Here is a 72,089-nt window from a genome sequence, read left to right as displayed (position 1 = left end):
TGCCCTTTCACCTCCTGCCATGGGACGACATAGCAAGATGGCCTTTGCCAGATGTGAGATCCTAAACCTTGGACTTCCCAGCCTTCATAACTATAAGAAATAAATATATTTTCTTTATAAATGTACCCAGTCTGTGGTATTCTGTTATAGCAACACAAAACAGACTAAGATAGTCTCCCACCACTCCCATCAGAGATGTCAGCACCAGCCCGGTGGTTCTCCTTCTCAGAGGTATGAGTCCCAGCTCCATGTGCTTATCCCTTCAAGTTTCTAGGTTATGATAACACCAACATCTTCCCTGTGTTTTTCTAACCTTAGAGGTGGTGGATAATTTTCACACTTAATATTGCTGCATTATTTTTGACTTTTTTATTCTCAAGCACCTATTCTCTATTTTCTCACATTTTACCATAAAGTTTAGAGCACTATACACATGGTGCTGCACCTTGCATTTTTCATGTCGCAATACGTCTTACAGAGATGTGTGCATAGAGTTCTTCACAATTCTTTACATTAACCGATAATATTCCTTTAGGCTGAAGTACCATAATTTATTTAACTAGTCCGCTATTGGTGGAGGTTTTGCTTACTTCAATATTTTTCCAATTGAGAAAAAATGTCTTAATGAATGACATAGCAGAATTCAGAATTATATATACCATACATCATTTTGCATATGTGCAAATGTCTCAGTTCATTTTGTGCTGCTGTAACAGAACACCCAAGACTAGGTAATTAAAAAAGAACAGGAATTTATTTCTCACAGTTCTCAAGGCTGGTAAGTACAAGGTCAAGGCACCAGCATCTGGTGAGGACCTTATTTCCATGCCTCAAATGGTAGAAGGCAGAGGGCAAGAGAGAAACAACTCCCTCTGCCAAACACCTTTATAATGGCACCTAATTCCATTCATAGGGGTGGCACCTTCATGGCCTGGTCGCGTCTTAAAGGCCTCATCTCTTAATACAACCACATTGGCAACACCTAAGTTTTGGAGGGGATTCATTAAAAGCATAGCAGCAAGTATATCTGGTGGACAAATTTTCCAAAGTGACCTCACCTGGATCTAAGAGTATAAAAGAAAATTGCCCCCCATGGTGACTGTACCAATTTACACTCATACTAACAATGTATGAGAGTGTTTGCTTCCCTCACCTTCACTGAAAGAGTGTTATAAACCACTTACTGAAGTCAGTAAAATGAGTCTTTCATTGAGCATCTGAAGTCATGGCCTTGGTAGTTAAAAGGTACTGTCTCTCTTTTATAGACCTTAAAAATCCAGAACACTACTTGGTTGATCCATACCTGGTTCTTTTTTCAGGTAGACAGTTCAAGTTTCCTTAAGAAGACACCATCCTTTTTCCTAGGCCTATCTTCTTTGCTGTCTCTGCACAAAATGAAGCCTGGAGTGAGGCAGCCTAGGAATCAAAATTCTAGCTTTGCAGTCAAAAGCCTGAGGGTGTTGCTAGATGTCAATTTGACTTCCCTCTTGTCCTTACTTTTAGATTCCATTCCAATGTTATCCTTTAATAGTTTTATTTCAGGGAATTTGATTTTATTTCCCAGGCAGTGGAAGTTTGCATAAAGGTTTCATCAGGGGAGTGAATAGGGAAAATGGACTGATGGTGGAGGAGATTAAGCCCGGGGGGTGGAAGTCCAGGTGATTCATGATGGAGGACCCATGAGGGCAGTGTGGCAGCAATGGTGGAGGGTGGTACAGAGACTCAAGATATGGAGAGATAAAGACCAGATGATAGGAGGGAAGGAAGTAGGAGATCTGAAGAGGAAAAGAGAAGTTAGAGATGATGCTAAGATTTTTAGCTTCATCTACTTGGTAAATTATGAATAGAAAAAATAGGGAAGGGGGAGGCAGAAGAAAAGTATTAAATTTATATTTATAGTTTTTGGCTACTCTTTCTCTACTTTTTTTGTTTTTTGCCTACTTCATTTTCCCTTCATATTTTCTACTTTTTTGTTATGAAAATTTTAAAACATGCCAGAATGTTGAAGGAAAGTACATTCAACATTCCCACACTTACCCCCTAAATTAAAAAATTATTGATGCTTTGCTGTATTTGAGTTATACACACATGCAGATGTTTATTTTTGCAGAACGTTTGAAAGTAAGTTGCAGGTAACACAAAAGTTCATCCCTAAATGCTTCAGCATGCATCTCCCAATAATAAGGAAATCCTCCTCCAAAAGCACAATACCATAAAACATTTAAGAAAATTTACATTATTTCTCTAATATTAGCTAATTTAAAGCTTGTCTTCAAATTTTCTACATTATACCCAAAATATCTTTTATAGCTGGTTGTTTCAAAGCAAGATTCAATCACGCTTTATGCATTGCATTTGACTGTTATCTCTTTTAGTTCTTTTATCTCAGAACAGTCTCCATTTTTAAAAATGATATTGACTCTTATTGTCTTTTTGAAGAGACCAGGCCAATCAACCTATAGAGATCACACAATCTGGATTTGCCTGATTGTTGCTTTGTGGTATCCTTTAGCTTTTTACTCTCTCCCTTGTGTTTTATACAAACAGCAAGTTAGGTCTAAAAGACTTGATTACATTCAGGTTAAACATCATTGGCAAGAATAACTTACAGGTATTGCCACATACTTTCTATTTATCCCCTCAGCAGGTATCAAATGGCAGATTGTCCACAATTAGTGATAGTATATTTGATCACTTGGTTAAGGTAGTGGCCATCACATATTTTCATTTTGAAGATACATTTTCCTCTTTGCAATTATCAAGTTGTTTGTGGGGTGATATTTTGACACCTTGCAAATATCCCATCTCTCCTTATAACTTATATTTTGGAATGCTGGCCTATGGAATACCAGGCGAAATTGTCCAATGAGCAACTGGTAAAGCTTAGGGAGTTAAGTTTCAGCAATAGGACTTGAAGTCACTGGTATCAGGATGATGGTTAAAGCCAGTGAAGAGGGTGGGACCATCTAGAAAGAGTATACAGAGAAGAGGACTGGGGATGGGCAAAGGAAGCAGAGCCAGTAGAAGAGACCTAGGGGAAAATAATCCTGAACAAGAATAGGAACCTGCAAGGCTGGGACATGAAAGTTTCAAGTAAGGGTAGGAAGAGGAAACAATATTCAACCCTGTAGAGAGTCTTATCAGACGAAGCCCAGAAGAATGTCATGGAGGAGGGAAACCACCAGAAGATTCTTAGCAGAATGGTGAGGACAGAATCTGCTTGGCAATGAGGGCAGGCTGACTGTAGGGGCAAAGAGAGGGAGAAGAGCATATTCAGAAATAAGGTAATGTGGTTATGAAAAAGATTTTATTTTGCTTGCTTGTTTATTTGAGGGATGCAATATATTTGATCCTATTTGAGGACAAATGGAAAAGAACCAGTGGAGAGGGAGAGGACTAAGACTGTAAGGGGATGATTTATGGTGTTGGAGGAGAGGGCAAGGGAATGTGATTAAGGACACAGGGGTTTCACCTTGCGAAAGGATTGTCCCTTTCACAACAGAGCAACCTCAGTAAGAATGAGGTTTGACAAGGATGATTATGTTGGAGGAAAGTTGGAGGAATTCTCACCGGATGACCTCGATTTCTTCAGTGAGGTAGGAGATTGTCTCATGTAAGCAGGTGTGGGTAATCTGGGTCTTGAATCCCAAACCTTGAAGAGAATAGAGAGTTTTGAACAGCTGTTGAGAAGCCAGTGCATGCCCATATAATAGCAAGGAAGAGGAATATGAAGAGCCCACCAAAAATATGAATGAAGGGTTTGTTCCTTACACATCTGTAGCTCACTAAGTAGATCATAGCTTCCTAAAGAGTCCTCATTTGTTTTCCATTTCCCTCTGTTATTGGTTTAAAATATGGTGTCAGTCAGTGCCTGGCCCTCTGCACTCCCACCCTGTCTGACAACCAACCATTCCTCAGATGGGCCGCCCTCCTGCCCCTCATCCAAGCCCAGTGAGATGCTTGAGAAGTCAGACTCACAGAGACTCACAGAGACCCACTGTGGCATGTCAGAACCCACAGAAAATGTTCCTCCTGTGCATTATTTATGACTTTCCTGCATTTATATAATATCCAGCTTCCTGAAAGTAATTTGTTTTGGATTGTGTAGTGCTGGGCAGCACATCAAAGGTATGCTAAGCAGTGGTAATAAAACATTGAGGTTTATGGTCACTGAGGTATTAAATATCGCTCATAAATTACAGGGTGAGTATTTTAAATGAGCTATGGCTCAGAGAACAGTAGGTGCCCCATCTCTACACATATTAATTGCTACTCCCTGGCTTATTAATTATCAATAGTTTCAAAGGCTTTTTTACGGTCATTTTCTTAAGGAACCATTCTATGCCATTTCTGTGGTTCTGTGAGTGTTCATGTGAATGATGTATTGTGTGCATGAGCTGGCATTAGGCATAATAAAAATGTGAGGATACTTTAGAACATTGTAGTGTCTGATAGCCTTTCATTTAAAAATCAAATATTCCCCCTGTTTTAACCACTGGCATTCTGGTTGCTTTTTCCTAACAAGGCACCCTGCTTACTGCTTTGGACTTCAAGTGGCAAAGTCAGGAGGAGAGTACAGATCTGTTTCATTTCAGTTCTGATCAACTTTTGGTTGTAAGGCTCTATCCCATTGATTCCCACCTTTTTCTGCCAAATTGCCCTGTTGACATTTGATTAAGTTTTACAGGCTCTTTTTCCATTTGAAAACTCCAGTGTCCTTTTTTTCTATACCTGCCTTTAGCATTGTTTTATCATCAACATATCTGAGTTCCTACTTTCTCGCCTCCGCAAGTCTCTGCATATTTCTTCTCAGGCTAGTTCCTTCAGATTCTTGGGTTTAATTATCCGATGTAGAAGTTACCAAGGAGTCCCAGAGGACACCCAAGCACCACACTTGGAAAGGAGCTGGTGTTTTATAAAGTTGAACGGCTCACAATGCATCCCTTGGAAATCTCATTTAAAACAGACATTCCAGACACACAAAGTCAACCCAAAGGTACGGAGCCTTGAGGCATTCTCCCCAGCTTTGTGTATTGTTGGACCAGAGCTATAACAGGCAGTTGAGAGGTTTAAGAAGTAGGTGGCTGAGTGTATAAATCAGATGAGAGTCTTGTCGTCAGATGGCCTTGACCTTGCTGGTCAACCCACATTTTTTGCTGGAGGTACCTCTGTGGGGCTACCTTTGTCTGGCAAAGCCATTCTACACATTTTTAGTTTGATTTCAATCAGATGACCATAGGAATCTCAGAGAGGAAAGATGGGTGGATTTGGACAATTTCTTAGTCCTACAGGTTAGAGCTAGTCTGTCCAATATAGCTATGCATGTGGCTAGTGGAACTTAAAATGTGGTGAGGAAGACTGAGAAACTGAATTTGTAATTTTATTTAATTTTAATTAACTTAAAAGTTTAAAATTACAATTTAAAATTTAAATTTACAAACTAATACCTCATTTAGTTATTAGAAGGCTTCTAAGTATATTTGAAATAAGTTGAGTATGTAAATCTGCATTTACACCTGTAAATTTTAGGAGATCTAAATACATATCAAGTAATTCTAGCAAAAATTTAACATCCAAATAGAGATGCACTCTACATGTAAGATGCACATCAAATTTTAAAGATTTAGTATAAAAAAGATTTTAAAATCTCAATTTTGATGAATTACATATTGAATCTTTTTAATATATTTAGTTAATATCTATTATTACCATTAATTTCAACTGTTCATTAAAAAATGTGGTTAAAAGAAAAATTCAAATTACATATGAGGCTCACATTCTGTTTCTATTGGACAGCTCTGTGCTACTATAAAACAAATTCTTCTTGGAGCAGTGTGGGGACTCGGGCCCATTTCTACTAAATTATATGTAAATTTCTATCGTAGCAATAATTTGGCACCAGTGAGGCAAAAGTTTCAAGAAAGTGCTGAAATACTAACTTGAGAGAAACTGCCAAGACTAGAAATTCAGCCTCTACATGCAGATTAAGAGTCTGAATTTTTCTCTGGTAACCACTAGTTGCCTTCTTTTGAGTATTTTTAAACTTCATACAGGCAACATTTTTACGGTATGCTTCCACGGGACTTTTTTTTTTTTGTCCTGAACATTATGTTTTCCTGAGAGTTATCCATAATGATCCAGAGTGATATTTGTAGCTCTAGTGAGTTCAGTTTCACTGCTGTATAGTGTGTGGTATTTCATTACATGAACACACCATAGTTTATTCACTGGCCTCCTTTTGATGAACATTTAGATTGTGTCCATCACTTAGATACTTTCTCCTCATTACAGACAAATGGTGCTAGGAACGTCAATATGCACATGTGCAAGAGTTTCTGTAGCGTGTAAGTCCAGAAATGAAATGTTGACCTTTAGTGGATACATATCTTCAACTCTACTAGACAGCGTTAAATTGCCTCCAGGGGTTGTATAAATGTGTATTCTGACAGTGTCGCTTTACTTTTCTCTCCATGTGTGACAATCTCTAAATAAAAATCCCAGGCAACTAAAGTGTGAAACAGTGTCTCTACTGTTTCTTTAGGCATCTTTTTTATATTTATTGGTCATTTAGGTTTATTTTGTGACGTTCCTGTCCGTAACTATTGCCATTTTTTCTATTGGGTAGCTGGCTTTTTCTTCTGAAGAGCTCTTCTATCACTCATCTGGAAACCGATATGTAGGTAATAATGCTGGGCTGCATCGCATTACTGGGTATATACCCAAAGGACTATAAATCATGCTGCTATAAAGACACATGCACACGTATGTTTATTGTGGCACTATTCACAATAGCAAAGACTTGGAACCAACCCAAATGTCCATCAGTGATAGACTGGATTAAGAAAATGTGGCACATATACACCATGGAATACTATGCAGCCATAAAAAAGGATGAGTTCATGTCCTTTGTATGGACATGGATGAAGCTGGAAACCATCATTCTCAGCAAACTATCGCAAGGACAAAAAACCAAACACCACATGTTCTCACTCACAGGTGGGAATTGAACAATGAGAACACTTGGACACAGGAAGGGGAACATCACACACCGGGGCCTGTTGTGGGGTGGGGGGAGGGGGGAGGGATAGCATTAGGAGATATACCTAATGTAAATGACGAGTTAATGGGTGCAGCACACCAACATGGCACGTGTATACATATGTAACAAACCTGCACTTTGTGCACATGTACCCTAAAACTTAAAGTGTAATTTAAAAAAATAATAATAATGCTGGGCTGCACAAGAGCTCAGCATTGCTCCTTTTTCTGAATTTGTTTTTTTCTTTTGTCTAAAAGTTTGTCTTTTATATATGTCATCTGAGATCAAAAAAGGACCCCTGTCTTTCCAATTCCCTGCTAACTTCTGCATTTTTTGATAATTACAAGGAATGGAGTGAGAAGAGTCAGGCAGGATGTTAAAGCCATGAGCTATGAATAGTAGAAGAAAGGAAGAAACAAAGCAATCTTGATTTCTTCACCATGATCAATGGCCAATGTTATGTGTTCTTCCTATGTTAAGGATAAAAACTGCTGTTCACAGCCGGGTGGGCACAGTGGCCCACGCCTGTAATCTCAGCACTTTGGGAGGCCAAGGCAGGCGGATCATACTGGAGGTCAGGAATTCGAGACCAGCCTGGCCAACATGGTGAAACCCCATCTCTACTAAAAATACAAAAAGTAGCCGGGCATGGTAGTGGGCACCTGTAATCCCAGCTACTTGGGAGGCTGAGGCAGAAGAATCCCTTGAACCCAGGAGGCAGAGCAACGTTGTAGTGAGCCGAGATCACACCACTGCACTCCAGCCTGGGAGACAGAGCGAGACTCTGTCTCAAAAACAACAACAACAATCAAAACTGCTGTTCACAAGACTACCACAAAACTACTACAAAAACTACCACATTTAGCATATGCAAATATTAAGAAGGTTCTACTGAGAATTTATTCAAATGAAATAATTTGAAGTTTCCAAAATTACCTAGTTTAAAAGTAGTAATAAAAACTAGTTTGAAGACAGCAAAAATGCTTTAAAAGGCATCTTTTGAATCTATAGCTAAATATCAATTTGAACTCATAAGACTGCAGTTTTTAAGCTGACAATGAGATCTCTTATTTCAGCTGACACAAAGATCTCTTGGTAATTCTAGCTTACGTCTTCATAGATACTTGGGAAGCAGCCTGTGAAAGCTTTTCTGTGGCCTGTAACAGCTTTTGTTACTTGGGACACTTAGTATCATAAGTATAGATACAGTAATTAAATGTTAATAATGATACCTAGTATTTATATAACACCTTTCATCCAAGGACCTCAAAGAACCAAGCAAACATTAACTTGTTAATTCCCGTAAGAGCCATGAGGCAAGAGTTTTTATATCCATTTTACTGATGAAGAAACTGAGGCACAGAGAACTTAAGTAACTTAACTTACTCAACGTCATATAGGACATTAAAATTTTACTAAAAAGAGGTCCAGTTCTCATATTATCTGTTCAAAATTGTCTAAAAAATTATCTAGTCATTTTCAAAGATGTGTGGGATTTTTTTCCTCCCCTCCTCTATTTTCGCCTAGTGAACTGTGTTAAATAAACAAGTATGAAAAGGGGGAAATTTTATGCTTGATAGTACGTTTCCAGAAGGCAGAACAATGGCATAGAATTTTGAAGACATATTTATTGAACAAAAGAATAAATACTTGTGGCAGAAGAGGGCAAAAAGATTATATAAACTGTATCTAGTTTCTGATTTAAGAAAAAAAAAAAACCTAAAAGCATTCCCTGAAATAAGTTGCCTGCCATTTCTTTAAAATTAACTAAGAAACCTCCACCATCTAAGCTATCAATAAGCTCCACCATAATAAGAAGAACTAGACATTTTTGTTTCTGCTTGACTAATCCCAGGGAACTTCATTAGTCTACTTGCAGCCTATTCTATGAAGCTCTAAATTTCTTTTTATATTAAACTCACATCTGACCTCACTGGTCTTAGTTCTGGCTTCTTGGCTTCTGGCGTGATACAGGACAAGGCCAAGCTCTCTCCAGTATTACAGATCTTCACAGCTTTGGACCCAGATCTTTCCTCGCCCTTATGCCTTTTCCCTGGAGCAACCAATTTCTGCAACTGTAACTCATATGTTGCTGTTTCTGGGTACACCCCATCATGTTCACCCATATCTAATACACTGCAGTTGATCAAGTCTCTCTTTAAAATGTGGTACCCAGCATTAAACATAATATTCCAGATGTGGTTTGAGATTGGAGAACAGCTGCTCCCACTAACCACACCAGAGTTCTTCCTTTATTTCAAAACTGTGGTTTAATCTTCCTGCAGACTTCTTCAGGCAACAAAACAAAACAAAAAAAGCAAAAACAACCCAATTGACATTGTCATTAAAGATTTATTTTTCATTATTTGAATAATTTCTGTTTCCTAATTCTCTTTTTCTAATGTATTCTAAATTTCATAGAAGTGAACATCATGATCAAATAATATTTTAAAGCTGATTTAAAATGATGAGCCTCAATTCAATTAAATCTTTTTTTCTTTTCCTTTTTCTTTCTTTCTTTCTTTCTTTCTTTCTTTCTTTTTTTTTTTTTTTTTTTTTTTTTGAGACAGAGTCTTGCTGTGTCTCCCAGGCTGGAGTGCAGTGGCGCTATCTCCACTCACTGCAACCTCCACCTCCAGGGTTCAAGTGATCCTCCTGCCACAGCCTCCCGAGAAGCTGGGACTACAGATGTGTGCCACTGCACCCAGCTAATTTTTTGTATTTTTATTAGAGATGGGGTTTTACCATGTTGCCCAGGCTGATCTCAAACTCCTGGGCTCAAGCAATCTTCTGGCCTTGGCCTCCAAAGTGTTGGCATAAACCACCGTGCCTGGCCTTTTTCTTTCTTAACCTGCTGTTAGGTTAACCTTGGCATATATGCCTAGACATGCAAGTGCACATTTAATATTTGTAATGCAAGTTATATGCTAAATATTTATGTTTATTATTTTTAGAACAAAATTGTGTGTGTGTGTGTGTGTGTGTGTGTGTGTGTGTATCTGATTACCAAAGAAATAAAGTTTGGCACAGAGGTTAGTAGCTTAAGTTCTTTTTTTAAGAGACGGATTCTCACTATGTTGCCCAGGCTGAACTCAAACTCTTAGGCTCAAGGGATCCTCTTGCCTTAACCTTCCAAATAGCTAGGACTACAAGTGTGCACCACCACACCCAGCCAATAACCTAAGTTTTGAATCAGATATACATGGGTTTGAATTCTGGACCCACCACTTATGAGTAATTTATTTAAATTCTTTCAGCTTCATGTGGAAAGTGAGGATGACTGAGCATGGTGGCTCAAACCTATATTCCCAGCACTTCTGGAGACACAGGCAGGAGGATCACTTGAGCCCAGGAGTCCCAGACATGCCTGGGCAACATAGTGAGACCCCACTCTCCACAAAAAGGAAAAAAAGGAAGATTTTTTTAAAAAAGTGTAAAGTGAAGATAATAATAGGACCTCTCTTATGGGGCTATTGTGAAGATATTATGTAATAAAGAACATTAAAAACTTAGCACTGAGCTTGGCCTAGAGAAAACACTTAGCAAATATAAACTATTCTTATTGTGGAAATTTTTAGCACATACAGAAAGACAAAAGAAAATAAAAGTCACCTGTAGTCTCCAGCTTAATCCAGAAATAACTACTATTGGTATTTTAAATATATTCTTTTTCCTACATTGTAACTACCTCTGAGTAAAAGGGGTACTTGCAGAGCAAACAAGATTATGAAAACAGTGAAATTTCCAATATATCATGAAAAGCACTAAAACAACAATAATATCAATACTTTAATAGACTTAGCCTAGAATTACAAGAAATATACATATACACATTTTAGGTCGTTATCATTAGAATTTGCCTGCGAATAGTACATAATGGATCAGATGCAGCATTCCGTCTTTCATAAAAGTAAATCAGAAATGGACATCATTGATACAGTGGACATGGTGAAAGAAAACCTCTCGGATAACCCGCTGTGTCCAGGACAGGTATACGTAGATCCAAGACCAAAGAGCATCAGGGAAAGTGTAGTTCTCAGAACCGTCTGTGATTTAACATGAGCAAATTAGAGATTTATCAAGTTTGGCAAAAATACCAAAGTAGTACTTCGAAACTAGGAATCTCATCAGGCAATTTATATTCCAGCAGTAGTTTATTAAAATTTACTTAGTGATTTACAGGAGTCATCTAACTGTAATCAATGTGAACTTGCATTAAGTAAGTTTGTTTGTTTCTCTAGAGCCATCACATTTTCTTCCTATAACGTGGCCTCCACCCCGGGAAAAAGAAACTATGGTTCCCAAAGCAATTTTATTTTTGGCTTCTCTGTTGTGCCTGACATGTGTGAGAATATTATTAGATATAGGAAGACACTTGTTCACCAGGATGTGCATGGAGCCTTCAGTTTTATTTCACTATTCCTTCTTTACACAGCCTCCTGCAACTGCTAATAATATCCAGCTATTACCCAGCAGGGCTGGACTTTGGCCGAAGTGGGCAGACACCCAGGCTCAGCATGAGACCCTGAGGCATCCTTTACCATCCCTTTCCCAAACCCCTGAGCCACACCATTGCTGCGTAATAAAACTTCTAAACCAGGCACTGAAGCCAAGGCAGGGGGCACTGACTTCACTGACTCCAGCCGAGCCCTTGCCCTCCTCAGCCACAGGTTGGGCCAACTGTGTGAAGGTGGAGCACCTGCCAGACAGTCCTGGAAGCTGCAGAGACTGGGCTGGATGGTAGGTGGGGAGGGGAGCAGGAGCTCCAGACACCACCGTGTTTTATGGCACCATCATATCAGCACAGAGGCAGATGGCCATGGAGGCTGTTTAAAGAGAAGCCTGCGACAGCCTCGGAGAGGGTGCATGCTGCGTGAGTCACACCAACAGGTGTGTGATTATCGAGGTGATACAGGGGGCCTGGAATGTGACTTAAAAGGCTGTCACAAGACATTATTCATAAACATATTAACTACTTCAAGTAACATGGCCCTAAAAGGTGAGAGCAGCTCAATTTAGATGAAATCTCTGCTCTCTGAGTGATCAAATACAAGTGACAAGAAAGCAGAATAAATAAGTGAAGTGGGGGCAACACCTCTCTCTGGAAGAAGCCACACATTCCTCACTCTCTATACTTCTCTCCTTCCTCATTTCCCCAACATAATCTCTGTGACTATTATAAACAGCCTTCCTATATTTGATATCCATTTAGTTTTCAAGACAATCTTTTCTTTTCCTGCCACCCGGACCTAAGATGTAAAGCTTTCCTTTTTCGTGAACAATTGTTTGACTTCAGACTAGATGGCAAGGGGTCTAGCATTGCCCCCTATTTGTTCCTGTCTTTCAGGATGTAGAACGATGTGCTTACAATCCATTCTGCAGATATGGAGACCTTCTCCAGCCTGGGGCTCTGCACAGTAATCAATAGCAGTTGTTTTCAGCTTTATGATACTGACTGCAATCCCAAGAGAGGTGTGTGCAGTGACTGTCTTCAAGGATGGTGTCCATTCATGACTGTAGCTGATATGTCTGAACCTTGATCTTTGGCCTAGACCAGGCTCTTCTGCACTCTGCAGGCCTGTTTCTATCTGCCAACCCAACAGCCTTACCAGAGTGCCCCTCAGGTACCTCAAGGAACATTTTATTATCATCAGAATCACTTCAGCAAAGACAGACTCAGGAGGTTACCCCGACCAATGGTTATGAGTAGGATGATTACCCATTCCAAGTCACCACATTATGTACGTTTCACCTGCTGTTTTCCTGCCTATGGAGTCAGGATAATTTACAGCTTGAAACCTGCTTTACCTCATTCCTTCTTGACTGTTTTGCCTTTTACCAGTACTAACATCTTCAATAATAATCACCATCAACTACATTTGCCCATACTTCTTACTTTCTCTATGTGTTTTTAGATATTGCATATTATCCCACTATTATTATTTCACAATAACTTTATAGTTGATCTATTTGGAGCAAATACAGCACACTATTAAAGAGTATCAAATACATTTTAAGATTGTAATTTGCTGTCTTCATACAAAAGATATTAGGTGTTGCCTCCATGCATTAGCTCAAATTTCAGCTGATACCTGATTTGAGAGAATAGTTTTTCCCAAACATATTCTTTACTTAACTAATGGCTTTTTTTGTCCTGATTAGGAGAAAGGAGGAAGAAACTAACATTTATTAAGGTGTAATGCTTGGAAGTTACTTTTTCATGTCTAATCTAATTGAGTTCTCCATTGATCCTAACAGATAGCTCTTATGTCCATATTATAGATGAGAACATGGCAATATCCCCCAAGGTCACAGAATTAATACGCGAGAGATCCAGAATTTAAACTCAGTTCTGTTTGTCTCAAAATATTCCAATAACAAGCCTGAATTTCTGGTGTACCATGTGAGACATCTGGGATCTCCAAGCCAGAGTATTCAGCATTTCAACTTATTTGAAAAAATCAAATAAATGATATAGAACCAAGTCATGAAGACAGATTCCATAGGCTAGAACTAATCTTGTAACAACTTGTAAGCTTACTTATTTACTAGGGACATTTGATTTTCGATTCTCTCACAAAGGATAACTTAGAAGCAAATCTGAAATTACTGAAGTAATGACAGGGTTAATAAAGTGTTTTTTATTATTACATAATTTAAATACTTCAGCTTATGTCCTCTATATGATTAACCTACATTGATTGATTGATTGATTGAGACAGGGTCTCAATCTGTCACCCAGGCATGATCTTGGCTCACTGCAGCCTCAACCTTCCACGCTCAAGTGATCTTTCTGCCTCAGCCTCCCTAGTAACTGGGACTACAGGTGTGCACTACTATGCCCATCTTTTTTTTTTTTAATTAAGTAAAGACAAGGTGTTTGTATGTTGCCCAGGCTGGTCTTGAACTCCTGACCCCAGGCAATCCTGCCTCGGCCTCCCAAAGTGCTAGGATTACAGGCATAAGCCACAGAGCCCAGCCCATCTTTCTATTCTGTTTTCGAATTCAAGGTCCTGAGAGTTTTATTAGCTAATTCATTTCCACTGCCAGACAATAGCAATCTTTCTGCAGATGAGGTAAGTGGACAAATGTCCGGTAGATGCTAATTGTCATATTGTCTCCTTTACCCTTGTGCCACACTGGAAATGGACAGAAACTGAAATCTACGCAGTATGAGTTTCTGATGAAAAATTGAGCTGGAAGTTAAATTCAAGCTGTAAAGGATCACTGCAAACAGTCCTTGACTTATATCTATGGGATATCTGTGGTTTGTAATCTCAAGAGGATCATTAGAACTTTCTGTACCTCAGTTTCCACATGTAAAGGGTGGAACTAGATAACTACTACACACCCTTATATTTCAAACTTCCATGATTCTATAATTCACAGCAAGATCAGAGCTAAGTTCCAATCTTGTTTCTCGGTATAACTCCTGTTTAGGGCTGCCCAGAACCCTTTCCTCCTTTGCTGGTAACAGCACCTGCCCTCACTCTTGTTTTGCCAAACTACTCTTCTTTCCCCATCATCCCAACAACCACTATGCACATGTCATTCTGGTAAGGCAGCCACTCCAAGTATTCCATCTACTTGACCACAGGGACAAGCCAGTGGTGGGCATGTAGCCCAAGTGGGGCCAGATCTGGGGTTTTTCATCCAGAAGGTGGCGGGGATGTTTATCTTTTTCCTTTGGGACTCTAACCATAAAGATGTGTCCTCATGTTACCCAAAATGAGCAAGAGCTGGTAAGCAAGAAGCCTGGCCTGAGGCAGAGGCCAAGATGAGAGGAGGGAAGGAGCAGATGGATTCCTGACGGTGTTCACGTTCCTGGATCCTGATGATGCTGAAGTGAGCTCTGTGGTTGCCTTTCTGTGATGTGGGTAAACCACTTCTTTGCTTAAGTCCTTTTTGTTTGGAGTCTCTGTCACTTACAACCAAAAGTTGTTGTAACCAGTATAACTGTCCTAACCAATATAATTCTCCACCTTCCTCTAAACTGCTAATATTCTATATTTCAATTCAGTCAATTTAACAAAAAATAGTTTTTATGGCTCCAGCAGTTTAAAAAGTCACCAGATCCTTAGGCCTTTTACTTTTGAGGTAGTACAAACAAATGATAGACTTACATCAGTGCTGTAAAACATGGTGATTTCAACTTCTGAGGACTGAGTTTTAAGAGATGGATACTTTAAATCATGAACCAAATACACTTCTTCTTCTACAAGAGTGTCTCAGACCTTCTTCAGTGTCTTGATTTTCCAAAAGACAAATTAAAGAAGAAGAAAATATCAGATAAGTTATGAAGTCTCTGTACAGAACTTCTAGAGTGAAATCCAGGGATTGGGAATGTCTTCTGTCATGTAGGATTTGACACTAGGATCTACTACTAGTGGTAACAGACCCTTTTTCTGGTGTCATTTGCAAGGGAGCGGGAAGAGAGGAGGGAGCAACAGTGGTTGACAGCTCTAGAAGCCCTGATCTGGCATCATGGAGATTTTCTGGCCAACCCTGGAGAGATTCCTGAGTAGCGCACTCTGAGTGAAAGCACAGATACAGCCCAGAGCACCCTGGCTCCCTATTGTGGGGAAACTCGGGGTGCATGTTTTGGGGGAGTAGTTCAGCAAGTAGAGAAAACATATAGATTGAGACATTTTGTTTAATGGCAAGGGAAGGAAACCCCATACAAAAACTTCAATCTACAGCTGAAAATGTAGGCTGGGAAGAGAGGTCTTTCTGCCTTACTAGTAAGAACAACTCTAGAAAGCCCAAAGGCAACTGCCAAGCCCGTGTTTGGAGCATGGCAGAACTTGTGAAAGACACAAAAGCCAGTGAGTGGCTGAAAGCACTGACCGACTCCTCAGATGGGGAGAGACGGTTGGCTCCTGGGAGAGAAAAGCAACTACAGCTGCTCTCCACCACAGACATACAAAGATAAACAAGATTGTTTTCCTTTTAAGTGCAACTTATTTGCTTTAAATATAGGTACACCTGAATCCAAACTGCAAGATGATATGTATAAATCCTATTCCTTCTTTTACCATTTCCACAGTCAGAACAGTTTGTAGTCTCGTAGTTGGGATTTGATTTACACAAATATAATTATCACTGCAGCACACTAGTATTTTGAGAATTAAAGCTTTAACACTGCCATACAAAAGATTGCATGGTAAGTTATTCTAAGCACCACAATTTTGGTCATTGTAAATTCAACTCTGACGGGTTTATAGGATTGAGCACTCCATATACATTATTTGTGCCTCATTCTTTTCCCCATTGCCTCAAGCATTTGGACACTTTTCTAAAGTCATACTTTGATGCCAAGTGGTACCATTGAAATGATCTGGCCTAACCTTGTCTTTTGAAGACCAAGATACAAAGGCTCAAACAGATGATATGACTTGCTCTGGGTCATACAGGCTTTTTTTTTTTTTTTTTTTTTTTTTGGGATGGAGTCTCACTCTGTTGCCTAGGCTGGAGTGCAGTGGTGCGATCTCAGCTCACTGCAATCTCCACCTCCTGGGTTCAAGTGATTCTCCTGTCTCAGCTTCCTGAGTAGCTGGGACTACAGGTGTGTGCCACCACGCCTGGCTAATTTTTGTATTTTTAGTAGTGATGGGGTTTCACTATGTTGGTCAGGATGGTCTTCAACTCCTGACCTCAGGTGATCCACCTGCCTCAGCCTCCCAGCATACAAGCTATTAATGGCAGAGCCAGTGCTAGAAGCTGTGTCTCTAGAATGCCAGCTTCTGACTCAAACTCCTGCTCTTCGAGCTTCTATGCAGAAAATGGCCATCGTAAGAGGGGTTTACAAGAGGAGGTGAAAAGGACAATCACCCTAACCCAAATTGACCAGAATAGAGTTGAGTGAGCAGGTCAAAATTGTGGCAAGATAAAAACAAATAACGATTATTTGAGTGAAAATTACCAGGGATTGGGGGGGTGGAGCCAAGATGGCTGAAAAGGAACAGCTCCAGTCTACAGCTCCCAGTGTGAATGATGCAGAAGACAAATGATTTCTGCATTTCCAACTGAGGTACCAGGTTCATCTCACTGGGGAGTGTCAGACAGTGGGTGCAGGACAGTGGGTGCAGCACACTGAGCATGAGCCGAAGCAGGGCAAGGCAGCACCTCACCTGGGAAGTGCAAGGGGTCAGGGAATTCCCTTTCCTTGCCAAGGAAAGGGGTGACAGAAGGCACCTCAAAAATCAGGTCACTCCCACCCTAATACTGTGCTTTTCCAATGGTCTTAGCAAATGGCACACCAGGAGATTGTATCCTGCGCCTGGCTCAGAGGGTCCTACGCCCATGGAGCCTCGCTCATTGCTAGCACTGATCAATGCTAGCAATCTGATCAGCAGTCTCAGATCAAACTACAAGATGGCAGCGAGGCTGGGGGAGGGGCACCTGCCATTGCCAAGGCTTGAGTAGGTAAACAAAGCAGCCGGGAAGCTCAAACTGGGTGGAGCCCACCGCAGCTCAAGGAGGCCTGCCTGCCTCTGTAGACTCCACCTCTGTGGGCAGGGCATAGCCAAACAAAAGGCAGCAGAAACCTCTGCAGACTTAAATGTCCCTGTCTGACAGCTTTGAAGAGAGTAGTAGTTCTCCCAGCACACAGCTTGAGATCTGAGAACGGACAGACTGCCTCCTCAAGTAGGTCCCCAACCCCCGAGTAGCCTAACTGGGAGGCACCCCCCAGTAGGGGCAGACTGACACCTCACACAGCCGGGTACTCCTCTGAGACAAAACTTCCAGAGGAACAATCAGGCAGCAACATTTGCTGTTCACCAATATCCGTTGTTCTGCAGCCTCTGCTGCTGATACCCAGGCAAACAGGGTCTGGAGTGGACCTCCAGCAAAATTCAACAGACCTGCAGCTGAGAGTCCTGACTGTTAGAAGGAAAACTAACAAACAGAAAGGACATCCACACCAAAACCACATCTGTAAGTCACCATCATCAAAGACCAAAAGTAGATAAAACCACAAAGATGGGGAGAAAACAGAGCAGGAAAACTGAAAATTCTAAAAATCAGAGCACCTCTCCTCCTCCAAAGGAATGCACCTCCTCACCAGCAATGGAACAAAGCTGGACGGAGAATGACTTTGACGAGTTGCAAGAAGAAGGCTTCAGACGGTCAAACTACTCGGAGCTAAAGGAGGAAGTTCAAACCCATGGCAAAGAAGTTAAAAACCTTGAAAAAAGATTAGATGAATGGCTAGCTAGAATAACCAATGCAGAGAAGTCCTTAAAGGGCCTGATGGAGCTGAAAACCATGGCACGAGAACCATGTGATGAATGCACAAGCCTCAGTAGCCAATTCAATCAACTGGAAGAAAGGGTATCAGTGATGGAAGATCAAATGAATGAAATGAAGGAGAAGAGAAGTTTAGAGAAAAAAGAATAAAAAGAAACGAACAAAGCCTCCAAGATATATGGGACTATGTGAAAAGACCAAATCTACGTCTCATTGGTGTACCTGAAAGTGACGGGGAGAATGGAACCAAATTGGAAAACACTCTGCAGGATATTATCCAGGGGAACTCCCCCAATCTAGCAAGGCAGGCCAACATTCAGATTCAGGAAATACAGAGAATGCCACAAAAATACTCCTCGAGAAGAGCAACTCCAAGACACTTAATTGTCAGATTCACCAAAGTTGAAATGAAGGAAAAAATGTTAAGGGCAGCCAGAGAGAAAGGTCGGGTTACCCACAAAGGGAAGCCCATCAGACTAACAGCAGATCTCTTGGCAGAAACTCTACAAGCCAGAAGAGAGTGGGGGCCAATATTCAACATTCTTAAAGAAAAGAATTTTTAACCCAGAATTTCATATCCAGCCAAACTAAGCTTCATAAGTGAAGGAGAAATAAAATACTTTACAGACAAGCAAATGCTGAGAGATTTTGTCACCACCAGGCCTGCCCTAAAAGAGCTCCTGAAGGAAGCACTAAACATGGAAAGGAACAACCAGTACCAGCCACTGCAAAAACATGCCAAATTGTAAAGACCACTGAAGCTAGGAAGAAACTGCATCAACTAATGAACAAAATAACCAGCTAACATCATAATGACAGGATCAAATTCACACATAACAATATTAATCTTGAATGTAAATGGGCTAAATGCTCCCATTAAAAGACACAGACTGGCAAATTGGATAAAGAGTCAAGACCCATCAGTGTGCTGTATTCAGGAAACCCATCTCATGTGCAGAGACACACATAGGCTCAAAATAAAGGGATGGAGGAAGACCTACCAAGCAAATGGAAAACAAAAAAAGGCAGGGGTTGCAATCCTAGTCTCTGATAAAACAGACTTTAAACCAACAAAGATCAAAAGAGACAAAGAAGGACATTACATAAGGGTAAAGGGATCAATTCAACAAGAAGAGCTAACTATCCTGAATATATATGCACCCAATATAGGAGCACCGAGTTTCATAAAGCAAGTCTTAGAGACCTACAAAGAGACTTAGACCCCCACACAATAATAATGGGAGACTTTAACAACCCACTGTCAACATTAGACAGATCAATGAGACAGAAAGTTAACAAGGATATCCAGGAATTGAACTCAGCTCTGCACCAAGCAGACCTAATAGACATCTGCACAACTCTCCACCCCAAATCAACAGAACATACATTCTTCTCAGCACCACATTGCACTTATTCCAAAATTGACCACATAGTTGGAAGTAAAGCACTCCTCAGCAAATGTAAAAGAACAGAAATTATAACAAACTGTCTCTCAGACCACAGTGCAAACTAGAACTCAGCATTAAGAAACTCACTCAAAACCGCTCAACTACATGGAAACTGAACCACCTGCTCCTGAACGACTACTGGGTACATAACGAAATGAAGACAGAAATAAAGATGTTCCTTGAAACCAACGAGAACAGAGACACAACATACCAGAATCTCTGGGACACATTCAAAGCGTGTGTAGAGGGAAATTTATAGCACTAAATGCCCACAAGAGAAAGCGGGAAAGATCTAAAATTGACACTCTAACATCACAATTAAAAGAACTAGAAAAGCAAGAGCAAACACATTCAAAAGCTAGCAGAAGGCAAGAAATAACGAAGATCAGAGCAGAACTGTAGGAAATAGAGACACAAAAAAACCCTTCAAAAAATCAATGAATCCAGGAGCTGGTTTTTTGAAAAGATCAACAAAATTGATAGACCACTAGCAAGACTAATAAAGAAGAAAAGAGAGAAGAATCAAATGGACACAATAAAAAATGATAAAGGGGATATCACCACCGATCCCACAGAAATACAAACTACCATCAGAGAATACTATAAACACCTCTATGCAAATAAACTAGAAAATCTAGAAGAAATGGATAAATTCCTCGACACATATACCCTTCCAAGACTAAACCAGGAAGAAGTTGAATCTCTGAATAGACCAGTAAGAGGCTCTGAAATTGAGGCAATAATTAATAGCTTACCAACCAAAAAAGTCCAGGACCAGATGAATTCACAGCCGAATTCTACCAAAGGTACAAGCAGGAGCTGGTACCATTCCTTCTGAAACTATTCCAATAAATAGAAAAAGAGGGAATCCTCCCTAACTCATTTTATGAGGCCAGCATCATACTGATACCAAAGCCTGGCAGAGACGCAACAAAAAAAGAGAATTTTAGACCAATATCCCTGATGAACATTAATGCAAAAATCCTCAATAAAATACTGGCAAACTGAATCCAGCAGCACATCAAAAAGCTTATCCACCGTGATCAAGTGGGCTTCATCCCTGGGATGCAAGGCTGGTTCAACATACACAAATCAATAAATGTAATCCAGCATATAAACAGAACCAAAGACAAAAACCACATGATTATCTCAATTCATGCAGAAAAGGCCTTTGACAAAATTCAACAAGCCTTCACCCTAAAAACTCTCAATAAATTAGTTATTGATGGGACGTATCGCAAAATAATAAGAGCTATCTGTGACAAACCCACAGCCAATATCATACTGAATGGGCAAAAACTGGAAGCATTCCCTTTGAAAACTGGCACAAGACAGGGATGCCCTCTCTCACCACTCCTATTCAACATAGTGTTGGAAGTTCTGGACAGGGCAATCAGGCAAGAGAAGGAAATAACGTGTATTCAATTAGGAAAAGAGGAAGTCAAATTGTCCCTGTTTGCAGATGACATGATTGTATATCTAGAAAACCCAATCATCTCAGCCCAAAATCTCCTTAAGCTGATAAGCAACTTCAGCAAAGTCTCAGGATACAAAATCAATGTACAAAAATCACAAGCATTCTTATACACCAATAATAGACAAACAGAGAGCCAAATCATGAGTGAACTCCCATTCACAATTGCTTCAAAGAAAATAAAATACCTAGGAATCCAACTTACAAGGGATGTGAAGGACCTCTTCAAGGAGAACTACAAACCACTGCTTAATGAAATAAAAGAGGATACAAACAAATGGGAGAACATTCCATGCTCATGGGTAGGAAGAATCAATATCATGAAAATGGCCATACTGCCCAAGGTAATTTATAGATTCAATGCCATCCCCATCAAGCTACCAGTGGCTTTCTTCACAGAATTGGAAAAAACTACTTTAAAGTTCATATGGGACCAAAAACGGGCCTACATTGCGAAGTCAATCCTAAGCCAAAAGAACAAAGCTGGAGTCATCATGCTACCTGACTTCAAACTATACTACAAGGCTACAGTAACCAAAACAGCATGGTACTGGTACCAAAACAGAGATATAGATCAATGGAACAGAACAGAGCCCTCAGAAATAATGCTGCATATCTACAACTATCTGATCTTTGACAAACCTGACAAAGATGAGCAATGGGGTAAGGATTCCCTGTTTAATAAATGGTGTTGGGAAAACTGGCTAGACATATGGAGAAAGCTGAAACTGGATCCCTTTCTTACACCTTATACAAAAATTAATTCAAGATGGATTAAAGACTTAAATGTTAGACCTAAAACCATAAAAACCCTAGAAGAAAACCTAGGCAATACCATTCTGGACATAGGCATGGGCAAGGACTTCATGTCTAAAACACCAAAAGCAATGGCAACAAAAGCCAAAATTGACAACTGGGATCTAATTAAACTAAAGAGCTTCTGCACAGCAAAAGAAACTACCATCAGAGTGAACAGGCAACCCACAAAATGGGAGAAAATTTTCACAACCTACTCATCTGACAAAGGGCTAATATCCAGAATCTACAAAGAACTCAAACAAATTTACAAGAAAAAAACGAACAACCCCATGAACAAATGGGCGAAGGATATGAACAGACACTTCTCAAAAGAAGACATTTATGCAGCCAAAAGACACATGAAAAAATGCTCATCATCACTGGCCATCAGAGAAATGCAAATCAAAACCACAATGAGATACCATCTCACACCAGTTAGAATGGTGATCATTAAAAAGTCAGGAAACAACAGGTGCTGGAGAGGATGTGGAGAAATAGGAACACTTTTACACTGTTGGTGGGACTGTAAACTAGTTCAACCATTGTGGAAGTCAGTGTGGCGATTCCTCAGGGATCTAGAACTAGAAATACCATTTGACCCAGCCATCCCATTACGGGGTATATACCCAAAGGATTATAAATCATGCTGCTATAAAGACACATGCACACGTATGTTTATTGCGGCACTATTCACAATAGCAAAGACTTGGAACCAACCCAAATGTCTAACAATGATAGACTGGATTAAGAAAATGTGGCACATATACACCATGGAATACTATGCAGCCATAAAAAAGGATGAGTTCATGTCCTCTGTAGGGACATGGATGAAATTGGAAATCATCATTCTCAGTAAACTATTGCAAGGACAAAAAAACCAAACACCGTATGTTCTCACTCATAGGTGGGAATTGAACAATGAGAACACATGGACACAGGAAGGGGAACATCACACACCGGGGCCTGTTGTGGGGTGGGGGGACGGGGGAGGGATGGCATTAGGAGATATATCTAATGTTAAATGATGAGTTAATGGGTGCAGCCCACCAACATGGCACATGTATACATATGTAACAAACCTGCACGTTGTGCACATGTACCCTAAAACTTAAAGTATAATTAAAAAAGAAAATTACCAGGGATTCATATCTAATCTCCAATGAAATATTGAAAAGTTAAGTTATTAAAATTGCCTTTAAGGCTTTGATGATAACCAGCATTTGCCTAATATCTTTCATCTGTGAGTTTTCAAAATATTGTAAAATTAGTATGAGTAACTCAATTTTACATATGGGAAAGCTGAGGGACAGGGTGGAATAAAAACTTGCCCAAGTTTATACAGAGAAGCAAGAATGGAACCTAGCTTATGATCTTCCTGTAAATCACAGAACCATGGTGTTCTGAAATGAAAGGGTCTGGATGATTATCTGGTTCTACCCTCTGAGTGTAGAGGCTGCGGTGCAGGAGGGTCTAATGACTGGTCCAAGGTCACAAAGCTAGTTAGTAAGTGAGCTGCAGTAACAATCATGCTCCGTGAATCCCACTGCTGGGTTTTCTTCCCTTGTTCATATGGCCTGAATATACAGTATCCCTTGGTATTGGTAGGGGATTGGTTCCAGGACCTCCTGCCAATACTCAGAACTGCAGATGCTCAAGTACCTCATATAAAATGGCATAGTATTTGCACATACCTCCTCCTGCATACTTTAAATCATCTCTAGATTACTTATAATACCTAATACAACACAAATGTTCCATAAATAGTTGTTATACTGTATTGTTTTTTATTTCTATTACTTTTTATTGGTGTATTGTTAATTTTTATTGCTTTTATTCCCCCAAATATTTTCAATCCACAGTTGGTTGAATCCAGATGCAGATCCAGGGACTGGGAGGGCTGATGGAGGGCTGACTGTGTTTCTGCTCAGGCAGATGTGAAGTGAGCCCTAAAAGAACTTCCCACTGGCCAAGGTACTTTCTAACTGCAGAATCATGCTTCTTCCCATATTCCCCCAAGGGATAATTGGCTCTAAGAGGGCTGACTATCCATCCTTCCTCTGAGGCTTGAAGACCCAGTATGAGATCCAGGTTGAGGATAAGGAAGGGTGGCTTAAGGAAGTCCACCCAGCAGTCCTTGTTTCAACTGGACAGTGGCATCTCCCAGACTCTTCAACTGCATCTGCTGCTGCAGAGGCTGCCAGTCATCAAACTGGAGGTCTGGTAGTTGCTAAAATGGCCTGGCAGAATTTGGTGGCTACTGACTGGACTTATTGGTTCCATTGAAGTGTCTTAATGGTGCCTTCTTCAACTTGAAAATGCTTGTGATTCTTCCTCCTACAGGCCACCCCTAAGCAAAGAACAACCTCCTATTTTTCGTTTAAGTATTATTTTGGCAACCACAAGAGATGGCAACCCTGCTGCAGTTGAAAATGTGCTCCACATCAAAGCCACACTTTCTTTTCAGCAGACTCACAAAGCTTTTTATTTCCAGCCCTCCTGAATACTCCACACGCCACCAATGTTTACATTTTTGTCCAGCCTACGCGTCTTTTCCTGCTTAAGAACCATATGCCCTATCACTTTAGTCATGTGGCTAACACACCCTGCTTCCTTCCTTTTCCTCCGGCTTTTCTGGCCTCTGACTCAGTTACACCCATCCTGGCAGGTAGAGAACTTTTTTTTAACGTATCAATTCTTGCCAGTGCCCTCTGATGTGGTTCTCTTGTGCAGCATAGAAAAGTTCCAAGAGTCCCCAGTGTTCCTCACTACTGATCCCTTCATACTAAGTATTTCACTAAATGTTCTCTGATGGTGACCACTGTAGAGTTTGTTTCATCTGAAGTCTGCTTGTACTGTTCTTATCCTTAGTAAACAGGAGGCAGTAAGAAGTGTTGTTTGGGTTTGCAAGAAAGGTACAAATTTAATGAGGCTGCAATCTGTATCTTGCCTCAAAAATGAAAATAGAAACCCCATTCTACCCAATTACATTAGGTGGAAAAAATGCAACAGTCATATTGGGAGCAGTAAAGCCAACACTGCATGTTCTCACTCATAGGTGGGAATTGAACAATGAGAACACATGGACACAGGATGGGGAACATCACACACCGGGGCCTGTTGTGGGGTGGGGGGAGGGAGGAGGGATAGCATTAGGAGATATACCTAATGTAAATGATGAGTTAATGGTTGCAGCACACCAACATGTCACATGTACACATATGTAACAAACCTGCACGTTGTGCACATGTACCCTAGAACTTAAAATATAATGAAAAATATATATATATAAAAATTAAAAAAAATTAAAAAAAGAGACTTATTCTCGAATCCTGTTAAAGAAAGCGGAAGTGAATTTTCCAGAGAACTCCCCATTCTTTCATAGTGCAACTCCTTAAAACATCAAGTCAAGCCATCTTCTTAGGTTGTGGCTGGACTTTGTAATTAAGTCATTCAACAAAATATTTATTGACTCACTACCAGGTTTGGGGAACTGTGCTAGGTTCTGGAGATAGAGGAGTGAGCAAAACACATGCAATGCCTGCCACCATGGAGATTACAGTCTAGTAGAAGACTATGCATTGGCTGCCTACCTTGCTCAACTAGGTCAAGTCAGTCAGTTGACATGTTAAAAAGTTAAATATCCATGGAATACAGGGTATTATATAAGGATATAGATGATTTGGTGTTGAGATCTTTAGTAATAAGTCCTGCTAAATCTGGAAGCTGCAATAAAGTCCGGCTTAGGGTCAGCAGCCTCCCCAGCAGCAGGCCCCACTGCGCACTAGGGCAGAGACAGTAGCCAAGTCAGCCTTTTGGGTGCTCTCTAGGCACAGCATGGGCTAGAGGACACTTTTCACCTACTTACACGGCATGGAACATTCCAAGAGGGCCCACACTCTGTGCTATGTACATAGTCTCATTGAATACTCATAATTACCCTGGAAGTAGGTTTTGTTGTTTCTGCTTTATGGAGAAACTGAAAGTCAGGAAGGAAAGTGACTTGTTCAAGATCAATAGCTAATGTCAGGTCTGAGCTCAGATCTGTTGACTCCAAAGTTCTTGCTTTCAGGGGATGATCACACACTCTTAAACCAGAGAAATTAAGATCTGCAATGTAATATCTTAAAACTGAAAACCTGCCAAAGTCATCATTTGTGTAATAGAGAAGATATACTTTCAGAAAGAAGCTGTTTGACGGTTAGATCCATAAGGATGGGGTTCAGTAGTAAAATATTTTCCCTCCACCTCACCTTTTCTTTTCTTATCTCAGAGCTTTTAACTACAGAAGTACCCTTTGATTTTACACACACACACACCACACACACCCCTACATCAGTTTCAAAAGATGTATTTCACATCTGGATCTACTATTTCATTTTTTGCCCCAGTCCAGACCACAACAAAAACACCAACACAAAAACATGAGTAAAAGGGAAATATTGTAGGAGCATTCACATGAGAATTGTTATTTAGAAATCATGTCCCTGAGCTCCACTTGTTTTGCCTCTCTGATCCAGTCCCCAATTCTCCAGACAATGTAATAGTTTGTCATACCCTAAAGGAAAACAAAAAAGCCAAAAACTACTTCAAAGCACAGAAAGTCCTCACTAACTTAAAAGAAATGATCAAGCAATTTAATATGAAAATAAGTCAAACTTATTTTAAAAAACAAACATAATTTGAGTCCTATTGAATGAAGCAAAATAAATAATTAAGTTTTTTTTTTGAAGCAGATTATTTTGGAAGGAAATCAGGCTTTTGTAAGAATTCCTATGGTTGTTGAGTGTGGTCAGGTGGTTGCAACATGGGTATGGAAATGTAGAATTCATGGCCTCCTTCTCCAAATCGTGAATGTCTGATGTACTATAAGCTTTCAGAAAACTTGTTTACAAACTCTATGCTGTTGTTTGGCTGTCTATAACATCAGCATTACTTTTACAATATCATTTTTTAACTAATGACTCTCATAAGATTGTAGGAACTTACAACGCAAGTGGAATCATCCTGCCATGATACAGTCTGACGGGCAGAAGGGCACCATGTGATGAAAAGAGTGATCAGGAGACATCAGTGAAAAAGAGGTCTGTGTTTACATCAGTGTCTGTGGGAACTTAACATATAATGGGTCACGAATGGACATGGAGCCCAGACAACGAGGAAGGCACAAGGTCAGTTTTTGGAAGGAGCTAAGGAGGGAGGTACGTATTTATAGAGAGTCTGAGCTATATGCTGAGCTGTGGGAAAATCCAAAGCCTGGGTCAGAAAGGTGAGCTGGCTATAAAAATGGAGCAATGAGGTGAGAAATGAGACAGAACCCAAGATTAACAGTAGTGGCAATGGATGGAGAGGGTTTGAGAAAAGATTCCTTTCTCCATACTAATGAAGATAACGTTGCATAATTATTGATTTATAAGTATCCATTATATGCTAGAGTCAGCATTAAACATGCACATGACACACTCATTTTATTTATTTATTTATTTTTGAGACAGGGTCTCACTCTGTCATCCAGGCTGGAGTGCAGTCGCATGATTCTAGCTCACTGTAGTCTTGACCTCCTAGGTTCAAGTGATCCTCCCACCTCAGCCTCCCGAGCAGGTAAGACTACAGGCACATGTCACCATGCCTGGCTAATTTTTTTTTTTATTTTTTTACAGAGATGGCGTCTTACTATGTTGCCCAAACTAGTCTCGAACTCCTGGCCTCAAGCAATTCCCTTGCCTTGGAATCCCATAACACTGGAATTATAGGCATGAGCCACCACACTCAGCCTGACATACTCATTTTTAAGCAAAGGACTTCTAAGTCATGGCTTGTTAATCTAACACCGACGATAACGTCCCAGGCAGAAGCCACAGCCCAGAAGACTTCCCAGCGTGGGAAGGCTTAGGAGACCAGCTGGCATCAGGCACATTCCACAGAAATACTGAGAAACTTGTGAAGAACAAACAGACCTGGCAGGAGCAAGAGGAAGATACCTGGCCTGAGTAGCACTAAATATGTCCCAATTAAACAGAACTACTATCCCAATTAAGCAACTGTCATGACCATTAATAAACACAAAAGGGTGTGTTGCACGATGGCCTGATTCAGTGCCGTTACTGATTTAGTGCACTGTAATGATTATTAATAATCCTCAGCTACTTCATGCTTCTCTGAGTGCTCTGGGAATTCACATTTGCCTGGATCCTTGAATGAAGATGATACTGGAAGTGAAACTCAAAGAGAATCATTTGGATGGCCGAAATAGGTCTGATGAAACTGCTGATACAGATGCCTGAGCATTTCATGGAATTCTGGGCCATTTCCTCTCCCTGGTCATCTCATGTCTTGTGATCTAACCAGCTCTTAGGGGTTCCTTGGTCAAGCACTCTGGCCCTGCTTCCTCCTTTCACTTGGCTGGCAAATCTCATATAGACTTCAATGGCGAAAAGCTGTCAACAGTTCATAAAAGGATCAAACACCTTAAGATGTTGTATACAAGTTCCAGTGATGTTTTCAAATATACTTCCTTTCCTAGTTCCTCACAGATAACCTTTTGGCATCCAGTGAAGTAACGTGGAGGGTAGATACCCAGTTCTGATTTGGGGAAATGTTTTCCACCCACTAGTTGTCATCATACATGGTTTGGTTCAACACATTTCATCAATGGAATCTTGTGATGTTCCTGTTAGCAACTTTTTTTTTTTCCTGGGGAATAGGGGTCAAGGAAAGGCCTTTCAAAGGAGGCCAACTGTAAAGAGCTGGGCTTACTTTCATGTCTGCCATCACAGCTCTTAACTATTGCTCCCCAAAGAGAAGCAAAAGAAAACACAGCTTTCCATGACACCTGTTCCTTTCATGCCAGCCTAGTTCCAAGGAAAAAGATTTTCCAAATCAAGTAGAGATTTCAGATGTTTTTTTTAAATTTCCAACTCTGAGTCTAAATATTGGTAAAGAGAATGCTTAAAGAGGACTTGAAAGATAAAAGCAAGGTGTTTTGCTAACATCATATCCATGGCTAGTGGGATTGTTTTGGGGTGTGTGTGCGTGCGTGTGTGTGCGCATGTGTGTGTGTTTTGATTTCTGGGACAGGAGGCAATGAATGGATAAACTAGCAAGGAAAAAGTGAGACTGGGCCATTAGCCCATTGGTAAGAAAATCACAATCTCTGGTAATCTATGAGAAATATTTCCTAAGGACCTTTTTTGAGACCTTGCAGCTTTTCTCAATTGGAGTTTCTCATGTGAACCACAAAACAGACAATGATTTAAGTGACTATTTTCTCAGTTCTCCCAAGATGGCACAGAGCTAGTACTATCCTGGAATATGCATAGAAGAGAAGGTAATTCGTTGTGTACAATGGATATCTTACAACAATTAGGGCTTAGTTCTATCCCTGAAATGGTTGAGGAAAACCATTAGAAAAACACCACACCCAAGGCCCATGCCTGGAGACAGACCAAATACAAATTGCCTTTCCAAGAAGCACAGATGACTAAAGTGGTTCAAAAATAAATGTATGTACATACTTGAAAGATAACTTTCATGTAGTCACAAAGTTTAGGGAAAATTCTTTCTGATAAATCTAAAAGTTCCAAAAGTCTTTTAAACCTTTCGATGACGGGGTTAAGAAAAAAATGATGTGCATTAAGGGCCGACTAAATGTTTCAGTTATAGCTGGGTGCAGTGGCTCTCACCTGTAATCCTAGCACTTTGGGAGGCTGATGGGGGAGAATCACCTGAGGCCAGGAGTTCAAGACCAGCCTGGCCAACATCACAAGACCCCATCTCTACAATTTTTTTTAAAATTAGCTGGGCAGGATTGTGCATGCCTGTAGTCTCAGCTACTCAGAAGGCAGAGGCAGAAGGATCACTTGAGCCCAGGAGTTCAAGGCTGCAGTGATCCATGATTGTGCCACTGCACTCCATCCAGAATGGCAGAGCAAGACCCTGTCTCCACACACACAAAAAAAAAATTAAAAAAAAAAAGGTTTTAGCTGTAAGTTAGACAATGTCTGTTGTCAAGGCTCTCATAATCATTGCAGGGAGGAGGACAAGCATACAAGATGGCCCTGGGAGCAAGAGACAGAGATAGATGAGAGAAAGATTAAGGAAATTAAGGAAATAGAATCTTTACGAGTTAGTAATCAACTCTATGTGTAGATTGAAGGAAGGAGCTAATTTGAGTGGTTGGTTTTTCCAGGCCTTAAATGGAAAATACATGAGGTAAAATTGATTTGTTGTGGTTGTCATTATTGTGGTTGCTATTGCCATGTGTGGTGGGAGAGATGGTGACAGCCAGCTTAGCGCTGGAAAAATTTGAGGTTCCATTAAGGCACTCAAATGAAAGTATACTGTAAATAGTTGGACACAGCTCTGAGTTTCAGGAGAGAGGTCTCACTGGAGATGCAGATCTGAGAATTATTAAAGATTGTGAAATATGTCCAGCTTACTCATGGAAGATGTGTTTACTGAGAAGAGGAAAGGTCTTTATTTTTGAAAACTTGAGAAAGAAAGCTGTATTTTCAGTTGCACATTCAAAAGATGATTTAAAAGCAGCCATCAGCAAAATCCATAGTATTAATCTGAGAAAACCTTTGCATGCTTGCTGCTTTAGGGACTAAATTCAACAGCTTTGACACTGTTTTCTTGGATGCAACTCCTTTTTCGCCTTTCAAATGCTATAATTCTCCAGTTTTCCCTAAGCACTTGACTTCCCTGAGAGAGACCCTAAAACCCTCTGTGCTTCAATATGTCCTCTTTGGAAATCCGTTTGATTATGCTGCCCATTGCAGGAGGAGATTAAATAGGAAGATTAGCTAATAGATTTTAATATAATTAGTATCCAAGTAGCCAAAATTTTGCCAGACTCTTGACAGCTTAAAATATCTACATCTGGCCGGGCATGGTGGCTCACGCCTGTAATCCCAGCACTTTGGGAGGCTGAGGCGGGTGGATCACGAGGTCAGGAGATTGAGACCATCCTGGCTAACATGGTGAAACCCCGTCTCTACTAAAAATACAAAAAATTAGCCGGGTGTGGTGGCAGGCGCCTGTAGTCCCAGCTACTTGGGAGGCTGAGGCAGGAGAATTGCTTGAACCCGGGATTTGGAGGTTGCAGTAAGCTGAGATTGTGCCACTGCACTCCAGCCTGGGCGACAGAGCGAGACACCTTCTCAAAAAGAAAAAAAATCTACATCTACTCTTGTGACAAAACAGACAACTAGGATAATATGAAATTTTAAACACTGACTTCTGTCTATAAACCATTACACAAAAACGTTCTCATGACAAATATTGAAACATTGTGTATGCATGACAAATACTGAAACATTGTCTACATTGCAAAATACTAAGAAAATAATGTAATTTGAAAAGTAAAATTTGGCATACCGTAAAAATGAGAGATTACATATAGTTACTTTCACCTAGGTAAGTGAATAAAGATATCAAACATTAGTGATAATATTCAAAATTATATGTAGTAATTAATTGGTGTAAAAAATCAATGAGTATTATAGATTAAAATAGATTGTTTTTTCTAAATGAAACAAAGTAATTAGCTCCAATGTCTTCATAAATATACTCCCCCTCACAAAAGGTTCCTTACTATGTAGATTCAAATCCTTGCTCCATAGCATAACCTTGGGCAAATTATTTGACTTCTCTAAGTCTCAACTTTCTCATTTTACAAATGAGAAATACCATTAGAACTTTTGGTTAAGGCCAGTGTAAGGAATCAATGAGAGAACAGAGTCTGGTACGTATGTTCAATAGATATTGAAGTGATGATGCCTGAAAGTGGTTTTGAATTGAGATGTGACTCAAAACCACACTTTATGAAAACAGAACATTAAACAGCATTATAAATTACAAGACTTTTACAATATGACACTGATGGAGAGTCAGAGCTGCTGCATTTGGCTGCGAGTCTGTGCACTGAATAATTCCAGGGCTCCATTTACAGATATGGTGACATGCACAGAGCCTGCAGTATTTATGCAATGCAATGGTCCTGGCTAGAAAAAGAAATTAACCCACATGGAAAAGAACTTTTCTTCCCTCTCGGAATTCACAAAGAGTGGTTTTTCTTCATTTAATCTTAGACTTCTTAACCTCTGTACACAGTTTTTCACTTCTGCTACTTTACCTAAATCAATGATTCCAAATAAATATCTCCGTGGGCCAGGAGTTGAAAAAGTATTGTGTGCACTAAGCTTGCTATAATCAAAAGAAAGAAGCAGCATTACCTAAAGCTATTCATATTCAAATGGTTTTGAAACACTGCATAGACCAAATAAAACACATTTGTATGCCTTAGCACACTAATCAACTTTGTGGCCTTGTTTGAGTCATGTAATTTCAGTTTTTTTAATCTAGAAAAGTGAAAGGATCATTTTCTTACAGTGACTCAAGAATGACGATCACAGAAACTCAGAGATTCAGCTCTTGTTCAGTCTTTTCTTTTAACCCCAGAAATTATTGTCTCCTGAGTCAGCTAAAGATGGTGGTCTGAAAAACAGCCTGTTTCCGCAGAAGCAGCTCGATTCCCCTCTTCCCACTGCTCTATTGCATGGTCTCTATTTATTTGAGTATTGCTTTTTAAAATTACTTAAGGGAATAAATGTTTGTTTTAAATTATAGCATTGAAAAATACGGCCGGGCACGGCGGCTCACGCCTGTAATCCCAGCACCTTGGGAGGCCGAGGCGGGAGGATCACGAGGTCAGGAGATCGAGACCATCCTGGCTAACACAGTGAAACCCCGTCTCTACTAAAAATACAAAAAATTAGCCGGGCACGGTGGCAGGTGCCTGTAGTCCCAGCTACTCAGGAGGCTGAGGCAGGAGAAAGGCGTAAACCCAGGAGGTGGAGCTTGCAGTGAGCCGAGATCGCGCCCCTGCACTCCAGCCTGGGCGACAGAGCGAGACTCCGTCTCAAAAAAAAGAAAAGAAAAATACAGAAAAACAGAAAAGAGAAATAAAATTTACCTATGGTCATATCTCTGACAATATGTATGATGTCACATACATATTTGGTTTTTCCTCTGGTACACATTCACATATTAGTTACACGGAATTGGGATCATTCTATGTATGCTCTTTTAAAATATACCTATGTTGTTTTTAAGATTTAAATCAATGTATCTTTTTAGAATAGTTTACAGAAAAGTTGCAAGGATAGTGCAGAGTTACCGTATACCCAATACCGTTTTCTCTATTGTTTACATCTTACATTACTGTGGAATTTTTGTCACAACCAAGGAACCAGCATGGATACATTTTTATCAACTAAACTACACACTTTATTCAGATTTCACAAATTTTCCCCTAATGTCCTTTTCTCTGTCTCAGGATTCCAATCAGGATACCACATTACATTTAGTAATCATGTCTCTAATTCTCCTCTTGGCTGCGACAGTTTCTCAGATTTTTCTTGATTTTTATGGACTTAATATCAAAAGGTTACTGGTTAAATATTTTGTAGCATGCTCCTCAGTTTGGATTTGTCTGATATTTTTTCACTGTTTTGTAAACATTGTGAGTTTTTGGAAGGGAATACATAGAGTTGAAGTTCATTTTCATCACATTCTATCAGGAGTATGTGTATCAGCTTGAATTATCACTGATGAAGGTAACTTTGATCACCTGGTTGAGTAGCGTTTACCAGGTTTCTTCATTATAAAGTAACTTTTCCACCTTTTCGTATTCTACTCTTTGGAAGCAAGCCGCTAAGCACAACCCATTCAAGGGCTGTGGTGTTAAGCTACGTCACCTTGAGGGAGGAGAGTCTACATGAACTACTGGGAATTTTTCTGTTTAGGAGATCTGTCTCTTCTTTATGTACGTGTTCAGTCATTTACTTATATCAGTATGGGCTCATGCTATTTATTTTAAACTTTAGATTATAATTCTGTGTTATGTTACTATTTTATTAGGCTGGCACAAAATTAATTGCAGTTTTTGCAATTAAAAGTAAGGGCAACAACCGCAATTACTTTTGCACCAACCCCAACATACCGTTTATTTTGTTGTTCAGATTGTTTGGGTATTAAAAGCTCTTTCAGGCCGGCTCCTGGGCCCTTCTCACATGCCTTCATCCTTTTACTTTTTGAGCACTTCCTAATTTCCCGGCACAACAAAAATTGTTCCAGGCTCAACTTGTATATTCTCTGTCCCAGCTCTACAACGTGTCTTTTCTCCAGGGAGTCCTGGTTCCTTTTATTGGAGAAGAGTATTAAAAACCAAGGTATGAGCAATTGGTGTGTTTATTCCTATCATGATGTCATCGTGATAGGCCCTTTCAGTAGAAAGATCTACGAAACCTATGTATGTGTACCAAACCATGTATTGCATATGTCTATGACTACTTCTGTGCCTATTCTTCTGAATCTGTATTAAGATAAACATGAGTTCATACTGGTGTCTCCAACTCTAATCTATTACCACATGGTTCATTCTAACCTTGCTTCTCTGTTACATCCCTCTTTAATCATAAGAAATGTGGCTCCAACCAGCTGCTGTCAACTTATTTACTTGTTCAATTCCAGTAAACATATTCAGCAGTTTCAGAATTGTTAAACCATATCCTCAGGAGAAACAAATTTACCAACTAGAAAACAGTGCTTATGTTCAATCTTCAGTTCTTTTTGTCTTTTGTTTTGTAGTGTCCAGTTAAAACACCATTTTTGTATAAAGTGGACATGGTGGCTGACACCCATAATCCCAGCATTTTGGGAGCCCAAGGAGGGTGGATCACTTGAGGCCAGGAGTTCAAGACCAGCCTGGGCAACATGGCAAAACCCTGTCTCTACAAACATACAAAAATTAGCCAGGCATGGTGTCATGTGCCTGTAGTCCCAGCTAGTCAGGAGGCTGAGGCAGGAGGATCACCTGAGTCCAGGGAGGTTAAGGCTGCAGTAAGCCAAAATCACACCACCGCACTCCAGCCTGGGCGACAGAGTGAGACTCTGTCTCAAAAAACAAAAACAACAACAAAAAAACCCCCACTGATATGGTTTGTCTCTGTGTCCCAACAAATCTCATCTCTAATTGTAATCCCCAGATGTTGGGGGAGGGTCCTGGTGGGAGGTGATTGAATCATGGGGGTGAGCTTCCCCTTGTTCTCCTGATAGTGAGTTCTCAAGAGATCTGGTTGTTTGAAAGTGTGTGTGGCATTTCCCCCCTTGCTCGCTCTCTCCTGCTCCACCATGGTAAGACATGCTTGCTTACCCTTCACCTTCTGTCACGATTGTAAGTTTCCTGAGGCCTCCTAGCCATGCTTCCTGTTAAGCCTGCAGAACTGCGAGTCAATTAAACCTACTTACTTCATAAATTACCCAGTCTCAGGTAGTTCTTTATAGCAGTGTGAAAACAGGCTAATACACCCACCATTTTCCAAAGTTACTTAGGTGAGCGTCTAATTCTCCCCAAACCCTTCAGTGGGGTTATGTCATATATTTGTAATACAATTATATTCTTTTGTCAGAGTCTACAGTCTATCCTGAGATCTGTTGACCTCTTCGTCGATTTTTTATTTGCATACATTAAGGTTCATTCTTTGTGCTGCAAAGTTCTCTGTGTTTTGACCAATACATAGGATCATGTATTTGCCACCACAGTACCACAGATTAGTTCCATCACACTTTAAAGATGCCCAATGCTTCCCCTAGTCAAATACCTCTTTCCCCCTAAACTCTTGGCACCACTGATATGTTTTCTATCCGTATAACTTTGACCTTTTCCAGAATATCATATGGTTTGAATTATATTGTGTATGTAATATTGTATGTGAATTATATTGTGTATTCTTGCCCTGGCTTCTTTCACTTGTAAAATGCATTTGTGACTCATCCATGCAGGTGAGTGAAGGAATGGCTAATAAATACTATTCATTGCTGAATAGTATTTCATTGTATGGATATACCACAGTTTGTTCATCCATTCACCTACTGAAGGAAATCTTGGTTAATTCCAGTTTTGAGTAATTATGAATAAAACTGCTATAAACATTTGCATGCAGTTTTTGTGTGAACATAAGATTTAAAAACAGTTAGGTAATGCCTAAGAGAATGATTGCTGGGTATACGGTAAGCCTATGTCTAACTCTATAAGAAACTGCCAAACTGTCTTCCAAAGTCGTATAGCATTTTGCATTCCCAGTAGCAATGAATGAGAGCTCTGCATTTCTCACCAGCATTTGATATTGCATTTTTTTTATTTTAGCCATTCTAATAGATGTGTAGTGGTATCTCATGATTGTTTTAATTTGCATTTCCCTAGTAACAAATGATATTCAGCATCTTTTCATATGCTTATTTGCCATCTGTATGTCTTTTTAAGTGTAGTGTCTTTTCAGATATTTTGCCCATTTTTAATTGGGTTGTTTGTTTTCTTATCATTGAGTTTTAGAGTTCTTTATATTTTCTAGATAAAATTCTTGTCAGAAATATTACTTGCAAATATTTTCTCCCAGTGTGTTGCTTGTCTTTTCATTCCCTTAGTAGTGTCTTTCATGGAGTAAGAGTTTTAAATTTTGATTAAGTCCAATTTACCTGTTTTTTTCTTGGGAATTATGCTTTTGGTGTTGTAGCTAAAAACTCTTTGCTTAACCCAAGATTATACAGATTTTCTCCCATGTTTTTTTTTTTCAGAAGTTTTATAGTTTTACATTTCATCTTCAGGTCTGATACATTTTGAGTTAATTTTTGTATAATGTGTGAGGTATACATTGAGATTCATTTTGCTGTGCATGAATCCCTAATTGTTCCAGTACTATTTGTTGAAAAGACTATCATTTCTCTATTGAATTGTCTTTGCACCTTTGTTAAAAATAAGTTGACTATATTTATGTGGATCAACTATTTCTGGGCTCTCTACACTTTTCATTGATGTATGTGTCTATCATTTTCCTATTTCCACATTGTCTTGATTACTGAGGCGTTACAGTAAGTCTTGGAATTCAGTAATAGGAGTCTTCCAACTTTGTTATTTTTTTCAGAATTGTTTGGCTAATCTTAGTTCTTTGCTTTTCTGTGGTTGGGAGGGGGCAATATTAAAAATCACATTTTTGATACCCACAGAAAACTGCTTGAATTTTTGTTTTAAATCTGTAGGTCAAATTGGGGGAAATTGGCATCTTAACAATCCTTGAGCATGACATAGCACTCCATTTATGTAGGTCTTCATTGATTTCTTTCATTATAGTTTTGTAGTTTCAACATACGGATCTTATACATATTTTAATAGAATCATATCTAACAACTTTTGCTGCTATTTTAAATGGTATATATATTTTTTGCTTTTATATTATTTTTAATTGACACATAATAATTGTACATATCATGGGGAACAGTGTGATATTCCAACACATGTATACGATGTCTAATGATTAAATCAGAATAATTAGAATATCTATCACCTCAAACATTTATCATTACTTGTATTGGGGACATTCAAAATCTGTGCTTTTAACTACTTGAACATATGCAACAGATTGTTGTTAATTATAGCCACCTATCATGCTATAGAACACTAGACCTCACTAGACCTTATTCCTTCTAACTAGCATTACTTTTGTGTTCATTAACCAACCTTAGGCAATCCCCTCCTTCCTCTACCATTCCTGGTCTCTAGTAATTGCTCTCTACTTCTACAAGATAACTTCGTTAGCTTCCTCACATGAGTGATAGTGTGCAATATTTATCTTTGTGTGGTGTATTTCACTTAATATAATATCCTCGAAGCTCATCCATGTTCTCACAAATGACAGAACTTTGTTATTTTTATGGCTAAATAGTATTCAATTGTCTATATGTAACTTTTTTTAATTCATTCATCTGATGATGGACACTTAGATTAATCTGAGTCCATATCCTAGCTATTGTTAATACTGGGGCAGTAAACATGAAAGAGTAGACATCTCTTTAACATGCTCCATATTTCTTTGGATATATACCCAGTGGTGGGATTGCTGGATCATGTGTTAGCTCTACTTTTAGTTTTTTAAGGAACCTCCATACTGTTTTCCATAATGGCTGTACTAGTTCACATTCCCACCAATAGCATGTAAGAGTTCCCTTTTCTCCACATCCTCCCCAGCATTTGTTACTTTTTATCTTTTTGATAAAAGCCTTTCTAACTGTGGTAAGATAGTATCTCTTTGTGGCTTTGATTTGCATTTTCCTGATGATTAATGACATTGAGCATTTTTAATGTACCTGTTGGCCATTTGTATCTCTTCTTACAAGGGATGTCTATTCAGCTCATTTGCCCATGTTTTAATGAATTATGATTATTATTTTGCTGTTGACTTGTTTGAGTTCCTTATATATTCTGGATTTAATCCCTTGTCAGATGGATAGTTTGCAAATATCTTCTCCCATTCTGCAGGTTGTCGCTTCACTCTGTTGGTTGCTTTCTTTGCTGCACAGAAGTTTTTAGTTTCATATAATCCCACTTATCTATTTTTGCTTTCATTACATGTGCTTTTAAGGTCTTCTCCATAAACTCTTTGCCCAGACCAATGTCCTTAAGTGTTTACCCTATATTTTCTCCTACTAGTTTCATAGTTTTGGGTCTTATATTTAAATCTTTAACCCATTTTGAGTTTATTGTTTTATATGGTAAGAGATAGGGTTCTAGTTTCATTTTTCTGCACGTGGCTATCCAGTTTTCCCAGCACCATTTATTGAAGAAACTGTCCCTCCCACCAATGAATGCTCTTAGTGCCTTTATTTATAGTCAGTTGCAGGGTGGGGAGCGCTGAGGAGTGAAACTAGGAAGTGGGAGCCATAGGGTTTGCAGATATGATCCTTCCACTGGAGGCATTCACCTGGCTGCCAGAGATTGAAGAGAAGCTGAATCAGGAGGAGGAGGTGCTGTCCTATATTCAAGACAGCCTGGAGAAAAGTGACCAGCTCACCAAGAACATGATGTCTATCCTGTCATCATATGAGAGCTACCATATAAAGCTGGAGAATTCCATCATCCTGGTGCACAAGCAGACAGATAATCTGCAGCAGCTGCAAGACAATTTTGAGAAGACGCTATCCATCCTGGACCACATCATCAACTCTTACCATGTTGCCAGTGACACTTAGCAGATCATCAGAGAGGGCCCCACAGGTAGGCCGGAAGAGTATCTGGGAAGCATGGCTAAGATTCAGAAGGCTGTGGAGTATTTCCAGGACAATAGCCCAGACAGCCCAGAACACACATCTGAGCTCTGCAGCCTGATGACCAGGCACAATAAGTTTGTATCACCTGTGCTCATCCTGGATCTGATCGGTGGTGATGATGATCTGGAGGTACAGGAGATTATGTCCCTGGAGCACCTGCCCAAGAGTGTGATCCAGGATGTAATCTGCATCGCCTGCTGGCTGGTGGAATACAGCTGCAACCAAGAATTTATGAATGTCTACTACAAGATTTGCTCCAGCCAGCTGGACCGCTTCATCAAGGCCTGGAGAAGTATTTCTGGAAGAACAGTTCTTTTTCTGGAATTCCCTACTGCCCTTCTATCCCCAACAAGAGGAAAAAGACACCTGCCAAAAAGCCAGTCAAGTGGCCAGGGATGTCATAAGGCTCAAAACCTTCTGAAAACAGTATTCATTCCAAGCATGGCTTAGTTGCAGAAAAGGGATGCTCTAACCTCCTTCCTTTGGAAGGTCAAGAGAATAATTTCAAAGTTAAGCACCTGTCCGAGGCCTTGAATGACAAGCATAGGCTGCTGGCCAGGAGAGATGGTGGACATGAAGACTGATGCCTACGTTCACTGTGTCAGTACCTTTGTCAAGCTGACCTAGAGTGAGTGTCAGTTGCTGGCTGACATCATCGCTGAGCACCATCAGGAGAAGACCTTTGACTCTGATACAGGATGTGCTGGATGGGCTGATACCTGAAGGGGAGAGTATTGTCTCCTGCTCAGAGGCCATCATTTGACACAACTTTTCCATGGTGCTTACTGTCTTCTCCATCCCGCAGGGCCTAAGCACAGCAAGCCTGAGTTTGACCAGGTGCTCTAGGGCATGGCCGCCATCAGCAAGAACAAATCACCTGGCCTCATCATCTCCCTAGAGTCTATTGGAGCCAAAGCACTGGAGGACTTTGTGGATAACATCAAAAATGACCTCGACAATGAATGCAACATGCCCAAGAATGGCACCATGCTCACAAGCAACGTCATCCTCTTCCTGCAGCAGCTTCTGGACTTCCAGGAGATGGTGGGTAACATGCTGGCTTCCCAGGAGGCCAGTTCTTCAGCCACAGCCATGGTTCCAAGTTCAGCAAGTGACTGCTAAGCATCTATATCTGTAAAATTCTGGGCAGCCTGCAGTTGAACTTGCTGAGCAAGTCCAAGGTATATGAGGACCCAACTCTGAGCACCATCTTCCTGCATAAAAACTACAACTACATCCTCAAGTTCCTGAAGTCTGAGCTGATCTAGCTGGTGGCTGTGACTCAGCAGACTGCTGAGCACCCCCACTGGGAGCATATTGAGCAGTAGATCCCGACTTACCAGTGCAGCTGGCTAAAGGTGACTGAATATTTCACAGAGAACAATATACTTGTGTTCCAACCAGGAGTCAAACTCTAGAAAAAGGAGCAGCAGATGATCAAGGAGTGTTTCAAGGGCTTCAATGATGGCCTTGAAGAACTGTGCAAGATCCAAAAGGCCTGGGCTATTTCAGACACAGAGAAGAAGGACAGGATTTTCCAGGCCCAAAAAAACATTGTCAAGGAAACCTATGGGGCCTCTCGGCACAAGTTCAGCAGCATGTCCTTCACCAAGAGCCTGGAGAAGTACATATACACATGGAGCAGGTGGATGACATGACCAATCACCTTTTCAACACCTCTGCCTGAGTCTTCCGCTAGCCCTGCCTGGTTGTGCCAGACTAGCCAGGTCACTGGACAGATAACTTGCCTCTGGGCTGGGTGAGTTTGAAGTCCTTTAGGAAAGAGACTTGTCTTCACTGCCCCATCCAGGAGCCCCCCTCCCTGAGCCCTCTAGTCTTGGTTTCTGCTTTTTCCCCGTAGCCCATGTTTCCAACCAAACCAGCATTCACCAAGAAAGCTGGGTTCCTTCTCATCTTGGGTTTTGTGACGCTGATAGCTTGTGAAATAGGATAGGAGAGAAAGAAGACAGAGGCCTGTGCCCACAGCTGCCTCATGTGTACCAAAAGCAGGAGGGCAGAACAGCCCTACCTCTGGCCTCAGTCAAAAATGGGTACTAGCACTTCCTTTTCAGTCCAGAAATGTGGGTAGTTCTCAGAGGAGTAGTCAGAAGGCCTGGGGAAAAGCAATCAGGTTCTCTTGGATTTTGTGCAGAAAACACATTCCCCATTGCCCACAGACCTGAGGTCTGGGGCTGTTCCATCTCCTAGGAGTCCCCTAGGTGACTGGGGGCAGGAGTGCCTGCCTGCTCGCCATTCCCTCTGGGGTCCAGTACTCTCTAGGAGGCATTCAGAAAAGGAGCCCTGACCCACCCTCTGTGGCCTGCTTCCCAGGCCCCCGTCTCCCACTTCCCAGCATTAGTGCCTCCTGGCCCAGGGCCAAACAGCAATGGTTGCAGAAGGAGAAGTGAGGCTGCATGCCTATGGACTGGGAGACTGGTGGACAGTGGAGAGAAATTCAGGAGAAAAGTGGGGATGAAAAGTAAGGGCCTACCTACTTAGGATCAGAATGAATAGCTGAGTTCAATGAAGACAGACCCTTGAGGTGTACTCGCACTTGGGGATGGGTTTATTTCAAGCTCTTTGCTTATATGCTAACAGAGGGAGAGCTCAGGGTGGTTTAGGGTCTTCCGGAGATAGAGACGAGATCTGACTTTCCTCCTCAGCTCTCCAGAGACCCTGTCTTGGCTCTACCCCCAGCCATGGGAAACCGAAACTGCATCCTCAAGTCTGCAACCCAGGCCCAATGCAGTTACAGCCTTGGCTGCTTGTCATGGGGTACAGCCTCTCTAGGGGCTGAGTTGGACTTGCATGCTGCTCACATCCAAATTCCCATGAAGATGAATTGGCTGCACAGCACCCAGGCCACATACATGAGAAAGAAGTCACGGTCAACAGTCTCAGCCCAGCTTCTCTTTGACCACTTTATTCTTCTGGGTGCTTCCATGAGGCAAAGATGCAGAGAAAGGAGTCATTCTTCAGGCTCCCCCCACCAACCAACATGAGCAGAAGGATGAACCCCAGGGGTCATCAGACTCTATCCCTTCTGGAAAGTCTCAGTTAATGAACGTTTGGGTCTGGTCCATTGCGGGCCATCTTCGATGGAAAAAAACACCATCTTAGAGAGGCTCCACAAGGCAACATGTTATCTTGGAGAGCTGAGGTCACCTGGGCCTTTAGGGAGGCCAAGCTTGCCCCTGATGCAGATCTGCCTCTAACAAGAAAGGATATGGTGGAGTCCAGGGACAGGAGAGCCAGCAGGGTTGGTGCAAGGAGCCATACCCACCTAGCAACCTCACCCAGCCCTAGGCAGGCAACCTGCCAGTTTTTCTCTGTTCCAACCTGGACTTAGGCCTCATTCCTTACCCCTCACCCCCAGGAAGGTGCCTCAACCTCCATCCACTTTCAGGATTAGACCCTGGATCCTCATAATCTTGCTTTTCCTCTCTCAGGACTAGTCTGGGGCTGCTCATAGCCCCAAAGTTGCCCCAGGCCAGCAGCCCAGCCAGCAGCACAATCTCTGTGGCACTGAGGAAGAGCAGCAGCAGCAGGACGCTGATGTAGTAAACTGGAGGTGGGAGGGCAGGTGGGATGGTTAGGGGCCAGGTCCTGTGCCTCTGATGTCCAGGGAGCTGAGCTGAAACACCCTGGTATGGGTGACAGCAGGTGGGAGAAACCAGGAAGGCCAGGTAAGGAAGTAGAACTTACTGAGGAGCGGGTTGCAGGAGATGCTGGGCAGGGCCTGCACCAGGGAGGAGCGTAAGAGAGGTAGCCCAGCAGCAGTGTCATCTTGGAAACAATGCGCTTGATGGCCTGGAGGGGCAGCAGCCCCCCTACACATGACGGCCAATATAAGTGCCCCTCAGGCGCCAATAGAGCTATGATGGACTTTAGCGCTGTGTTATTCAGGCTCAACTGGAAGGGGAAAAACTGGGGTTTTCCAGCGGGAGATGGGGAGTGGGCAGCAGGGGTGTGGGTTCATGCCTCTGGCCCTGCATCCCCCACCTTCCTGCCTCCATTAGCCCTCCTGTCATCCTCTTCCTGACTTGACTCACTGGCACCTGGAAGCAGGGCACCAGCTGAACTACATACTCCCTCTTGACACTCACGATCTCATTCACCACGTGGGCCTGGAACTCCAGCTCCATCGCTGAAAAGGGTGGGGGTGAGAACGATGAATAGGAAAGGGAGATCCCTGCCCCCAAATCTCCTGGGAGTAGGGCCAAAAGCAATCTGGAGCCCAGGGGTGATGGAGACTTCTGATGGCTTCTGGGGGACAGACTTGAGGACAAAACTGGTCTACAAGAGGGCTTCCCAAACCTTATTTGCAAAACTTCAAATTGTCTGAAGGTCTTTATCAGATTCATAGACGAATTTTGATTGTAAAAATCAATGAACTTCCCACCAAAAAAGAAAAAGAACATCATTTGGCTGAAAATAAGTGGACTTATTTCTGGGGTCTGTATTTTGTTCCATTGCCAGTAACGTATTGCTTTGGTTACTACAGCTTTGTAGTTTGATAGTGTGATTCCTTCAGCTTTGTTTTTATTTTTGTTATTGCTGTTTTTGCTCAGGATTGCTTTGGTTATTCAGTCTTTTCTTGTTCCATATGAATTTTAGGAATATTTTTTCTACTTCTGTGAAAAATGTCATTGGTATTTTGATAGAGGATTGCATTGAATTTGTAGATTGCTTTGGTGGTATGGTCATTTTCATAATATTAATTCTTCTAATCTATGAACATGGGATATCTTTCCTTTTTTGTGTGTGTCTTCAACTTTTTTCAGCATTGTTTTATAGTTTTCTCTGTAGAGATCTTTCACCTCTTTGGTTAAACATATTCCTGGGTATTTTATTTATTTATTTATTTTTATCGCTATTGTAAGTGAGGTTGTTGTCTTGGTTTCTTTTTCAGATAGTTTATTGTTGGTGTATAGAAACCCTGTTGATTTTTTTCCTTGATTTTTTATCTTGCAACTTTGCTGAATTTGTTTATCAGTCCTAAGAGATTTTTTTTGGTGGAACTTAGGGTTTTCTACATATGAGATCATGTCATCTGCAAACAGGGATAATTTAACTTCTTTTTTTCCAATTTGGATGCCTTTTGTTTCTTTCTTTGGCCTAATTGTTCTGGCTAGGGCTTCCAGTACCCTGTTGAATACAAATGATGAAAGTGGGCTTCCTTGTCTTGTTCCAGGTTGCAGAGGAAAAGCTTTCAACATTTTCCCCTTTCAGTATGATGCTGACTATAAGTTTGTCATATATAGACTTTATTGCATTGGAATACATTCCTTCTATACCTAACTTGTTGATAATTTTTATCATGAAAAATCATTGAGTTTTATCAAATGCTTTTCTGCATTTATTGAGACACACACAGTTTTTGTTCTTCATTCTGTTAATGTGATGTATCATGTTTATTGATTTGCATATGTTGAATCATTCTTGAATCTCTGGGATAAATACCACTTGATTATGGTGAATAATCTTTTAATAATGCTGCTAGATTTGGTTTGCTTGGATTTTGTTGAGGATTTTTGCACTTATGTTCAACAGGGATATTGGCCTGTAGTTTTTTGTTGTTGTTTTGTCTTTGTCTGGTTTTGGTATCAGGGTAATGCTGGTCTTGTAGAATAAGTTTGGAAGAACTCCCTCCTCTTTAATTTTCTGGAATAGTTTTAGAAGAATTGGTATTATTTCTTCTTTAAAAGTTGGATAGAATTTCACAGTAAAGCCATCAGGTCCTGGGCTTCTCTTCGATGGGAGACTTTATTATAGATTCATCTTGTTGCTTATAATTTATCTGCTCATGTTTTCTATTTCTTCTTGGTTTAATCTTTTCAGATAATATGTATAGAGAAATTTATCCATTTTAATCATTTCTGCTAGATTTTCTAATTTACTATCATACAGCTGCTCTTATAATCTCTAGTGATCCTTTGTATTTCTGTGGTATCAGTTGTAATATCTCCTTTTTCATTTCTATTTTATTTATTGGGTCTTTTCTCTTGTTTCTTGGTTAGCCTAGCTAATAGTGTGTGGATTTGTTTACATTAAAAAAAAACTTTTGTTGATTTTTTGCATTTTTTTAGTCTCAATTTTATTTATTTCTGCTCTGATCTTTATTATTTCTTCTACTAATTTTGGGTTTGGTTTGTTCTTGCTTTTCCAGTTCCTCAAAATGCATCATTAAGTTGTTTATTTGAAATCTTTCTACTCTTTTGATGTAAGAGTTGATTTCTATAAACTTACCTCTTAATGCTGCTTTTGCTGTACCCCATTTGTTTTGGTGTTGTGTGTGTATTTTCATTTGTTTCAATAAATTTTAAATGTTTCTTCTTAATTTCCTCATTGCCCCATTGGTCTTTCAGGAGCATGCTGTTTAATTTCCATGTGTTTGTACAGTTTCCAAATTTCCTTTTGTTGTTGATTTCTAGTTTTATTCCATTGTGGTCAGAAAAGATACTTGATATGATTTCAATTCTTTTACATTTGTTGAGACTTATTTTGTGGCCTAATATGTGTTCTATCCTGGAGAATGTTCCATGTGCTGGTGAAAAGAATGTACATTCTGCAACTATTGAATGAAATGTTCTATAAATGTCTGTTAGGTCCGTTTGGTTTAAAATGCATTTTAAATCCAATGTTTCTTTGCTGATTTTCTGTCTGTCTGGATAATCTGTCCAATGCTGAGAGTGGGGTATTGACGTCCTCAACTGTTACTGTATTGGAGTCTATCTCTTCCTTTAAATCTAATAACATTTGCCTTACATATCTGGATACCTCTATATTTGGTACCTATGTATTTACAATTCTTATATTCGCTTTCTGAATTGATCCCTTTGTCATTATAAAATGAGCTTCTTTTTCTCTTTTTCCTTTCCCAGAGGAAGATGTGCTGCTTCAGCTCAGGCCTGGGGGACATGACTTTTCCAGGAAGCCCAGACATCATTTCCCTGGAATGCAGCGTGCCACTTCAACTTAGGTATTGGGGTGCATGACCATTCTGGGTGGTCAAGGAACTGTTTCCAAGGGACGCAGGGCACTGCTTCAGCTTAGGTACCAGAGAGATATGGCTTCTCTGAGTAGCTAAGGTACTATTTTCTTCAGCTTCTGCCCAGGACAGCACAGGGACGGGTAAGCAAATCACTTCCACCTCTGCTTGGCTCCACAGGGAAGGGTGTAATAGCTATTTGCAGCTCAACTTGTGGATGTCAGGCCACCGGGCTGGGGTGGTTCAGTGATGGCTTAGCCTCAGGGATGAAGGGGAGCTGTGGCTACTTGCCCCTGAAGCAAGACACATTTCAGCCATAGTTCCAGTTCAAAGATAGTGTAGCACAGTAGCTGTGTGGGTCACAGGGGAGAGGGCACAGTGTCAGCTCCTTCCCTGTGGAAAGCACAGCTATGTGGACTCCAGGCAGCTCCCTCAGCTGGGCTTGGTGCCTGTGAGAACTGCAGAGGACTGCAGTGGTGAGGTTTATAGGTGTCCAGGGCGCTGATGGGGATTGCTAGGATCCTTTTGCTTACCTCCTCACCATAGGGAGAAGTTCCTCCTGGTTCCCAGCTGATCCCAGTTGGGGGATGAAGTGGTAGAAGCCAGGCATTTTCTTACATTCTCTATGTGGTCCTCCTTAGTTTCTGTGCTCAACAGGTTTCTGTCACTCCCATGATGCACTCCAGAGGTCCCTCTCAGTTATTTTCGTTAAAACATAATTGTTTATTCATTGTTCTGGCTGTCTTTGAAGAGCACGGGGGAGTTGTACTCAACCATCTTGCTGATGTCACTCCAGCATATATGTTTTCAACTTGGGAGTTCACTTTTTCTTTGTCAGTATATAGAAGTACAATTTAATTTTTTTATAGTGATCTTGTATTCTGCAACCTTTACTAAACTTACTAGTTTTAGGAACTGTTTTGTAAATTCTTTGAGATTTTCTACACAGACACGAGTAAATAGAGACAATCTTATTTTTCTATTTTCTTTCTTTCTTTCTTTCTTTCTTTCTTTCTTTCTTTCTTTCTTTCTTTCTTTCCTTTCCTTTCCTTTCTTTCTTTTTGTATTGATTGCACTGGCTAGAACGTACAGCATAATATTGAATAGGACTGGGGATAGAGAACAGCCTTGCCTTATTTCTGATCTTAGAGGTCCTCCTCTGTGCTCTTGTCATCTCAGGCTATTGTTATGGGCCCAGAGGCTGCTCCCCACCGTTTTTTTTAACTATTCCCTTCCCATAGTTTTATTGTGTTTTCACCAGTGCCCCAAGCACAGCAGTGTTTATAGCCCATCCTTCCGCAGAATCAGGCTTCTGTTCCATAAGTAGTAAGGGAGAGAAAAGCATCTGAGTGGAGTTAATTGCCCCTCCAACAGCAGTTGCTTCTCATCCTCCATGCTGCACCCAAAGGACAACTTGTTAAACTTAACTTTCTTCATTCTTTTTCTGGGAGTACCTGGTGACATTTGTGGAGAAAAACCTGAAAAAGGCAATTTCAATGCCCCAAGGAGCTTCCCATTCTTACACCAGCTCCCCATTGGCCTCTACCACATCCCCAACCACCCCATTGAACTCCTTTTACTTGTGTTCAGTCGAATCCACCTGTGTATGCCAGTATATGCATTTCTCTTCCTGGGGCACCTGTTTCTCCTTAGACTAGGAGCCAGCTGGTTGCCCTGCAACCTTAGTTCCTTGATGGGTTCAAGGAAATGCATAAATTTGCAGTTTGTCTGGTTTGGTAAGAATAAGAGCAAAATTCTTTCCAGCTGTTTATTTATTTATTTTTTTTTTATTTTTTTTTTTGTTTGTTTTTTTTTTTTATTTTTTATTTTTTTTATTGATCATTCTTGGGTGTTTCTCGCAGAGGGGGATTTGGCAGGGTCATAGGACAATAGTGGAGGGAAGGTCAGTAGATAAACAAGTGAACAAAGGTCTCTGGTTTTCCTAGGCAGAGGACCCTGCGGCCTTCCGCAGTGTTTGTGTCCCTGGGTACTTAAGATTAGGGAGTGGTGATGACTCTTAACGAGCATGCTGCCTTCAAGCATCTGTTTAACAAAGCACATCTTGCACCGCCCTTAATCCATTTAACCCTGAGTGGACACAGCACATGTTTCAGAGAGCACAGGGTTGGGGATAAGGTCACAGATCAACAGGATCCCAAGGCAGAAGAATTTTTCTTAGTACAGAACAAAATGAAAAGTCTCCCATGTCTACTTCTATCCACACAGACCCGGCAACCATCCGATTTCTCAATTTTTTCCCCACTCTTCCCGCCTTTCTATTCCACAAAACCGCCATTGTCATCATGGCCCATCCCCAATGAGCCGCTGGGCACACCTCCCAGACGGGGTCGTGGCCGGGCAGAGGGGCTCCTCATTTCCCAGTAGGGGCGGCCGGGCAGAAGCGCCCCTCACCTCCCGGACGGGGCGGCCGGCCGGGCGGGGGGCTGACCCCCCCACCTCCCTCCCGGACGGGGCGGCTGGCCAGGCAGAGGGGTCCTCACTTCCCAGTAGGGGCGGCCGGGCAGAGGCGTCCCTCACCTCCCGGACGGGGCGGCCGGCCGGGCGGGGGGCTGACCCCCCCACCTCCCTCCCGGACGGGGCGGCTGGCCAGGCAGAGGGGTCCTCACTTCCCAGTAGGGGCGGCCGGGCAGAGGCGCCCCTCACCTCCCGGACGGGGCGGCTGGCCGGGCGGGGGGCTGACCCCCCCCCACCTCCCTCCCGGTCGGGGTGGCTGCCGGGCGGAGACGCTCCTCACTTCCCAGACGGGGTGGCTGCCGGACGGAGGGGCTCCTCACTTCTCAGACGGGGCGGTTGCCAGGCAGAGGGTTTCCTCACTTCTCAGACGGGGCGGCCGGGCAGAGACTCTCCTCACCTCCCAGACAGGGTTGCGGCCCAGCAGAGGCGCTCCTCACATCCCAGACAGGGCGGCGGGGCAGAGGTGCTCCCCACATCTCAGACGATGGGCGGCCGGGCAGAGACGCTCCTCACTTCCTAGATGGGATGGCGGCGGGGAAGAGGCGCTCCTCGCTTCCTAGATGGGATGGCGGCCGGGCAGAGACGCTCCTCACTTTCCAGACTGGGCAGCCAGGCAGAGAGGCTCCTCATATCCCAGACGATGGGGGGCCAGGCAGAGACGCTCCTCACTTCCCAGACGGGGTGGCGGCTGGGCAGAGGCTGCAATCTCGGCACTTTGGGGGGCCAAGGCAGGCAGCTGGGAGGTGGAGGTTGTAGCGAGCCAAGATCACGCCACTGCACTCCAGCCTGGGCACCATTGAGCACTGAGTGAACAAGACTCCGTCTGCAATCCCGGCACCTCGGGAGGCCGAGGCTGGCGGATCACTCGCGGTTAGGAGCTGGAGACCAGCCCGGCCAACACAGCAAAACCCCGTCTCCACCAAAAAAAAAAAACGAAAACCAGTCAGGCGTGACGGCGCGCGCCTGCAATCGCAGGCACTCGGCAGGCTGAGGCAGGAGAATCAGGCAGGGAGGTTGCAGTGAGCCGAGATGGCAGCAGTACCGTCCAGCTTTGGCTCGGCATCAGAGGGAGACCGTGGAAGGAGACCGTGGGAAGGGGGAGAGGGGAGAGGGGAGAGGGGAGAGGGGAGAGGGGAGAGGGAGAGAGGGAGAGGCCAGGCTAATTTTTTTTTAAAGATGGAGTCTCATGCTGTTGTCCAGGCTGGAGTCCCAGCTGTTTAGATCCTTCAACAGAAACAAAAAATAACTTTTTTGAATAACAATTAAGACACTCTGTATTACTCACAGAGAGGTCCATATAGATTTGTCTTTGGTTACTGGCTTAACTTAAAGGGAAATTTTTCAGTATCTAATACTTCTGATTCCTACAGATGAAAGAAAAGAATATCCTTAAATTCCTTTCTTCAGGAGCCTACTTGGGTGGCATCAATATTTGCTTTCAGATGGATAAGTATATCCACAAAAAGAAAAGTGGTGATATCTATACATTAAACCTAAAATGGATCTGGAGAAGGTTCTTTATGAATCTCAGGCCATTGTAACAATTGAAAACCCAGCAGCCATTATTCTCCAGGTATACTAACCAGCCTGCTGTACTGGAGCTTGCTCCTGCCCTAGGATCCATCTGTTTTGTTGGACACTTTATTCCCAGAACATTTAGGCAGCTTTCTAGGATCCTCCTCCTTTAGTGAACTGAATATTAATATCTTCCAAAGGCATCTGCTACTAACCTGCTCACTACTGCGCTACGTAACAGAGATTCCTCAACTCTGTTTTGCATAGGATATTGACATCTTGTGCAAAAATGAGGGTACTCACTAAAAGGGTCTGACATCTGACATAATGGTTGCTGGCCTATGAGGTCCTGCTTGGGTGTGGCACTATTTCCCCTGAGCACCTGTGGGAAGTCATACCTGATCTCTGCTTCTACAGTGATACTAGAGAGATTGAAAAGGAAGAACAGATTGCTGCTGAAAAGGCAGAACAAAGAGAAGTTTTGGAGAGAATGCATTACTTATGTTGGCAGATTTACTGCAACTCAATCTGAGCTCACAGATTCATCTGAAAGAGTCTGCATCTATTCAGTATTGATGAAGAATGAAGTGCTCAGACTTTTGCTGAAGACAGATCTATAGCTGCCAACTGACCCTGGAGTACAGAACTAGGGTGAATAGAAAAGAAGTCTCAGTTTGAGATATTATAACAATAATAGCAATAGTAATACTGACAATATTTATGAAATAAACTTAAAATTTAGAGTAAATTCTCCTCCATGAGAATAATAAAATGAAAAGAACAAAGTATGTCTAATGTTTATTGAGCATTTACTCTGTTGAAATTGAGCATTGAGCATTGAGCCAAATGTTTTCACATACATTTTATCAGTTAGTTTTTACAAAAAGTCTAATAATATATAAATATATATAATAGATACATACATATATATATATATATATATAAAATAGATACTTTCCCCAGTTTATAGATGATGAAACTGAGATTCAGACAGGTTAGCTGACATGGTTTAGAAGTGTGTCCCCTCCAAATCTCATGTTGAAATGTGATCCAAATGTTGGAGCTGGGGCCTGGTAGGAGGTATTCTGGTCGTGGAGGTGGATCCTTCATGAATATCTATCTTGGTGCCATCCTCACAGTAATGAGTGAGTTCTTGCTCTATGAATTCACAGAAGATCTGGTTGTTTAAAAGGGTCTGAAACCTCCCCCTTCTCTCTGGCTCTGTCTCAGCATGTGATATGGTTTTCCTGTGTCTCCAACCCAAATCTCATTTTGAATTCCCACATGTTGTGGGAGGGACCTGGTGAGAGGTAATTATTCAATTACCATGGTGGCAGGTCTTTCCCATGCTGTTCTTGTGATACTGAGTAAGTCTCATGAGATCTAATGGTTTTAAAAAGGGGAGTTTCCCTGCAAAAACTCTCTTCTCTTGTCTGCAACCATGTGAGATGTTCCTTTCACCTTCTGCCATGATTATGAGGCCTCCCCAGCCACATGGAACAGTGAGTCAAATAAACCTCTTTCTTTTGTAAATTGCCCAGTCTTGGGTATGTCTTTATCAGCAGTGTGAAAATGGACTAATACAACATGTGATGTGTTGACTCCCCTTTTCCTTCCACCATGAGTGTAAGCTTCCTGAGGCCCTCACCAGAAGCCGAGCAGATGTTGGTGCCATGCTTATACAGCCTGCAGAACCATAAGCCAAAATAAACCTCTTTTCTTTATAAGTTACCCAGTCTCAAGTATTCCTTTATAGTAACAGCAATGGACTGACACAGAAAATTGCTATGAAGGAGTGGGGCATTGCTATAAAGTGAACTAAAAATGTGGAAGTGGCTTTGGAACTGGGTAAAGAGCAGAGGCTGGAAGAGTTGGGAGATCTCAGAAGAAGACAGAAAGACAAAGGAAAGTTTGGAACTTCTTAGAGTAGTTGTGACCACAGAATGCTGGTAACAATATGGACAGTAACGTCTAGTCCTATGAGGTCTCAGATGGAAAAGAAGAATTTATTGGGAAGTGAAGTAAAGGTTTGTTATGCCCTAGCAAATAATTTGGCTACATTGTGTCCATGTCTTAGGGCTTTGTGGAAGGTTGAACTTAAGAGTGATGACTTAGGAAATTTAGTGGAAGAAAATTCTAAGCACTGAAGCATTCAAGAAGCAGTGTGGCTGCTTCTAACACCCTGCAATCAGACACAGGAGCAAAGGAATGATTTAAATTGGAACTTTTAATTAAAAGGGAAGCACAGTGTAAAAAATTGGAAAATTTGCAGCCTGGCCCTTTGGTAGAGAGAAAAGAGTATTTTCAGGAGCAGAACTGAAGCAGGCTGTAAAGTATCCATTTGCTAGAGAGATTTGCATGACTAAAAGGGAGCCAGGTACTAATAGCCAAGGCAATGTGAAAAAGCCTTGAAGGCATTTCAGAAGTCTTCAGGACAGCTCCTCCTATCACAGACCCAGAGACCTAGGATGGAAGAATGGTTTCAAGGGCCAGGCTCAAGGCACTGCTACCATGCTCAGCCTCAGGACACTGCTCCCTGCATCCAGTTGCTCCAACTCCAGCTGTGGCTTAAAGGGCCCCAGATATAGCTCACGCTGCCACTTCCGAAAGTGCAAGCCTCCATATGCCTTGGTGGTTGCTATGTAGTGTTAAGCCTGCAGGTGCACAGAATGCAAGAGTGAAGGAGGCTTGGCAGTGTCTGCCTAAATTTCAGAAGATGCATGGAAAAGCCTAGGTGCTTAGGCAAAACCCTGCTGGGGGGATGAAGCCCCCACAGAGACACTCTACCAGGGCAGTGCTAAGGGGAAATGTGGAGTTGGAGCCCCCAAACAGAGTCCCCACTGGGGCAGCCCCTAGTAGAGCTGTAGAAATGGGGCCACTAGCTACAGATCCTAGAATGGCACAGCCACCAGCAGCTTGTAACCTCAGCATGGAAAAGCCATGGGGGCAGAGCTGCCCAAGGCCTTGGGAACCTGTCCAGGACACTAATGTGCCCAGGATGTGGGACATGGACCCAAAGATTGTTTTGAAACTTTAAGATGTAATAACTGCCCTCTTGGGTATCAGACTTGTATGGGGCCCATTGCCTCTTTCTTTTGGCTAGTTTCTCCCTTATGGAATGGGAATATTTACCTAATGCCTGTACCACCATTGTATCTTGGAAGTAAACAACTTGTTTTGATTTTACAGGCTCATAGTTGGAAAGAACATGCCTTGAATCTTAAATGAGACTTTGGACTTTTGAGTTGATGCTGGAACAAGTTAAGATTTGGGGGGGACTATTGGGAGGGGATAATTGTATTTTGCAATGTGAGAAGAACATGCTATTTGGGGCCCAGGGTCAGAATTACATGGTTTGGATGTTTGTCCCCTCTAAGTCTCACGTTAAAATATGATTTCCCCAGTGTTGGAGGTGGGGCTTAGTAGAAGGTGTTTGAGTCATGAGGGTGGACCCCTCATGAATGTTTCGGTGCCATCCTTGTGGTAATGGCTGCGTTCTTACTCTGTAACGTCACAGGAAATCTGGTTGTTTAAAAGAGTCTGGGACCTCCCCCTTCTCTCTCTTGCTCTCTCTCTTTCTCTCACCATGTGATGCCCTGGCTCCCCCTTCACCTTCTGCCATTATTGTAAGCTTCTTGAGGCTCTCACCAGAAGTAAAGCAAATGTTGGTGCCATGCTTGTTTGTACAGTCTGCAGAAATATGAGCCAAAATAAACCTCTTTTCTTGATAAATTACTCAATCCCAGGTATTCCTTTATAGTAACACAAATGGACTAATATATTAACTAACTTGCCCAAAGTTGCAGAACTAGGAAATGTTTTGTACCTCTATAAAATCATGACAAGGAAGGCTTTTGGAATCCTAGCATTTTCAAGGTAAAATAAAATAATTTTAAAGACCATCTCCTTCAATTTCCTTGTTTGGAGAATGAGGGAACTAAACCTCAGGACCTAATATCACTCAGTCACTTAGTTCTTTATTGCAGAGCCAGAACCAGAATTCAGGTTTATTTACTTTTATTCCATTGCGCCTTCTATAATTCTACAGATATTTCTTGATGAGACTGAACAGACAGACCTCAGCAAAGGGTAAGGTCTGCTTTCTGAGTATTCCTGTTTGTCATGGATTTACCAGTACTCTAAAGGTAGGTCTACAGCAAACATCAGATTAAAACTGTGTTAAAACCAGTCTTGTTCTTGATTTGGACCTCAAAAAGACACTCTCCAGCAGCCAATTTCAATCTGGTCATGCAGACTAGTCCTGCCTTCCATGTAGCCCCATTGCCTGAGATCTTTCTGCCTACCACTGCCTCTATCCCCTTCAGCTCCTCTGAGCAGGAGGTTCAAGGCAAAAAGGAGGGTGGGAGGAAAAGGTGAAGTATGTAAATAAGAAAGAAAATATTCCACCAAGGGAGAATGTGTGCAACTATCCCAAAGACAACTATCCCAAAGGAAGTTAAAAATAGGTTTTGGGCAAGCATAACAATGTAAAAGTTAATTTGAGGCTTCTTTTGAGGCCTACTGAAAGGATTGCACTTATTTGGATGTTTATAGCCTGGCATGTTACTTTAAAAATGATCCTTATTACTTTATACTCACACATAATACCATATTCAATCCTTTATAATGTCAAATAAAAGGGAAATAATAACACCTTATGTTTGTATATTGTTTTACAGCTTACTGAGCACTTTTACAACCACGATCTCACTTGATCTTCACAATAAGGTTGTGAAGTAGCTAAGGAAGGTTATTATTAATCCCATTTTACAATTGAGGAAACTGAGGCTCAGAGAGATTAAATAAGTTGCTCAAGATCACTCAGCTAGATAATAGGAGCTAAAAGTAGAATCTGGCATTTGAGACAGAGTAGTGCTCTGCGAGGGACTGTTGAAACACCAAGTATGGCCAAAGAGACAAAATTTTCATTTTATGGATTCAGGATTCAAACCAAGGTCTCAACAGGTTCAGGACTGAAACAGATTTTGAAGGCATGTTGACATGGAGCAGCAACATGTAGAGGGATCAGAAGGTGAAAATTCTCTGCAAATAGGAAACTGGCTATACAGTTTCAAGACAGGTAATTTTTATAACATCATTGCTAAAAAGGGGAAGGAGTACGTGCTAATAAAATGGAAGTCCAAGAAAGCCTTAGAAAGGTCACAGATAACCAAATAACGTGAAGTCTACTTTTGCCTACTCAGAAAAAAAAATAAAAAAAATAGAAATGAGGAAAAATTAGTTCCTCATTCCTGGGACTCTGTCTACCAAAAATTACCAAGTATTTCTAATCTCCCCACAAGACATACACAAATAATTTCAGAACTAAATGTGTGTCTGTGTGTGTGTGTGTGTGTGCATATACAGTTATAGGCTAAGTTAATGGTGAATATTTACATAATTTGAGGATATAAGAAGTTTTCTAAGCATGACACCAATGCAAAAATTATAAAGAATATATAGATACAATTATACAAAATTTAAACATTTTTTTCTTAAATCAAAATAAAATGCTATAAAATTTCAAAAGAAAATGCTATAAAAGTTAAAAGAAAAAATTGTACAAATATTCGGAAAACATGTCTCATGAGAGGTTAATGTCTTCATTTTTAACATCTCTAATGAACTAATGATGATGATTATGATGACAATAAAATCAACTTTCCATTTTAAAAAACAGGTTTGGTGAATTAACACGGGAACAGAAAACCAAATGCTGCATGTTCTCAATTATAAATGGGAGCTAAGCATTGGGTACAAATGGACGTAAAGATGGGAAAAATAGAAACTAGTGACTGCAAGAAGTGGGAGAGAGGGAGAGGGACAAGGGCTGAAAAACTACCCATTGGGTACTATGCTCACTACCTGTGACAGATCATTTGCATCCCAAACCTCAGCATCATGCAATATACCCATGTAACAAACCTGTATATGTACCCCCTGCATTGAAAGTAAAAGTTGAAATTATAAAAAATAAAATAAAAATGAAAATAAAAAACATAGGCTTGGAATACGAACAAGAAATTCCAGTTTTAAGAAATACATAGCCAGTATGCATATGGCAATCTGTACCACCCTTATTTATAATTGTATCAACCCACACTAAAATTTATTTTATTAATGTGGCAAAATTTTATAATAAATGTATTTAAAAGGTTATAAAACCTTATGTTCAGTATTATTCATTTTTTAAAAAAAACACATACATCTAAGTTCTGAAAGAACAGTGTCACTGAAACATAAACAGTGGTTATCTCTAGGCAGAAGGATTATGAATACTTTTTTCTTATTTAGTTTTAAAAATCATGAACATGAATTACTTTTGTAATAAAGAAACCAATTGGCCATTATACCTGTAACCAGGGCCTAACTTCCTATTACACAACGGTTTCTATTTAGAAATCACATTTGACTTACAGTATTTGGATTTTCAAACTCCATGTCAAGAACACAATCTGCCATAAACGGGAAAGCTTTGTGCGCTCCATTTGAATACATAATTTGAGTTGGCTTGTTCCCTACCTGGTGTTCCTGCCCTTCAGGGTAATTCGCATAGTTACCTCCTGGCTTCCTAGATGTAATTACTCTACTAGGAAAAGAAGTATCTAGATTATTATATAAACAAACAGCATAATCATAAATGGTTTCTTCTGGAATTTGGGTTGTTGCCGATTTTTCTTTCATAGCAAAATTAGATTTAAGTAAATTTTGCCTATGCTACATTAGAAGCTTAACACTTTCAAATAAATCAACCACAGGGGCCAGATATAAACTCTAACTTAACCGATTTCTTCCCCCAGTACAGACCCTTCTTTCTTTAATAATCTCGCCCTAGCATCCCCACATATTCAGCCCCACTAACAAACACAATCTGCCACACACACTGTTTTTTAACCAGATGAGGACAAAGAATGAGAAAACATTCCCACAGTCAGCCATAGGACAACACCAGAATGCAAATAAAAGGTAGTTTGACAAAATTTCACTTTTTGCCTCTAAACATTCCAAAAAGTTAGATTATACTCATTGGAGAAGAGGGATGATCTAATACTTTAAGATACTGAAATCCTGAGAATGTTTTTGTTTCTGTGGCCTTTTATGGAAGGAAACTTTGCAGAGGCACTTCATCTTTGTGAAAGTCAAGGTGGCAGATGGGTTTTATATGCCCAACCTGTTATGGCTCTCCTACCACAAAAGTAAGGACAAAAATTATCCATAAGAAGGCATCATTAGCATCTATGCTGTGTACCGTGAGCACATGGTTGAAGTGGAAATGGTTGGCTCTGCTCCTGCTGAACCATATACATGATAGACTATTTTGTATCTTGGAGCCACTGATCACTGCCACTTGTCACCCCCCGAATCTCCTGACTACCATTGCCCCATAAATAGGAAGAAGCCTTTCTTTTATTTTAATTTTAATTTTTTTAAATTTATTTTTATTTATTTATTTTTTATGAAATGGAGTCCCACTCTGTCTCCCAGGCTGGAGTGCAGTGGGGCGATCTTGGCTCACTGCAAGCTCCCAGGTTCACGCCATTCTCCTGCCTCAGCCTCCCGAGTAGCTGGGACTACAGGCGCCCACCACCACACCCGGCTAATTTTTTGTTGTATTTTTAGTAGAGATGGGGTTTCACCGTGTTAGCCAGGATGGTCTCGATCTCCTGACCTCGTGATCTGCCCTCCTAGGCCTCCAAAAGTGCTGGGATTACAGGAAGAAGGCTTTCTTAGGTGAAAATGGCTTCTGTTGTTCTCCACCTCTCGATATTCCGTGAGACCATGTGTGTGTGCACTGACTCACGCATGTGTGGCTGTGAAGGTCTCATTTGGAACCCAAAATGAAATGTTTGCTTGAATCTGGCAGAATCTGGCCGGTAACGATGGAAGATATTTCATCATCATAATGATGATGTCACATCACACTTTTCATCTTCAAAGTACTTTACAAACAGTAATTAATTCCTATAACACTCATGAGGTAAGTAAGTAAACACCATTATCCCCATTTTATAGATAGAGAAACTGAGGTGAAGAAGCCAAGCAAAAGGTCCAAGACCGAAAGGAGACAGTCCAAGAGCAGGGATCAGAGGGAAGAAGCTCCTGGTATCTGCTAATCCCCTCCGGCTTGCACCATCCCAAACCTGCGTCAGGGGAAAGTGGCCACAGAGCTGAAGATACCCAGAGGCTGAGGGAGGGCAGGATCTCCCAACAGGCCTGGCTCTGGCCTCACTGCCCTGGGAAATGAATGCTGCTATTCATATTGTGTGGGCAGTTTGTGGGCATTCACTTCAGGATTGCTTGCAAAATCACAACAACAAAAAAGCCCATTGAGGCCCCTTTCTCCTTGGACCACGTATTTCCTGAGTTTTTCCTTGAAATCAGGGGATGCATAGTACATATACGCCCTCAGGAAGCAGGAGCATTCAGCCCACCCTACAATTCTTGGGAGGCTACATTCAGCAATGTGACCACAGACCCGGCTGTGCGGCAGGAACCTTCTCCTACGGGTTCCTGGCCCAGCTCCTTCACAAGACATTTAATAGCCATCTGGCTGGCTCCACACTGGAACACTTATCTAGTTGCCTTCTCACTGTGGGCCTCCCAACTCCCCGTGTCTAAGACGGACACATCTCAAGTAGCCGGCAATTAGATTGAAACCTTATATTACTGCTGGCGGAGGCGGCCTAGGAGAAAACGTGAATTGAAATGAAATGAACATGGCTTATCAAGGAACCTAGTCTCAGGGGAGTCGCTGACCAAACTGCTACCCCACTACAGACCTGAATGTTACCCAGACCACCCTGCTAGACAGCAATCGTAAGAGGCCCCAAGAATTTATCAAACACTCCTTTTGATTTCCTCCCACCTGCCAAAAAAATGCTCCTACCTGTTCACTATCCTGCATCTCTCTTTCCACACCTCACATTTCCCTCAACAGCCCACAGGTTGCCCTGACCACCCACTTCACATTTGGGGCAAATCTGGAAGCTGCTGCATTAAGCATTATGTAGATCATGTTGGTGTCATGACTTGGCTCCTAATGAAAGCTAATAGGCTTTGAAGCTCTGAACCACACACAACAAATAGCTACACCATTCAGCTCCATTCTCCCACCTTGGCTGACATCGTGCCGCCTTTGGCAGCGTGTGGCCTGCAGAGCTACAGAGAAAGGGGAACTTTCCCTCTGCTGCCCCTCCTGACTTTCCCAGGAGATCAGACTCAGGGAAATTTGGAAGGTCTCAGAAACGTTTTGGCTAAAAAAACATAGTAACGGCACCCAGGAAAACACTGGATGGAAACTGTCAGCATCAGCCACAACCCAGGGGCGTCTCCCCGGGAGAGGCCCTTGTCTCGCACCTCCTGAGGCACCTTCCTGGCTGTGGCTTGGGATGACAGCCTCTCTGCCCCACCCACTTCATTCACATCTAACCTGCTGCGGAGACAGTTAGGTTTACTAGAGCACCAGTTTATATAGTTTATACATGGCCTTCCAGTGAAGATGAAATACCTCCAGGCACAGCCTTGCTGAATGAAGGAGCCCTCCAAATTGAATAAGGCACGTATCTTGAATACATAGACAATATTAATCAAATAAGACAACGCCACTGTCGGGATGGCCTTCTCCATTCCACATAATTGCAAAGACTAAACAATTCTGATAATCATCAAGGAAGACTGGACAACAGGGTTACAATCATCTCTGGATCCCCTGGTTCGTGGGCAGGCAAAATCCCCTCCTCTAACCAAAGAGCAAGCTAAGGCCACAAGAAGAATTCTTCTCTGTCCGCCTGAGTGAACTCCACTTCCCTTCCCACACCGAGGTCTCCAGCAGCCCCATAGCTGGGCGCGTTCCAGACTCAGGCATTACACACGTTTGTTCCCTCCATCGTGACACACTCCAGGTGAATGCTGGGGAGAAGGGTAGAGCAGAGAGGCATAACTTCTCACCACATAAAAGAGCCAGACTCCGGCTGCTGCCAGAGTGCTGGCCGCACAGTGACAAAGCGCGTCACACCTTCCAGATTTGGAAGTTCATAAATAGATCCACAATGTTGATACTTCAGGGGGATGGTGGGTGGGAGTTGGATTTCTGTCTCTCCAACTCTGTAATTAATTTATCCAGCAACGAGGCTATAATGATGCCAGGAAGAGAGAAAGAACCCCTCGGGGGGCTGTCTGTGGCTTTTCCTCACAATGACTGGGTACTCTTGGGTTGGAGCTGCAGCCTAGATGTGAATGAATTGAAAGCCGTGTGTGTGTATGGTCTATGTATGCTGTATGTGATGTGATGAAGGAGTGTGTATGGTATGAGTGTCCATCTGTGGTGTGTGACCGTGGGAAGGTGTATGTGTGTGTGTAATGCAAGAGTGTGAGGTGTGGTGTCTGTAGCGTGTGTCTGTGTGGGGTGTTGTGGTATGTGTGTCTATCTGTGATGTGTGAAATGGTGTGGTATGCAAATATGTGTCATACAAGAGCATGAGGTGTGGTATATGTGTACTATCACATTTGTGGAGCCTGTATGTTTACGTGTGGTGTGTATGTGGTACATAAATGTGAATGGGCTCTGTGCGTACTATGTGACAGTGTGAGGTAATATGTGGTATGTGGATGTGTGGTGTGTATGTGCTGTATATAGGTGCACTGAGCATGTATGTGTGTGGCATGTGAGATACAAGGTTGTAAAGTGATATGAATGCTCTGTAGTGTGTGTTACATGTAGCCATGTAAAACGCGGTGTATGTGGTGCATATATGTGTGTTGTATGTGCATATTCAATAAGTGGTGTGAGGTATTGTGTGTATGCTGTAGTGTGTTTGCTCTGTGTGATATTTGGTGTATGTGTGGTATATTTATGTGTGGGGGTGTACATGTATAATGTGAGGGTATGAGGCGTGTTGTGTGAGTTATATGTGGTGTGCATGAGTGTGTGGTGTGTATGTTATATGTGGCATGTTTGAGTGTGTGCTATATGGGATATGTATGAGTGTGGGGTGTGTGTGTGGTGTGTGTGTCACATATGGTGTGTATGAAGGCAAGTGTCATATGTGGCATATGTGAATATATGCACAGTGTGTGTGTTATATGTGGTGTGTGAATGTGTGTGGTGTGTTACATGTGGCATGCTTGAGTGTATGTTAAATGTGATATGTATGCATGTAGAGTGTGTGTGTAGTGTGTGTGCATGCTTGGCTGACAAGCACTTGTGCAGACAGGCCAGGCCCTTACGTCTTTGATCCCCATGCAGCTGGCTGTGTCCCCTCCCCCCACCCCTTTCTCTGAGAGCTAAATCCTAGTGCAGGAAGAAAGAAAGGCTGCCAAAGCACCACACCCTGAGCCCTCAGGGAAGGGTTTGAAGTTGAGGACACTTCACTGGGATTCTACTCAGGCCTGCCAGTCCCTCAGGCTGCACTGCTGAACACAGGTCTTACTTGCAGGAGCTCAGAGAGTGAGGGGAGCAGAAGATGATAATGGCAACTGCAGAGGAGCCCAGGGCCCCGCCTTTCCTCATTCTGGGTCCCCATGCTCAGTTCTGACACTTCCCAGTGACATGAACAAGTTAGTTGAGCCCTCAGGTCAACATCTATAAAATATACACAATAACTTCTTTCTCCTGGGATGAGAATTTCATAGAATGGTGTTGCACAGTGAGTTACTGTTTCTCACCTTTGTCTTTAATGGGGATGTGAGTTTGCTCAGGAATTGGGATTCTTTGGCTTTCTTTTGGCTTCAGAAGTTTTGGTACCTCGTACCCTAAAAACCCTCATCTCCAAAGCTCAGAACTTGTTGGCAAATAATATAGTTGGTAGCTTGCTCTTTGTCATTCTTATTTTGTTTCTAGTGCTTGTGGATAGTGCTATCAGGCCTGGAGAAAGTAACTCAGCTTCCTTGTCTCTGAAAGTGGGAAGGGAGAGAACATAAATTTATTGAGCTGCTAATTCAAGCCTCACACCGGGCCTGATGCTTTGCCATGGGGCAGTATTCAAGTAACAATAGGGGCAGGGACTTTCAAGTTTCTGCCCATCAATTGCTGTGTGACTTTGGACACATTGTTTAACCCCTCTGAGCCTCAATGTTTAAAATCTCTAAATTGGAAATAATAGTAGTCACCCATTCATAGACTTATTTAAGGATTAAGTGAGATAATGCATAATAAACTCTAGCACAGTGCTTAGCACTTAGTCAGTGGTAAAAATATGCTTTACAAGATAATTTCCCTGCTCCCCTGGGTAGGTTTTATATCCACACAAAAGGAGGCTAGACAGGTAAAGAAATTTGCCCAAAATCACACAGCTAATAAGTGATGGACCTGGCTGTCTACCCAAATTCATCTTGTTAGCCCATAGCTTGGCCATACTCTCTGCTCTATTTCTACCCTATCATACTGCCTGCCCTTGCAGCCTTTAGAGACCTCTCCAGGAGAGGCTGCTGAGTGCCAGAGGGGCTGTCATTCAATTGAGCTTTAGTCCTGAAGATATTTTAGCAAGAAGGGTATGAAGAAAGGAGAAAAAGCCATGGGCTGGCAAAATGAGATTACTTCCTTCTGTAGCAGCTGAAAAGTGCCCTGACCTGTACATGTAGACTGGTAGAATTCTACATGATATTTTTGAAATGAATTTGTTGCTGAGTAAAAGCAAACCTCACTGTGACTACTCCCACTTATAAGAGAACCTACTATGCTCTTCCAGGACATCATGCTTTTGCTCAGGCTGTTTCCTCTGATAGGAACACTTTTTTTTTTCACATGGGGTCTTGCTCTGTCACCCAAGCTGGAGTGAAGTGGTGCAGTCATGGCTCACTTCAGTCTTGACTTCCCAGGCTCAAGTGATCTTCCCACCTCAGCCTCCTGAGTAGCTGGGACCACAGGCTCACCCCACCATGCCTAGCTAATTAGGAACACTCTTTCTCTGCCCTACCAATTACCACCTCCACCACCCTGGGGCTTCTTCCAACTCTTCTTCCATTCCACTTTGAATATACTTCTCTTGTAATTGTTATCACATTGATCTAATTATTTGTTTATATGTCTGTTCCCTGCCCCTGGATTGTGCACCCCCAAGGATGGGGGCCCAGTTCCACTCACTGTTGTTTCCCTGACACCTGGCAGAACCCCTAAACAGAAAGCACTGCTAGAGCCATCATTTGTTTATATAACACACTCAGTGCCGTTTGGCACTGACATTACCCAGGTACTATGCTGCTGCTCCCGGTACAGAGCAGAATGAGGTGCAGGCTCTAGAACGTGGGGTGTGCGTCACCCGGAGTCTTGATAGAAAGTAGAAACCGCTTTAAGTGCTTACAGCAAAGGGAATTTAATGCAGAGAGTTGGTTCCATAGGTGTCAGAGGACCGAAGAAGCCAAATAGAAGAAAAGAGAGGTAAACCAGAAATTAGCCACAAATGGGAGCCACGACCACGCCTAGACTGGAGAGACAAAGAGAGGAGGTGGAAGTTTCTCCCAAGAGCTGAGGCAACCTGACAAAGGGTGGAACCACAGAAGGCCTGTCCTGTGGGGGCAGGAGCCATCAAGAATACACAGCCACAACCAAAGGCAGAGAGCTTAGGGAGAGAGAGGTTTCATCTTCCACCCTCAGCTGGAAGCAGGAGCCTGGAAATGCCTCCTGCAGGAGTCAGCCCCCTCCAGTATAGGAGAGCAGCTGGGAAGGATGGGGCATGGATCTAAGGGTTAACTCACCAAGGATCAGCCCATATAGATAATACTGCACTTTGTGGGTGGAGGGCTACTTTGAAGGGGATGCAAGACCGGGGTGATAATAGGCTGAAGAGGTAAAAGTCAAAGTCATGCAAGCTCACTGGTTTCAGGGCAGGTAGGTGGATTCATTATCTGTTGGTGCATAACAAATAACCACAAATTTAGCCAATTTAAACAATATACATTTACCTGCAGTTTCCATGGGTCAGGAGTCTGGATACTACCTAACTGGGTTCTTGTTCAGGATATCAAAAGGATGCAATCAAGGTTTTGGCCAAGCTGCATTTTTATCTAGAGACTTGACTGGGGAAAAATCCACCTCAAGACTCACTCAAGCTGTTGGTAGAACACATTTCCTTGTGTTCTGTGAGCTGTGTGACTCAGGGCACAGCTCTTGCTGGTTGTCAGCTGGAGGCTACCTTTAGGGCTTAGAGCTGCCTGCATTTCTTAGCCATGTAGGCTTCTCCAATATAGTCACTTACTTCATTAAGCCCACAAGGACAGTCTCTAGCTCCAGTCAGCTAAAAGGGAGTCTTCTATAACATAACTTAATCACACGCTTGACATCCCATCACCTTTGCCCTGTTCTATTGGTTAGGATCAAGTCCCAGGATCCACCTGCACTCAAGGGGAGGAGATTACACAAAGGCATAAACAGTAGAGGGCAGGGATCATGGGGGAAGGGGGGCCACCTAGGGTCTGTCCACAACAGTACATCTCACACATCTCACAATGTAGCTTTGTGCACCTCAGTTCTGATTTTCTTCTTCTGTAAATGTGAATTCTTTAAAGTACTCACTACAGAGTAAAACGATAGGAACAATCTTGTGAATGTTTTATCATCTGGCTCAGAAGATTACCATTAAAGTCCACAGACATTGCAATTAGTGAAAGTTCAGAGATGGTATAAAAATTTGCTAAAGCAAATCCCATGCCAAATGCAAACTTAAATTTTAATTTGGACTACACAAATATATCTTAAATGCTTTAATATTTTGCAAGATCTTTGACCAAGAAATTCCAGTTCTGGGAATTTATTTGAAGAAAATTATCATGGATGTATGCAAAAATTTAGCTATAAGGATGTTAACCACAGCAATGCTTACAATTGAACAAAAACTGAAAACAACATATTGCCTTACAATAGGATATTGGCTGCATAAAGCTATGATACATTAATGCAATAGAATATGATGCCCTCCTTGAATATGTCATAAAAGAATATTGAAGTACACGGAAAAGTGTTTGCCGTATAATGCTAAGGAGAGAAAATGACCTTAAAAGAGCATATACATCATGACCGCATTTTGTCTTTGCTCTGTTATTTTAGCATATATAGGCATGGATAAAAGACTGGAAGAATTTACACAAAATTTTAACAATGATGATATCTTCGGGTAGTGAGATCAGATGCGCCTTTTATTTTGCCTTATTATACCTTTTAGATTTTCTACCGTAAACATGTATTATTTCTATGACAAGGAACATGTTAATTTTAAATAAATTTTAGGAAGTTTTCATAATCAAATATTAGGAAGAACAGGCAACCTCAATAATTACTACTTTGCAGCTTAGCATTACAGAAAGAGATAAATTTGGGGCGTAGTTCTGTTTGCTAGCTCTGTTACCTCAGGCAAATCACTGAATTTCATGAACCTCAGTTTCCTTTTGTGTAAAAGGAAATACCATTCACTCTGTCTAGTTAATAGCAGTGTCTACTGTAACAAGGAAGACTGTGTGTACGAGAGGGTTTGCTAAATTGTAAAGCATGAGTAACAGAGTATTCAAATTGAAGAAGGTATATTGCACAGAGGTATCAGGAAGGACCTGGTGGTTGAAGTTGTCATTGAACATTATTCTGTGCAGGGATTCCTCCTCAGCAGTATATTTAATTACCATCCCACTTGGTGTTTGGGGTTGCTGTGTCTGAGTGTATATCTTTTTTACCATTAGCTGGCTGCAGGGTCTTTAGTGTAGCATTTACCTTTCCAACTTTAGTTTCTTACCAAAACCTTGCAAGATAAGCATCGTATTAGGTTTACAAGTTTTTTTTTTACCAGGCCTGTTTCTGCCAAGAAACTGATTCTCTACAGAGCTTTTTTCAGATCAAATGCTCTAAGACTTGTCAAATGCTCTATGTGTGTTTTCGTGGGTAAAGCATAGCCAAAGGCTGTCCACCAAAATGGTGAAAAATAGGAGTCAGGGTTTTCCACTTTCAGGAAATTTTTGGGTTGGTTACATTCCTAGCTGAGGAAAGAGTGAAGGATCTAGGTGACATATTATATCATTGACATCATCACAAATCTCTTAAAGCTTACTATGTTGGTAAGAGGGGTGGCATCAGAGAACATGAGGAAGGTGGGCTCTGGCATCAGCTGACCTGAGCTCAAACCTGACTTTGCCTTACCCTTTGCATAATCTTGGACAAGTTATTTCAATTTTCTGAGTCACCGTTTCTTCCTCTTTAGACCTCCCATGACACTTGCCTTACATGGTTCGGGAAATTAGGAACTAGTAAAGTGCCAGGACAGAGTTGATACTCAGTAACTGGTAACTTTGACTATTTGAGATTAGTTGGAATAAAGCAATCAGAGAATATTCTTGATTTAATCTAGTTCCTCATTTCTCCTGGGTAAAGAGGATGACATCACAGCCTAAGACATGTCATTGTCATGATTCAAAGTATCGTTTAATGATGCCCTATAATTTAATGATGCCCAAGTTTTCCAGGGTCAGCTTTTTAGTCATTGCCTACACTTGGGTATTCAGCTACCAAATTCCAAATCTGTGGGGAAGAAGCATATTAAAATAAAATACTTGTGGCTTTAAGGAATTTCAATAGGAGACAGTCTGTTTCTGTTCACTTAAAGATGTTTTCTTGAGCATCCCAACAATATTTGTACTTGAGCTTTCCTACAAATATTCAGAAGATGTGGAAACTCCAAACCTATTGCTGTGAACATGAACAATGAATCAAATTCTGCCCTCACATTTTGTCCCAAAGCTGTGACTTGAATGGAGAATCATGACAGAAAGTTGTACTTAGTGATCTAATGTGTAAAGACAGAATATGATGCAGCTTCCCTTGATAAATGAAGTTGTATGCATTTGGCCACATCACCTATACCCAACAGGGCTTGGCCTCGCATAGGGCAGGAGCAGGTACAATGTTTCTTATGAGAAGAACAGTCAGTCTCTTGGTTACCTGGGACCAGGATGATAGCACCAGCTTCCTTTGCTGTTCCTTAACTGGGGTGTTCTTAATGGCCAGGGTTTTTGCAGGGACAGCTGGGCACCTGTTCTTTGCCGCTGAAGAGTGTGGGAATCTTGGTGTGTATATTATACCCTCCCCTCCCATTAGTGAACAAGAGAAGGGACCCTGACATATATTAAATCACCTTTGGTACTTTGTGTCAGAGATTGGTTGAAATATCTGAGAAGCACTTTGTAGAATAAAAGTGTATTTTATAATGGGTAGATCCTGTGAGCTAAAGGTTTTGGAGTGAGTTTCTCCTTAGAAAGACTAAGTTAAGGATTTTCCTCCTGTAAAAGACTTAATATATTTACTAAATACTAGGGCTGTTTTGCCAAGAAACTTTTTTGTACACGGGAAATTGCAGAAAAGATCCTGTTTAAATAATGAGAAATTAATATGGTTTATGTTTAAATCCTATTAACTTGTTTCCTTTTTATTATAATAGTAATACATACTCATGTTAAGAAATTTATTTAGACAAGATTCGTAAGGGAATAAAATGAAAAGAAAGAATCCTCTCATCAACCCCACCTAATCTTCAGAGCTACTTGTCTACCTCTGCAGAGGTAATCTGTGTTGAAGCTGGCTATGTGGCCCTGCAGAATTTTTGCTGCTTACATTGCATGCATATATGATATTTACGTTTTTTTTAAACTAAACTTTGAGGTGTTTGTAGATTCATGTGCAATTGTACAAAATAATACAGAGAGATCCTGTGTACCTTTTACCCAGTTTCCCCCAATGGTAACGTATTGCCAAACTACAGTATAATATCATAGCCAGGATATTGACATTAATACAGATAAGAGGCAGAATATTTTCACATGCACAAGGATCCATCATGTGCCCCTTTTTATAGATACATCTACTTCTCTTCCACAACCACCCTCTCATTAACCCCTAGCAACCACTGTGTTCTCCGTTTATATAATTTCATCATTTCAAGCATGTCGTCTGTGTAGAACCGTACAATATGTAACATTTTGGCGTTGGCTGTTCTGTTTGTTTGTTTTGTTTGTTTGTTTTTGCTTTTTATTGTTGTTGTTTTGAGACGGAGTCTCCTCCTGTCACCCAGGCTGGAGTGCAGTGGCGGGGATCTCGGCTCACTGCAAGCTCCGCCTCCCGGGTTCACGCCATTCTCCTGCCTCAGCCTCCCGAGTAGCTGGGACTACAGGCGCCCGCCACCACGCCCGGCTAATTTTTTGTATTTTTAGTAGAGACGGGGTTTCACCGTGTTAGCCAGGACGGTCTCGATCTCCTGACCTCGTGATCCGCCCACCTCGGCCTCCCAAAGTGCTGGGATTACAGACGTCAGCCACTGCGCCCGGCCGCCGTTGGCTGTTTTTATTCAGCATAGTTCCCTGGAGATTTTTACAGCTGGTTGTATCTGTTAGTAGTTTGCTCCTTTTTATTCCTAAGTGGCGTTCCATGGTATGCATGTACCACAATTTGTTAAACCATTTACCTGTTGAAGGACATCTGAGTAACTTACAGTTTGGGGGTTTTACAAACAAAGCTGCTATACACATTCAAAAAGGTTTTTAGGTGAACACATTTTCATTTCTCTGGGATAAATGCCCAGAAGTACAATTGCTGGGTCATATGGTAATTGCATGTTTAGGTTTTTAGGAAACTACTAGACCATTTTTCAGAGTGGCTGCACTATTTTCATTCTCACCAGCAGTGTGAGTGATCCAATTACTCCACATCCTCTTTGGCATTTCGTGTTGTCACTATTTTTTATTTTCTACATTCTAATAGGTATGTAGTGAAATCTCATTGTGGTCATAATTTGCATTTTCCTAATGGCATATGATGTTGAACATCTTTTTATGTGCTTATTTATCATAAAAATCTATTTATATCCTCCTCAGTGAAATATCTCCTCATGCCTTTTGACTATTTTTTTATTGGATTTGAGAGTTCATTTTATGTTTTAGATAGTAATCTTTTGTTGGTTTTCTAGTTTGCAAATATTTTCTCCCAGTCTCTAGTTTGTCTTTTCACTCTCTTAACAGAATTTTTTTGCAGAGCAAAATTTTGAATTTTTTTTTTTTAACTTTAAGTTCCGGGATACATGTACAGAAAGTGCAGTTTTGTTACATAAGTACACATGTGCCGTGGTGGTTTGCTGCACCTATCAACTCGTCATCTAGGTTTTAAGCCCCGCATGCATTGGGTATTTGTCCTAATGCTCTCCCTCCCCTTACCCCCCTACCCCCCCGCAGGCCCTGGTGTGTGATATCCCCCTCCCTGTGTCCATGTGTTCTCATTGTTCAACTCCCACTTATGAGTGAGAACATGCAGTGTCTGGCTTTTTGTTCCCGTGTTAGTTTGCTGAGGATGATGGCTTCCAGCTTCTTCTATGTCCCTGCAAAGGACATGATCTCATTATTTTTTATGGCTGCACAAAGTTTTGAATTTTAATGAAGTCCAATTTATCAATTTTTCATTTTCTGTGTCATGCTTTCAGTGTCAAGTTTAAGAACTCTGCCTGAAGCTAGATCCTAAAGATTTTCTCCTATTTTGTTCTAAAAGTTTTATAATTTTTTGTTTTACCTATGTCTGTGATCCATTTGAGTTATTAATTTTTGTCTAAGGTGTGAGACAGGCTGAGGCTTTTTTATTCTTTGCCTATGAATGTCCAATTGCCCCAGCTTCATTTGTTGAAAAGATTACCGTTCCTCCATTGAATTGCTTTTGCACCTTTGTCAAAAATCAATTTGATATGCACTATCTCTGGATTTTCTGTTCTGTTATATTTATCTATGTGATTATCTCTACACCAGTTCCACTTATCGTAGCTATACAATGTCTTGAAAGAGGTTGGACTGAGTCCTCTCATATTCTTCTTCAAAATTGTTTTAGTTCTTCTGTTTCCTTTGCCTTATCGTATACATTTTAGAATAATTTTGTTTATACTTACAAAACATCTTGCTGGGATTTTAATAGAAATTGCATTAACCTGTATATTAATTTAAGAAAAATTGGTGCCTTTACTATGTTGAGTCTTCCAGTGAACCATTAATACAGTATGTCTTGCAATTTATTTAAACCATTAATTTTTTCATCAGCATATTGTAATTTTCAACATGAAGACCTGTACATTTTTTTTAGATTCAACCTCCAAGTATTTCACATTTTTGTGTAACTGTAAATGGTATTGTATTTTAAATTTTGGTGTCTATGTGTTGATGACTAGTATAGAGAAATACAATGATTTTTTTGTGTGTTTATCTTTATCCTGCAATCTTGCTTAACTCATTTATTAGTTCTACATAGTTCGTAGATTGCTTGGATTTTCTACAGTGACAATCATATCATCTACAAATAGGGACAGTTTTGCTGATCCATATGCTTTCATTTCCTTTTCTTGCTTTATTTCACTGGTTAGAAATTCCAGTACTATATTGAATAAGAGTGATGAGTATATATCCTTACCTTGTTTCTAATCTTAGGGCAAGAGCATTGAGCCTTTCACCATTAACTATAATGTTAGCTGTAGGCTTTCTATAGATTCTCTATCAAGCTGAGGAAGTTCCCCTTTATTCTTATTTGTCCAAGAGCCTTTATCATGAAACGGTATTAAATTTTATTAAATGCTTTTTCTGCATTGATTGATATAATTGGGATTTCTTTTCTTCAGTTTGTTAGTGTGGTAGATTATGATTTATTTTTTAATTATTGCATTTCAAATGCCTTGCATCTTGGAATAAACCTCACTTAGTCATTGTGTGTAATTCTTTTAATATATTGCTGACTTCTATTTGCTAATATTTTGTTAAGGGCTTTTGCGTCTACAGTTATGAGTGATATTGGTCTACAGTTTTCTCTTTTTTTGCTTTTACTCTGTCTGGTTGTAATATTAGGGTAATACTAGCTTCATAAAATGAATTTGGAACTGTTCCCTCCTCTTCTATTTTCTGGAAGCAATTGCTTAGAACTGGTCTTCATTCTTCTTTAAACACTTGGTAGAATTTTCCAGTGAAACCATCTGGATTTGGAGATTTATTTCTTGGAAGTTTTAAAATTACAAACTCAATTTCCTTAACAGAGGCTATTCAAGGGGTCTATTTCATATTGAGTGAGTTCTAGTAGTTTTTTTTTTTTAAGGAATTCGTCCTTTTTATTTAAGTTTTAAAATTTTTATGCGTAGAGGTATTCATAGTAGCCTACAGGGTTTGTTGTGATCATCTCATTTTATATTCCTGAAATTATGTTTTGGTTTCCAAGTGTTTGGTGATTTTCCTTGTATCTTTGTGTTATTGATTGTCATATTAATTCTATTAATTTAAATGTATTCTAGAGGTTATATACTTTATATTACATATCTGGGTTCACCAGTTTGAGTGAAGTATGAAACCATTACCTCCTTTTATGTTCCTTTGCTGTCCAACATGTATAATAGATTTATCTGAAATATTTCCTTTACATGCAATTCAAGGCAAGTCAGAGTGTTATCCTTTTTGCTTTAACTGTCAAACATAATTTAGAAAGTTCAAAAGAAGAAAACTTCATTATATTACCTATATTTTGTTTTACCTTTGCTTTTCTTCTTTCCTGATGTTCCAAGATTCCTTCTTTCATCACTTATTTTTCTGTTTAAAGAACTTCCTATATGAAGTTCTTTTAAGGTAGGTCTACTGGTGACAAATTCTGTTAGTTTCTCCTAATCTGTGAAATGATTTTCCTTTTATTCCTTCTGTTTTCCATGGTTTCTGATGAGAAACCTGCTGTTCATTGAAATGTGTTCTTCCTTATAGGCAAGGTGCTGTTTTTCTCTTGTTGCTTTCAAGGTTTTTCACAGCTTCTTTGCTTTGCTTTCAGAAATTTGAGTTTTATGTGTCTTAGTATACATTTCTTTGGGGGTCCTACTTGAGGTTTACTCAGTTTCTTGAAATCTATAGATTTATATCTTTTACCAAATTTGGGAAACTTTCAGCCATTATTTTTCTGAGTCTTTTTCAGCCCTG

At 41.1% G+C, this 72,089-nt stretch overlaps 4 pseudogenes; 3 read left to right on the top strand and 1 right to left on the bottom strand.

The window, feature by feature from the left end:
* On the top strand, window positions 38,747-39,208 carry EXOC7P1 (EXOC7 pseudogene 1; annotated as a pseudogene).
* On the top strand, window positions 38,906-40,856 carry LOC124900168 (exocyst complex component 7-like; annotated as a pseudogene).
* Window positions 40,857-41,918: 1,062 nt separating this feature from the next.
* On the bottom strand, window positions 41,919-61,659 carry ZACNP1 (zinc activated ion channel pseudogene 1; annotated as a pseudogene).
* Window positions 50,000-50,722, top strand: RPSAP34 (ribosomal protein SA pseudogene 34; annotated as a pseudogene).
* Window positions 61,660-72,089: the final 10,430 nt, after the last annotated feature.

This window comes from Homo sapiens, chromosome 4 (assembly GCF_000001405.40).
Source record: "Homo sapiens chromosome 4, GRCh38.p14 Primary Assembly".
Classification (NCBI taxonomy): domain Eukaryota; kingdom Metazoa; phylum Chordata; class Mammalia; order Primates; family Hominidae; genus Homo; species Homo sapiens.
Note: the sequence above shows the minus strand (reverse complement) of the source record. Positions and strands in the feature narration are given on the sequence as shown.